This window comes from Vigna angularis, chromosome 11 (assembly GCF_016808095.1).
Source record: "Vigna angularis cultivar LongXiaoDou No.4 chromosome 11, ASM1680809v1, whole genome shotgun sequence".
Classification (NCBI taxonomy): Eukaryota; Viridiplantae; Streptophyta; class Magnoliopsida; order Fabales; family Fabaceae; genus Vigna; species Vigna angularis.
In genome coordinates, this window is record NC_068980.1 from 6,984,016 (window position 1) to 7,056,104 (window position 72,089).

Below are 72,089 nucleotides of genomic sequence, written 5' to 3' on the forward strand. Positions count from 1 at the left end.
TAAATAAATAAAGGTAGAGTTAGATTTACATCAATGTCATAAGGATATTTTTTAGAAAACCATGCTCGTCTTCAAAATAATATTAAAATAATAATATTCTTTTCTTCGTAATCAAATTCAATCCTATTTTTTATTGTCCTACTGACCTACTTCTTGTGAGTGGTTAGCTGTAGTATTCAACTCATTTATTTATATTTTGTATTATACTTACAACTATTTTTAATTACTTGGGAGTAAATTATTTTACATTATTTAACTAATTTTTGTTTTCTTAGATAAAATTGGGCCCTGGCCCAAAATGAAAACTAAACACCTGTAATACCACAGAAGTGAAGAAAGGGACTGAAGAATGGAAAACCAACAAAAGCATTGACCCGTTCATCAAACAAATAAAAGGTTTAATTAATTAATATTATGATTCTTTTATTTTTTTTGTTATACATACCAAAACTTTACGTTTTAATATGCTCAAAAGGACAAGATAATTGAACTATTTAATTAAAAAAATAAAAGTTAGAAGTCACACAGAATAGTGATGTGTGTTTCGTGTTTTAATGTCGTTTGATGTTCTAACATGGTCACTTGATGTACATGATAGAACCAACTTCATTTTTTGGTTTTGGACTAATTTAATAGTAATAATAATAATTTAATAAAATGCTAAAAGAAATTTTAGTTTTAATACAAATTTACTTAATAACTTAAACCAATAATAATAACTACTACACAAAAATAATTTCTAGTATGGAATTAAATTATAAAATGTTGTAGATAACATTAATCAGCAAAGCATAATCAAATTACTTTAAATTGTTACGTTTTTAAGTATATCATATATATTTTTTAAATAGAAATAATTATATTCTATGTATCAATTATGACTTTTGACTTAATAATTGATATAATATAAAACATTTTAAAATAAAAAATTATATACAACTATTTTAGTTGAATATAAAAAAAAAACTAGTATATATTAAGTTAAGTGGTTGAATATATAAAATATTATTAATTGTTGCATTTTTGACCTCAATAGTATACTTTGCAATTTTATTTTTGAAGATATCATATTGCTCTTTATACATAGTTTTGAATTTGATTATTCAAAACTAAATTATGAATTAATTTTCCTACTTTTTTATTCTTTTGCTAATTAATTGTGAGTTATTTAATTAATTAGATAGATAAGAAATTAGATAAATTATTATTTTTAAATATGTTTTAAGTATTTTTTTTAATCTGCAAAGTTAGTTATTAGTAATTATCAATGAATTGAGTTGAACTTACAACTTTGTCCTCTCTTTTCTAAACTCTCCAAATCAACTTTATATTTCCTAAAAGTTAATCAGGTAGCCAATTTTATGTTCCTATTTAATTTATTTAAATTACATATTTTAAAAAAATGTTTGTAAATATATAAATAAATAAAAAATATTTAGAAAATTATATATACATAGATATAAAAATCTAGAAAATGGAATATAAACAAATAAAGAAATTTAAATTATAAAAAATTTTAAAGAAAAAATTTGCGAAAATAAAAACTTTGTAAGAAAGTAATAGAATGATTATGGCATAATTGAATTTATTTAATAGTAATAAGTATATTATTTAATAGTAATAAGTATATTTATTAAATAGATAAATATTTTAATTTTTTTTGTACAGAAAAAATGTTAGTTTTTTATCTGTATGTCTAGTTTCTAATTTCTTAAATATAGTTTATCTTCTCTTCATTTTCTTATATTTGTTTATGGTAGTTTATGAAACAATTGTAGTTAAATACTTAATTTATTAAAATTAAAAAATAAGTTATACAATATATAATATATTTTAGAGGGATGAATATAATTTTAAGATGTTTTATAGATTTTAGTATGTTTTTTTAAGAGTACTAGATGGTGTACTTGGAAGAATATGAAAAATAAAGAAAATGTCCAAATTTATATGAGATGCCACGAAATTATATTATCTATTATTATTTTCTTTTACATGTTGATGAAGACTAGTTTAATTTGAATATAATATAGGATAAGTTCGAATTTACATGATTTAGAAAAAACATTAATGAACTCGTATAGTTGGGTTAATAATTGTTTGAGTCCATTTTCTTCATTAATTTAGTTTTTATATTTTTTTATTTAAATAATTTATATGTCTTTTAATATAGTCTATGTGAGTCTTTATAATATTCTCGACCTTCCTAAACCAAAATAATAATAATAACTAGTAGGGTGGTGTGGAGTCAATTATTAAGAAAAACAAGTGTTGGGGCAAATTTATTTGAGTTAAGTCTTAATGATCATTTATTTCTTTTTTCCTATAAGTCCACTTATAAAATGAACATTTTGTAAGAAGTTGAAAAGAGATATAAATACTAAAATAAATTTGAGTTTTATTATGACAACTTAAAGAAGTTCAACTCAATTTCAACTTATCAGTATAATTTTTGGTGATCCATTACATAACTTATCACTCACTTTAATATAAGAACCAATAAAAATTTAATTTAATTTCAACATTTTAACTATGTTAATTGAATATAAAGGTAGTGGTGTAGATAAAATATTAAACACTGTTTCTTCACAAATCAAAAAGTGACATTCAAATTTAATATGACAACACAAATGAATATATGATATACTCTAGGAATTGATTTAATAATGTTTTAAATATAAGGATTAAATTCAGAAAATACAACTGTTAAATTAAGAATGAAGAATATATTACAAATATAAAGATTAAATTATTATATACAAAAAGAGATTAATATTTACTATAAGGAATCTCATAATCTATTAAACATAAGTATTTACATTACATGTATATATTGATGGATTTAAAACCTAATTCAAAATATACTTTATGTTTTCAACCAATCAATCTAAGGTTCTGATTTTAATAATATCAAAAACAAATTATGTTTGAAAACATAATATCTAATTTGCATGATTCCAAAAGTATTAATTATAATATCTCACACACAACACGCCCACACATAATTAAATTTTCAACATATATATAAAAATATATGACTACTTTCCCATAACAACGTTTGGAAAAGAATAAAATCAACTTTTTCTATAAATTAAAATTAGTTTACGTATAAATTAGAAACAAAAAATTTCAAGCAATCATAAAAAGAACTCATTGAAAGTAGCTATACGTATTTTGTTTTATTTATTTTTATTGATGATATTGTATTGACTAATAAATAGTTGGATGAGGAGTTAGAAGAAAAAAAGTGAAAGCACATTGAGAAACTAAGGCAAGCTCTTGGACTAATAATTTAAGGTTGAAGGGTAATAGAAAATGAAGGTAAACCCATTGATATTAATCAGTGCACATTATGAGTGATTAAGAGAATTAGAATCCTTAACTGAGACGAAAGCATTTGACATGATGAGTAATTAATGTTAGGAAGAAAAATAAAACAGATAGATAGATATTGACATCAAAACAAAGAAGGTCTCCACAACAACTGAATACGTAATGGATAATTCGCAGAGTTGAGTGGGTAGGTGCCACCCCAAATATGTGTGACTCTCTTTCAAACATTTCTCAACAAATTACGCTTCTCCACAATTTCAGCCACAATCTCATAATTACACAATTATTTTCAAATTAATATATATTATATTCTGTTTATATCAACGTAAGTATTGTCACACTTCAATAAAAAAGAAATATAAAAAAATATTGTTTTTATCCAAATTTTAAGTGCGATGGATGACGATATCCTAACTATGGTTCAATTGTTTATATTAAAAGTGCCTCTTTATTGTTGAAAGGAAAGAGATTCACCATCAAAAAAAACTTTCGGACACTCAAATAAGTAAAAGAATTATGATATTTTAGAATAGAATGAGAGTGAGTAATTATGAAATAAGTATTCTATGAAAATACTAGTTGTATTTATAAGATAAATATGAATAGTGAATCTTATGTTTTTATTAGTACTGACATAGAAAGTATATCATATAATAAATAATAATCAATATATCAAACTATCGAGATTTAGTTATAATACGTAAATATGATAGGTTTGAATTACTCTATAGTGAAAATGTTTAAATTTTTTTTACTAAACTATCATACTCTTTAATATTTTTATTAAATCAGATAGAAATATATAATTAAAATTTTTTATTTATGTTTAGTGTGAGATTTACACACATACTTAAATTTTCAATACTTCTTAATGTAATATTAAATTGTATTTTGATAAAATTTGTTAAATTTATTGTATCTTTCTATATGCACATAGCTGGTTCGAAACGTTTATAAAAGACCAATTTAGTTTTGACAATAAAAAAATATAAATAAAAGAAATATGATCCATTCGTTTAAAAATGGACTGATCTAATGGATGTTAAGAGGTTTCTCACATTGGGAGACATGTAATGCTTTCCCATCCTAGCTCGGATCTTGAATTAATTGGGAATAGGGCATTCAAATTAATTAATAGTATTGGACCCTGCCAACGTACAAGTAGGCATGTAAATTATGAAAACAATAAATTCATATTAGTTTTTTTTTTCTTTTTAATTTTCTTGGTAAAAATAATAAATTCGTAGCTTTACTTGTTTTGTAAGTTCTCCAGAGTTTGAAATAAAATTAAAAAAAAATGGTCTTCACTTCAATAAAATATATAAATAAAAAAACAAATAAAACCTACTGCATCACAAGGATATCATATAAAAGAACACCGAAGACAATGCCTGCGTGTGGTTGCATTACACAAAGTGATAAGTAAATTTTAAAAAAAAAGTATCATATAAATATTATTTTCGTAACACGACCGCGTTTTATGTTTTATATTAGCGTTATAAGGCATTGTCGTACCGTCAGTGGTCTCAGAGTTGTTGGTGTGATCCTTAACGACTCAATAAATAGAGAAATTATATATTTTATGATGTTAAAAATTTGTGAAATATGTTTTTTTTTTAATTTCTAGTATTTGAAATTATATATTTGTTTAATATATATGAGGTTTGATCCATGCAGGTGAAATTCCAGAAAGACCCAGGTGGTGTGAATAGATTCGAGGCAATATTTTGTTGCGACTTGCAAGGTAGTTTGGAAATTTTGATAAACGAGTACGTGGACACGAAGCCACTAGAGGTTAGGTAGTGTACACTATACACATGAACGAAACCCTTGGGTATTATTTTTTTAATTATATAATAAATAATAATATTTTGAAATTGAGGAGGAGGAAAAACAGTTAATTAATTAATATTTGCAATGGTGGAAGAAGGAAAAGTGGTGTTTAGTCAAAGCAAGAAACAGTGCAGTCGCACAACACTGCATATATACATAATTACCACTACCTATGCTGTTTGGTTTTCATACGTTGTTGTTGTTGTTTTCCACTTTACTCGCTTTCCCACTGCCCGCAAATTATGTGTCTCTATTCACTTCCACGATACAAGAGATGTAAAAGGAGAAACAAGTTACGAGCTCCAAACTCTGCACTCTGAAGATCGAGATCAAGGGTTCAAGAAATTGGGTCTCACGCGTCGATGGATGGAGGTGCTATAAACCAACCACAACACAAATCAAGGTATTGGCGTGCCTCAATTTGAATACATGGCTTCTGAGAAAAACAAGCCATGTACTTTGATTGAGCCGCGTCAATATCTTATTTTGCACTTCTTTCCATCTCTTACACATATGCATCTCGCTATCTCAAACCCAGGTTTCTGTTCTATCTCATTATTCTCTATTTTCTCCTCTTCTTCCTCTCTTAATCATAACTTTCAGAACATTAATTACAGTTACAATCTATTAATTAAGCAGAATTCATTGCAGAAACTGTTTCTCTGGGTGTAATAGGATTGATATGCATATACATATCTAGAATCCCTAGTTTGGCTGTTTGATTTTAACCCTTCAGAATAAAGCTTTTTTCTGTCTTTCTTTTTCTCGTTTTCCAAAGAAATATACTTGAATAACACACTAGTATATAATTACATGATTATAGCAGATATATATATATATATACATAATTTAGCTATTGATTATGTATATAAACGTCAGCAGTAGGTAAAATAGACGTATCAGGTTGACCACCTATTGTTATGTTTCTTTTTTCATAACACGAACTGTTATGTTTGATATATTGTTGATATGCATAAAATGATGTAGCTAAGAGAGCATGAAGATGAGTTTGTATTTGTATGTACTAAGTTTTGAAGTGGAATACGTTATTTTTAGCTCATAGCTGCAGAAATAAATGAGTTGTTGAAATAATTGACATGTATCGGCCATATCAGATCATATATATATGTCGCGTTGTTGCCATTACTAAGTCATCTTAGATGCTAAATATATATATATGGTTAACCAAATTAAAAAAATAAAAAGTAAAAAGGTTTTGATTGTATTATAAACGTGTTTTAAATATTTATGAAAATAAAAATAAAAAGTTACATATGATGAGAAATGTTTATTATTTAGATCCCATTGATAATTGAATTTGATGAATATGGTGGAAGGAAGGGGGGACATTTGTTGCTCCCCTGAAGGTGAATGGTAGAAAGAGACCCATAATAATAAATTGTGGAGGGAGCTAGGGTGTACCATCCAACCAAATGGTCCATGTTGGATATTTTTATTTATTTAATAAATGGATAATGATATCCTTCAAAAAAAAAAAAAACTAGAGTTATGAATTTAGATTTCTGGTACCAATCGTTCGTGTCTCTCATCTACCTGATAGCTGTTACAGATCGTATAATCAATCCATTGATGTCGTTTTTTGACAACCGCCAATGTTTTTCCCATCTGGGATTTTCCAAACTATCAAACATGCTTTTTAAGAAATGAGTTTAAAATTTAATTTAATTCAACAAAATCGATTTGTAAAATAAAATTAAAAATAAATGAAATGGTTATTATTTGTATATAGAGAAATGTAAATGGTGCAGGGTTTTAGAGGTTGGGGGAGATGGTCCTGATATAAATGAAAATTGAAATTGAATTGTTTTAGAGAAGATGATAGAGACGAGTTGGAGGGAGGGGACACAGAAGAGTTAATGAAGGTAAGCTAAGTCCTTGAAGATGCAAACTCATCAAGTGGGGTCTCTTACCCTTTGCTTTTCCCTTTCTATTCCTTCATCTAACTAGACAGCTCCATGGCATCTCCTTCATTTCTCATATTATTATGTTTTTTTAGTAGCTTTGTTAACAAAAATGTTTAAAAATTTCGTATCGATTAGAAATAAAATCAATTTAAAATATATAAGTGGAGACAAACTTTAATTTAAAAATTAATTTTATAAAATTAAATTAATTTAAATTCTATTTTTTAATATGGTATAAAATTAAATTACATGAGTTCATAATATGTAATTAATTATTCATATTTTGATTATTTTTTGTAGTTGTTATAGTTTGAATTTTAATTAATTGAAGTATTATTTAAATGGGAATAATACATATAGGCTTTATTCATTCCTTTTCAAAGGCTATAGACTATAACTTGATGAGTCTTCACTTTCTTCTACTTTGTCGTTAGGGAACGGTTTCCTCTGTTACTGCCAATATACTATGTGCCTCTCCACAATAGGATATATAATAGGTACTCTATTTCTAACCCTAACTTAATACAGTCAATGGGAGACTATATTATTATGTACTTGTTAAACTAAACTTTATAAACATTTTTAAAAATTGAAGAAAAAAATATTATTAATACATTTTTTATGACAACAATTATCTTTTAGAGAACTATATGAAATATAAACTAATTTTAGTTTGCAAAGAGGTTTTCACAAATAATGGTAGAGTAACACATATTATAAAAATAAAATAATCATAAAAATATATATTTTTATATTTTAAAAAAATAGTATCAAATAAATATATATAAAAAAATTGTATGTATTAAAATATTATTTCCTTTTTTTTTCCTGATGAAATTTCAGTAATTTGAATTAAATGATGGCTTAAGTGGTGATTTTCAAAATCCTAGTCTCTTAGGTTTTGTCATGACTCGAAACAAAATCATAATCAAAGAGCCCACTAGAAAGGATACGATTGGATTTGGACAAAATGATAGGCATCTACATTATCCAACTAGCTCTTTGCTTTCCCATTTAAAGGTCCTTTTCCTTTTGTTTTATTCATCAAGAAATTTCCTAATCACTATTATCACTTCTATATGTTAACGACAAGAAAATAAAATGCTAGAAAGTTGTTAGGTTAACAACACATTGTTGGAACTATTCGACAATTTTGAAAAATCATATCCTAAATATTTTATTTTATAATTTTTTTTCTGGTAAAAAAAAACACTTTATTCGAATGATCTTTGTTAAATATTAAATTTCAAGATATGATGACTCAACTTTTTAATTTTTTAATTTTTTTTTTTTGAATTAGTTGAATTAAACAAAGACTTACTTTATCTAGTAAAAATCTATGTATTAATACAAACACTATATATTGACCAACAACATGATACACTAATAATACGTGCTAAATTTACCACACAAAAAATGCATGATAATTATCCATAACAATAGAGATAGTATATAATTATAATATGCATCTTCTGGTATAATTGATTGAAATATATTATCGAAGTGTTATATTTTTTAATATATATCTTTCAACTGCTAAGCGCCAATATCTTTTAATTAATTATTTTAAAAGAAGTAATGGATTTTTTCTGAAATAAAAAAAATAAAAGGCAGTTTATTATGAATATATATTTTATGTATTTTCTTTTTATGTTTACTTTTAATTATGAAGATGTTACATTTTTTTTCAAAAATATCTTCGCGAAGGTAAACGAATTTTTTTTTGACGAAAAATAAAATAAAAGGTGATGAAAACATAACTTGACATTTTCGCTATTAGAAATAAAGATAAAAGTATAGTATGTTTTAGAGTTTAAATTCGAGATTGAAACTCTAAAATGGTTTTTAATAGAATTAGGTAATTGTTTTATTTTGTTCACCAATAAAAAATTATCCTATAGACATATTGTAAATACAAATATCTTTCCGTGTGTACCAAATAAAATTTTACTCTAATATTACATTTTTGTAGATAAATGTTATATATAAATCTTCTCTTTCACTATATTAACCGATGCATTATTTAAATGACTGAATAGTCACTCATGCTCATATTATAATTTTGTATATAATTAAACTCACGGATAATTACTTGCAATTTTAATTTTGAATATTGCAAGTGATATTATTAAAAAATAAACTTTAAATCTAATTTAACTTCACAACATCGTTTTGATACTATGTAAAAAAATATACTTTAAATTTAATTCAACCTTCACAAAACTAGTTTTATAAAATTAAGTTAAGTTTAAAATTCACTTTTATACATATTATTTCACTTACTATTAAACTGTTATCCGATCACCCATATGTAAATGAGTATAAATCTCATTTTAAACTTAAAGTTCATCTTTTAACTAGATTCTATATCTAATTATAAAACTTCATAATTAATAATAACATACATGAAAATTGATTAAACTGCATGGCATTAACAAAAGATCGATATTTTGTTAGAAAATTAGACCAGCGTATTGTTAATAAGTATAGAAATGGTGGATGCATGTATCATGTATTATTGTCTCAAAATTGTGCTTGAGTGAATAAAATCATTTTACCGTGAATAGAATAATCAATATTTTTTTTAATACAGATTTATGATTTTAAAATAAAAATTAATATTATGTAAATAATATGACCTAAGAGAAAGCTTGACACGGTCAAATAACCAATAAATAATGGTAAAACAAATTTATAATACATGTATTAAAATAATTTTAAATAATATAAACATTTACGTATATAATTTATACAACGGTCTAAAACAAATCTTTCATGAACAAGGAATATTCATTTCAATCAATTTTGATTTTCTAATATTAATATATTTCTATGTCTAAAACAAATTCGGGAATATTATACACAAATGAGTTTAGATTATCAAGTATTATCTGAATATGTTTTTCATATATTTTCCTGGACTAGAGTCCAAAGTGGAAAATTAGGACATCCAATAACTGGGCTATGTCATAATACAAAATTTATGCGAGCTCTATTTTTTAATTATTATCATTATTATTTATTATTTTTCATCTATTCATATGGGTAAACAAAATTAAAATAAAAAAAATTTAAAAATTATATTTTTCTATAAATAGGCTTACCAGAATTTAAATCCAATATGAATAAGTCATCCGAGTTGCTCCCTCCATCACATTTTTCTATTTTTTTTATTCCAAAACTATTCTTTTTTTGCATTTACTATTTATCTATTTAACTTTTGATGTTAAAACCCTAGCATGGGTTTTTCCTATGCAGTGGATGTGGATCACGTGGAAAGAAAGGGGAAAGTTGAACAAATCTAGGCATCCATCAATAGATGTGGGGTGGGGTATGTGGGGTGGGGTATAGGGTGTATTGGAATGTTGGTGAAAATTAATCTCAATAATTAAATATTACTAAAAGACAAAAAAAGAATGGAGGAGGTGGAAAAAGTAGTCTGTGGTGGTACAAGGAGCAACTATCCTCATCCAAACTAGTAAACAATATACGTAAGGGAGTTGCTCCTTCCACCACCACGCATCACTCCCTCCACCTCTTCATTCTCTTTTTGTTCTCACTAATATTTAATTTATGTTTTTATTTTTTTACCCAACAACCATTCACTTTCGTTAATGTCCCTGTATCAATGCACCTCCACAACATTCTCCTGATTCCATTGAATGAAATTTTTTTGGATATTTTTCTCCCTCTAATTTTTGTTTGTTCAAAATGTGGTGTAGCGTGGAATATTGTGGTGTGTTTGGTTGGAGATAGCATTGATTGAAGAATGTTCTCCAGTAATTAGAGGAAGTAGCAAAAGACCTTTCGAGTGGTGCAAGAAAAAAAAGGTGCAAGAAGGTTCTTGTAGTTGAAGGTGAGGTTTTTTGAATATATAAACCTATCACTATAAACGGATGTGGGTATTCACTAGAGAAGGATGTAGGTATTCGCTGGAGTCTTAAACGGATGTCAATATCCGTAAACGGATATCAACATCTGTTCAAGGCCAAACGCACAGCTACCAAACATAGAAAACGCACATGCAGCTACCAAACATCCAGCACACAACATATTCCAATACATTAAAATTAAAATGAAACGTCTATCATGACCAACCTCTCTCGTGGACCAAAGAAAAAATGTGCACAGTAGACACACACGAAGCACTACTAAAGCACCACCACCGCATCAACACTGCAGCACCACCACACAACCAGGAGATCGAAACAGAGAAGAAAGAACGAATGAAATGGAAACTGCTATGAAGAAAAAAGGTTGAAAAAAAATGAAACTGGAGGAGGAAAGGAATTTGAAAAAATCAAATATGGGGAGGAGAAAAGTTTGAAAGTGAGAGTTTGTGAAGGAGGGTGGAGGGGAGGGGGGATGGGGTTGCGCCACTGTGAGTGAAAATGAAGTTGGGATTTAGGATTTTGATAAAAAGGTAAAAAAGTAAAAAATTAAAGTAAAATTAATAGTTTTGTAATGGGTGTTGCTCCTTCCACCATCACACCTTTCTCCCTCCACCTCCCCTTTACTATTTTGTCCCTCAATAAAATTTTATTTTTAGGGTTATTATTTTTAATTTTACCCATTTACAACATATTTCATTAATAACCTATTCTAGTCTCGTACATGAGTAAAATACTTTTCTTTCATTTTAACAATATATTTCTTCCTCTCTTTCTTTTGTCGTTGTGAGATACTACAAGTTGCAAAGGTTGGTGGTGGTGGAAAGAATTATCAAGCAGTCACCCTCTCGTGGTGCAGTGTGTGGAGTGGTGCAGTGCGTGTAGTGCTTCCTCGTATTCGAATAAACCTTGAAATAAAACCCTAAAATAAAAAACGTAACCTTTAAATGGAGGTGACATCCTTCAACGGATGTCAACATCCTTCAACGGATGTCAACATCCTTCAACGGATGTCAACATCCTTCAACGGATGTCAACATCCTTCAACGGATGTCAACATCCTTCAACGGATGTCAACATCCTTCAACGGATGTCAACATCCTTCAACGGATGTCAACAATCTTCAACGGATGTCAACATCCGTTTAAGGAAAAAACGGATGTCAACATCTGTTTAAGGAAAAAACGGATGTCGACATCTGTTTTACCTTAAACGGATGTTGACATCCGTTGAAGATGTCACCTCCCGTTTAAAGGTTACGTTTTTTATTTTACAGTTTATTTTATTAGGTTACATCTCCGTTGATGTATACTTCCTCACGCTGGTTGATGCTCTGGACGTTCTCGATGTTCCTCCACACCACGGCGGCGACGCTCCTTCACACCACGGCGGCAATGGAAGCTTTCAAACCAAAAAAAAAACTGGGAAGAAAAAGGAATGAAAGTGCGGGAGGTGGGGAGGTGAAACGAAAATGGGAAAAGGGAAAGAGAGTTTCGTGGGTGGGTACTGGGAAAGTAAAATTAGAGTTTCAAATTATTTAAAATAGGATAAAAGTAAAAATCTTTTTAACTTAAAATGTGGAGAGGTGGAAAAAGTATAGGGTGGTGGTGGAGGGAACAACACCCTTTTGTAATTAAAATTTTTTTTGGGGAGATGGAGGAGCCGTTGGGTGGTGGAGGGAGCATCTCGCTCTACGTAATCTATATTTACATTCCAAAAAGTTATTTTTATTGAATTCGGTTTGGGCTAAATTAGCATGGGCCCATATTTGACTCAACCTCATCATTGCTGAGGGCTAATGCAAGCTCTCCTGCGTCTTTCCATCTTTTTGCTTTTTGTTCCCTCTTTTCTTCTCCTTCTTTGTCATTAACTCTATTACAATTTTTTCTCTAAATAGAAATGGCAAACATATAGTTGTGAGTATTTACGAGTAGTGATTATTTTAATATATTTAACAGATAAAATCCGTGACCAATATTTAATATTTATGAATAGTAAATATTTTAATATTTATTTATAAATGAATATCAATATTATATTTGTAATTTAAAAAAATAAAAATAAAATTTTAATTTATATTTTATTAAGTTAAATTTAATTAAAATTAAAATTTAATTTATATTTTATTAAATTAAAATTAATTCAATTTAAATTTAAATTTTATATTTTATTTTATATTTTATTTAAATTTTATTTTAAAAATTTATAAAATAATTTCTTAAATTTTTTAAAATATTACATATATCCACGAATTTTAAAAAGCTTGTAACTATTTTTCAAACGAGGATAAACAAATAATAGAAGGAGCAAGAGATTGAATTTTCTTTTTGAAAGTCAATACTATGTCTGCAAATCCATTGTCCTCCCTACTTCCAGGTCTCCTTATTTAGAAATGTAAATACAACCTTAATTCAATCCTAATTGATGTAAAACTAAATTTTTATTTCCTATTTTCTCCTCTCTCTCTTTATCCTCTCTCTTTTTATCATACCATTTTGTTGAAATCTTTCTTGATGTGAGCTTGGCTTTTTATTTTATAGTGGGTTTATTTGTTTATAACTGTGTATGTGATATTTTTCTTAATTTATATTCTTTCATATTAAAGCACAAAAGTTTGATATTGTAATACCATACTACCATACAAACAAGACTCAATGGAAAAGGTTATTAGGAGGAGACGATAAATCCTAAACTCTAAACTCTAAATTCTAAACCCTAAACCCTAAACCGTAAATAAGTTTAAACCTATCAACCTATCACCACACACCATACAATCTAGATAAATAACAAACTAAGCGCTAGATCGGATAAGATTAAAGACTAAATCATCATCTCCTAACAATAAATATCTCTAAACACTTCACAAGTAAAAACATAGATAATCACATTTATTACCAATTTAAGACTTTGTTGTGATCCATCAATTAAGTGTCTTTGATGTATACACCGAAACTATAACCAAGAAAAGATTTAAACCGAGAATATTCAGAGAAAATATTTGTGGTTTATATACTACAATGGAGTAAGAAATTTGGTGTTCACATTGCAGAGTTAAATTGTATATAGGTTACAGGTTTTTTCACCAAACTATAGTGTAATTTTTAATCATATTACCGATTTGGATACATTTTAAAAAATTACCCAAATGGGTAAGTTGTGTTTGACAAACACAAACTTCAAAAAATACAGATTTAATGATAATCTACATCCCTTATTTTACGAAAAATTAAATGTATCTCATAATAATTACTGTTAACATAGATGTATCGTTAATTTTGCATCCTTATATATGACACTAAACAGTTCCGACGTGCTTATGTGTATCTTATATAATTCCGTTTTCGAAGATGCGTTGGTATATCTAAATTTTTTTTATATCAGTCATGTTAACTGATATAGAACTACATCACGCAGATTTAACGTTAGTGAAATGAAAACAATGCTAAAAGGAGATAAAATAGGAAAAGGTTAATTAATTTTAAAATCACTTCAAACCCTTATCTATATATTTTAGAGAAAAGAAAGACTCAACAATAATTAAACAAGCAAACAAAGAATGAAAAACTACTCTAAACGTGACAAAAAAATTTAAACAAAAATATATTATTTTTATCATTAATTAGTGTTACTAAGGATCGATTGGGAAGGGTGACAAATTGCAGGGACAAAACCGAGCGGGTGGATGTACATGAAAGCGTCTCACAATCGCTCGATCCGACAACCGTTGTACAGAGTTAAGTCGCAATTAATGTCACAATGGCTACGGTTAAACAATTAAAGTTTGCATTAATGACCATTAAGAAGTAAATTGATTGGTCAAATTCATTTAAACTCTATAAATAAGAGTTTAATTTCAAGGTAAACTAACTTTTACTTACTATCAAATTATAAAAGACCTACATAGAAAAATTCTGACTTAAACATCAGAGTGTCTTCTGCAGGTCACCCCCATTTGATCAAGATTTTGGAGCAAGGAACAAAGACGCTCGACACACAGACGAAAGGACCGATCAATTGATTGGAGCCCGAAGTAAGGAAAACGTTTGGTATAGAATCAAATCAGATGGTTATCCTCGTCCATTTCAGCACAAACAATTAGTTTGTTATTATTTGTATTTATAGTTTAAATTTAATTCATATTTCTTTTATTATAAATAAAAAAATCTATTTAACAAAAGAAACAATCTTATATATAATTTTTACTATATGTTTTTCATAATACGTGCAATCTAAATAAGAAACAAAATAGTTATATGTAAACAAAAGAAACCGCTGAACACTTTTTTAAATGAGTGATTTTTATTTTGATGTAACTTTGAAAAAGGCACAACACTTTATCTAGAAAGTTTAATTTAGGAGTTAAACTCTTTTCTTTAAGAAACGTACTTCCGAAAGCTCTGCATGTTTTCCAAATGTTGTTGTATTAGTGCCCTATTTAAAGTCTATTAATTATTTTAATGGCTTTATGATGCAGTGGATTTTCACCCTTTCAAAACAAGTTCATGTTAAAAGTTTAGCCATTCAATTTTTTTAGTTCAAGATTCCAACTAAATTTTATTGTCTCAAATGCACAATTTCATTAAAAAAAACAATACTTATTTAACGGGTTTGTTGATTTTAAAAATAATATTTTGATACACATGACTTTTTTACATTCATTTATTATTTTTCTTTTACTTTTATTCTAAATATAATAATTTATTTTTTTAATAATTATTTTATTTTTATAATATATATCAAATAAATGTAATTATATATCAGTGTTGCTTGATTGGGAGAGTTTCTCTTCTACATCCCTGCTTGCTTTTACTTCCTATTCCTACTAACTTAAAAGAGAAAGGATAGTCTGTTCATCCACCCTAATAGTTAAATTTGCAATTTTTTATACTTTTTTCTTTAAGATAAGTTCGGTATTATTAGTAATTAATTAAGGGTATATATTTTTGTATTACTTATTATTAAGATAAAAACAGTATAATCTACGAGAAAAGAAAAACTCGTTCTTGTAAATATGTGTAAATAATAAACTTTATTAACTTTATTATATATGTATTAGTTTAGTTTTTAAAATGTTATTTTTAACCTCCAAAAATTATTAGTCAAAATTCATAACTCGTATAAAATGTTTATCATAGATAGCGTTTACTATAAAATATGTTCTCTTATTTAAATTTTAGACCAACTATATTTTTACAACTTTTATTTTAATCTCGAACGTATATAAAATATTTTATAAATAAACTAAGATAGTGTGAGAATTATTTTATATTTTATTTCAAAATTTATGATTACTCTATTTATATATATCACAAGGAAACTAAGTTTAAAATCCAAAAACAACTAATAGTTCATTAAGTTATCATTTAATAAACTAAAAATTATAGATATTTATAAAATAATAATAAAAAATTATAACTAATTTATTAATTAAATTTTAATTTAATCTTTATATTAGTTATTTACGTATTATTATTAATGTTAAATTACTATTCTATCTAATAATAAAGACTAATTGATAATCAATAATAATAAATAACTCAAACATTGATAGGTAACGTAAAGATTCATAAACTTATTTTAACATTTTATTAATAATACAAATTATATTAGATACAAATAATTTTAATTTATAAAATATTACTTAATTTAATGATTAATTATTTTTTGTCTCTAAATTTGGTATAAAAAGTTTTATTTAAAAAAAAACTATTTAATGATGTAATGTCATTAAATTATTTATTTTTAAATATTGATTAGTAATCAATAATGGCATTGATTTTGGTTTTAATGTTTTAAAAATAAATAGAGTGAAAATGCTTAATAAAAGGGTATTAAATATAGATTAAATGTTGAAATAAATATAATAATAAATTCATTCAAACTTTCACAAGTAAATGAACAATTAATAGTCTTCATTTCCTAATTGAATATCTGCATAATTTAATACTTGCTTTTAAATTCTTTAAAAATGATTTTCAAAAATTAATATTAATGTTTTAAATTATTTTATCACGTTGCAATAATACTTTTATGACTTAAAAATCATAAAATTTTTGTTCCGGGCCTTTCACCTTTCATAAATTTAAAAATAGTTTTAATCATTCAAACTTATATTTTTATGATTTACAAGTATAAGATTAAATAGAGTTGTCAAAATTGGTTACAATCCCCGGGTCAGTTTTATCTATCATGGGTTCGAGCGGTGTTAGATTTGAAAAAATATATATTTTTTATGTGGGTTAATTTTCAACCCGACTCATTTAAACCCGATTCATCTGAGTTGAACCCGTGGGGAATTGTGTTGGTGAGCCAACCCACCTAATTTTATTTTATTAGTTTATTATTTTATAAAACTCTAAAAATACTCTCCTCACTTAATTGTATACCAAGAAAGATTATTTTGTATTTTTTTATTATTATTTTGAATTGTCTTGAGTTTAACATCATTTTAGAAGTGAAATTTATTTAGATTTAAATTATAAAAAGTTTATAATTTTTTTATTTAAAAAAATTGTAATTAAGTGAACTAGTGAGCTAAACTATTTAATCCACCAACCAATAGTAGATCAGATCGGATTTAAATTTTTCTGCCTGACTAATAAATGAACCAAATTAAGTTAACTCACTAAGTGACCAACTGTGGTGGACCGAACCGAGTCGGACCAAATACCCGTTTTGACAGCAACATTAAATATACATTCATAACGTATATGAAACACTTCTTCTACTCACATATATTAAAAGAGGGGTTAGATTATTCTAGAATAATTCTTGATAAATTACCTTCTCCAATAATTTTTTTATATAACTTATATTTCATTAATTCAACCATTATATATTTTGGTAGTTCAATAAATCAAAGTTTAGGCTAATTGATTTTTTTTCATCAATGCTATAGTCAACACTTATTAATTTTATCGTTATATATAATACATGTTAATTAAATTTAGTCAATAATCAAATTTATTATATAGTTTTGAATAACTTTTTAATCAAATAATAATTATTAATCAATATTAATGTCATTAAATTTTTTTTACACTTAATATCTATTTTTTTATTTTGATGTATTTTCAACCTCGTATATGACTTTAAATAATTATAGAACAATTAAAAATTTAAAGATATGGTAATTATTTATTGACTGACATTGTAAATTTTGTTTAGAAGAACGGATTAAGAGGCTTATTATTGATTGATCGCTAGGAACATTTCACTATTATTTTAGTGATATTATAATTTGTGACTGAGTTTCAAAGATTTTGAGATAATTATTGATTTAGGTCTTCCCCTTTAGATAATTGTAGTTTTTTTTTCCTAATATTTATTAGTTAAAAAAAACTTAGTCAAGGGCCCTCCTTTCATTTCAATTTGACTAATTACTTTGTGTTGATTCAATTTAATTTACAGTTCAGAAATATATAAACTTGAATAAATCAGCCCAACCTTATACTTTCCCGTTTCCATATAAACAAAAATACGTAACTTGAATATGCACACACATCATTATAATATATTTAAACTATTGAATATTAATTATAAAGAGATATAATTTTTTTGTTTTGATTAATTATTAACAGTCAAAATTTATATTACAGCCAAAATGTTATTATTAATAAAAGTCAAAAGTGAGACAACCAAGATAAATATGATTTATATTTTCTAATGAAAAAACAATCATTTAAAACACTGATAATACATAGATAATTATGATTGGAATTCGAAACTGGGTATATAATGTATAAGCATAATTTGGACAGTAATTTATTAATTTTTATGACAAATGCATATATTGAAATTTCAAAATAATATGATCACTAAAACCTCATTTCTATTAATGAACAGAAAATGGAGAAAATATTACCATAAATGGCTTAATAATTATCATTACTGAATTTTTGGGACATAAAAGAAAACACTTAGAAGTCTATTACAACAAAAACACAGACAATTCAAGAAAAATGTGAAGTCATCACCTTTTTCTCCCAGACTTCCTATACACTCTTTTCTTTCTTTAATTTCCTCATATTTTCAACTAAATTCTCCTTTATTATTCTTACATGTAAAATAAAACTGTAATCATTACACAACACATTATTCAACCTAATAAATTTGTATACCGTAACTTGAACACTCAGGTTACATTTTTCTTTTTAATTATATAGCCTCAAATTTATCTCTTATTTATAGAAAAAATAACATAAAGAAATTATTAAAATAATTATTTATCAAAATAATTAAAAGTACTATATAATATATAGTAGTGGAGTAAAAAAAAAGGTGAAAATGAGAAGCAGGAAAAAGAACGTAGCACAGAGCATGCAAATCGGAGCGAAATTATAGCTCACACCTCTAATGACATATTTCACCCTTTGTCTCTCTTTCTTAGTTTTTTCTTTGTTTCGAAACACCAAATTAACCTTAGCAAACGCTACCTTTGCATTTGGCCTGGGCCCCACACGCTCTTCTTTCTTTCTTTCTCTCTCTGCATCTCCCAGTTTCTTCTTCTCCATAAAATCCAAGTTTCAACATCAAATCCAAACAAAACAGAAAACGAAGCAAAGAGAAGACAAAGGGCAGAAGGGTTTGTTCCCTTTATATCTCTCTGTCTCTTCTTCATTCTTCACCACCATTTCATCTCTCCTCTCTCTCTTTCTCTCTCTCTCTTCCACCCTTTTCCATTCATTCTCCTGAGAGGAGAGAGACAACAACTACAGCAACATCACCATCACCATCACCATCTCTCTGTAATTAAACAAAACAAACATTCTCCTATACACCACCTTCTCCTGTAACGCCCGGACCTCGCATTCTGTGAATTGTAGCTGTTATGGCGCGGACAGTCTCTAACAACGACATCACCAACGATGAAACAGGCGATGACAGCAATGCTACAACGAAGGAAGAGGGCGAGGTCAAAGGTCGCGTGAGGAAGGGACCCTGGACCCCATCAGAAGACGCCATCCTTGTAGAGTACGTGAAGAAGCACGGTGAAGGGAATTGGAACTCCGTGCACAAGAATTCTGGGTTGTTCAGGTGCGGCAAAAGTTGCAGACTTCGCTGGGCAAACCATCTCAGGCCTAATCTCAAGAAAGGTGCATTCTCTCCTGAGGAAGAACAAATCATCATCGACCTTCATTCCAAGCTTGGAAACAAATGGGCCAGAATGGCCGCACAGGTATATATATATATATATATATAAATATATCTATATCTATATCTTCACATAAAAATGCTTACTTAAACTTTTTGGGGTTTGTTTCTTTTTTTTGGCTCATGTTCGTGTCATCATCGTTTCTCTTCTCTTATGTGTTTATGGTCAGTGCAGCCTTTTTCCTTTTTCGGTTTCGGAAGTGAACACCCATTGGTTTGTAATTTGTTCCATCTGTGATTTGATGTCTGGTGGCGTGGATCTTTTCTACCACCCGCGCTGTTGACATGATTTGCATGATTTTTGCTTCTAGCCTCTTTTTTCTTTTTTACTTTCCTGATTTGTATCTGCTTGAGATCTGCTAAATTTGATTTAAAAGCTATCCATCGATGGCAAAGAACCAGAGACAGAGAAAGGGTTACCTTCCTGCTCTATGTGCTTATCTGTTTGTGTTGGGTTACAATTTTACTGGGTTTAGTTTCCAGCAATGATTATCAGTAAAACATTAAATGTTGAAGCTTTTGTCATAAAAAAAGATAATCTCGCTTTCTTACCTTTTGAACTTCAATGGAGTTTATTTTTTTGCTTGTTTTCCCTTTTCGTTTTAATTAATTACAGTTTCATGCATATTGTCAGATTTTGGATTTTGTATGAGCTGACCTCAGTCTTTTTGTCTGAATATATGGAATTGGTATCTTTGTTTATTTCTTTCAACAACGTACTTTCATCAGGACCCACTCGAGTTTTCTTTTGCCGAGGCTAAACACCAAACTTTATCACACCTTTACGTGATTTTGTTCGCCCACAACCTGTTTCTCTCACCATCTTTATCATGTTTCTGGTTTCAGTTACCTGGCAGGACCGACAATGAAATAAAAAACTTTTGGAACACCAGAATGAAAAGGCGTCAGAGAGCAGGGTTACCCATTTATCCTCCTGAGCTGCATGCAGAAGCCACTGCATTCAATCTACAACACCGCTACTTGGAAGACATACCTCATTCATCATTTGCTTTACTCCTATCTTCTTGTTACCCCAAGAAGCTCGATGACCCTAGCCAAACCAACGGTTTCAATGCCAATCCGCTGCAAAACCATCCTGATTCTGCCAACTTTTACATTAATCCATGCCTGAAGCACTTCAAGTTTTCCAATGACAATGGTGGAAGTACAAATCTTGCTTTGCCATTATCTCCTCTTTCTCAATATGGATCATCATCATCCACCCTTCTTAACCACAGTTTTGGTGATCATGGCATTATATCAGGGTCCCCATATGAATCCTTTCCTTTGGTATCAGGGTCCACCCCTGACATCTCTTCCAACCAAACACCAACCCCTGCTTCATCCTATGCTAGTGGTGTTGATGGCCTGATGGGATCTTCCACCATGGCTAATAATAATAATAATAACAATGACTACTATGAAGTTGCACCGTTGTCTCCTCCAGGAAACAGTGGACTGCTGGATGCTCTAGTGATGGAGGCTCAAGGACTTTCTCACAATAACAAGTCCAAGAATGAGGAGGACCCGACCCTTGCTGGAAAACTATCTTGTAAGAGAAAGAACATGGAATATGCGGATGAGGGACGCACTGAGCCTATGGTGTCAGCCATGAAGAAGAACAGTAGCAACTGTACTACTACTGAAAACCAGAGGGATGATGATAATAGCTTCTCTCAATTGTCAAAAGGTGAAACTTTTTCACTCTTGTGGCTGTTTCATATACTTTTTCACCTCAATTGTCAGGAGATTTATTAACAAAGCTGTAATGATGTGTTAAATTTTGATGATTTGGATGTGTAATATGCAGGGAAGAAAGTGATGAGAGAGGATCCGATGGAAGAGATGAATTCGATGGACGATGATTTGTTTAGTCTGCTGAATCAGTTTCCCTTAGAAACGCCAATGCCTGAGTGGTACCGTAGAGGGGAGAGTCAGTCATTGGGACTTGAAAATCAGCCGAATGCTTCACCACCTGACCCCGCTGATCAAGAGTATGCTTGGACTCTAGGAACTTGCTGGAACAACATGCCCAGCATATGCTAAATATAGCTTCTCGACAAAAATCTATGTCTTCTGTAATCATTACAGAACCAATTTAAAATCTCATTGTGAAGTAGATGTATGCAAATTAAACCCATATGGTATGTGTTAGAATTTAGAGATATTGAGTTAGCTAGCTAGGCTCATTATGCACCATGCCACACCCATATTCCATCTTCCTTATTTCATATTCCATATCTTTTCCTTCCTCTCTCAGAAACAATGGCTTGGTGTGAGAGTTAGACTTCAAATGTTTCTTTGTTTGTTTGTTTCCATTTGTAGTTAATTTTAGTTCTTCCTTGTGCAATTAGAGAAACAGTGCTGCAAAGGTTGCATCTCGATCGTTTAATTAGCATCCTATAGAATTAATGTTTGTGTACTTATGTGTGTTATCATATGCTTTATTAGACTTTCCGAAACCAAGTTTCATGGAACTGTAGCTGATTTACAATACCATTAAGTTGGTTCGTAACAGTATCTCCTTGCCCTAACGTAAATAATGCTGTAGTAATCTGTTCCTAGGTTGATAATGATCTGATGAATTATGACTAATAATTTATTCATCATTTGTCAGGTATATACGTGATTTCCAAATGTACTGCATAGGAATACTATATTATGATTCCTTTCGTTTGTGCAGCTAAACTGATATGGCTCTTAATTATAGGTGAAACTAATAATTGAGGTTACTAAGACTAGTCTCAAAAAAGAAAAATAGTTCTAAAGCGTGTTCAATCGCATTTCCTTATTAGTATATAATTTGGTATAAATAAATGTGAGTAAACCTAGATGAATTACTTTTTCACTGTTACTATTTATATATATATATATATATTTCTCTATATCTAATTTAATTAGTTTTATCACAATTAACTTGAAAAAAGTCGTTGTTAATTAGTGATAATATTTTTTAGTGACACTGTTACTCATATGGATTAATGTGCTAATTGAAATGGAAGAGACAAAATCATATTAGTTTTTAAAAATAAGGGATTAAATTGCAACATTTGAATTAAGGAATTAAATTTAATCATTTTTAATAGTGAGACAACAATTAAATATAATAAATCAACAAACCAGAAAAAGATATTTAAGATATAAAGCTTTTATAGTTATGTTATAGTTAATTTTCTCTGAAACAATTTTTATTATATTTATTTTGGGTTGAAGGAATTTAACGTGATTTTTTGAATAATATTATAATCGTTATTATTAATAATAAAATAAATTAAAGTAAAAAATAATGTCTCACGCTAGGCATAGAGGAATCCCGGTTAATTAGTTTATAACTTATTATTTCATCTTGTTTTTCTTTGTGGCTGTAAATTACCAAAAAAGAAGTGAAGGAGATCACCTGTCTTAATTACTAATCTATATGTTTCTTCAAAAATTCATCATTAATATCTCATCTAGTGACAAAACATCAATGCAAAAAGGAAAAAATGTTGAATTTAAATTGTGGGCTTTCATGTATAATTAGCATTAAATTATTAATTATTATTAATGATAAAAATATTGATGTAATATATTTAATGAGAATATAAAAAATTAGTTTAAAAATATTAAAAAGTAACTATTAATAAAACATGTGCAGCTAATTGAAAAAAAAATGTTTATTCATAGTTTAAAAGTTAAAAGGTATAAATGACATTTTGACAATTTTTAAATGAATGAAATCTAATTAAACGTATTGGAAATTTTATTTATTTCAAAATTTAAATATTTAGTGGAAACAAAAACGGTATCTTTAATCTAAGGTACTCGTAATTTGGTAAAAGAAATAAATAAAGGATTTGAAAACACAGTTTTGTCATAGTTGATTTAAATATTTGGTTAAATAGGTTTACCGGACTTAAATTTAAACTCATAATTATAATTTTTATTAAACTTTAAAAATAAATAAACATTGTTATTTTAACTACTCAATGATATTAATTTGTTTTTTGTGTTAATTAACACTTAAATTTAAATATTATCAAATAATATTGTAAATAGTTTAAACGTCAACTTAAAAATTATATCTATTTACATTTTTAAAGTTTAAAGATTAAATTGTATCAAAATTTTAAAAGAAAAATGATAAATTTAATTTTTTTGTATTAAAATTTAAGAATTAAAAGTATATTATATTTTTTAAATATTAATAAAGATAGATAAGTATGTGTAGACATAATTGTCTTATCTATAATAATATTATTATATAAAAGAAAATTCATTTTTTTGTGTACACACTGTTTTTCTTTTCAATTTATCGTTTAATATGTTACAATTTACCAATTTTATCTTGAGGGTGAATGTTTTTAAATTTAACTGTTTTTCTTTTTAAATTCAACCCTTTTTTACGTTTAAATATTTTTTAAAACTAAGATAACCATTTATAATAAATTATTAATGAACAAAAAGTTTCTACAACAAGATTATAAAAAATATTTATATTTACTTTAATAATTATATCTCTATTATTTTTTTTATCATTAGAAATGTGAAGAAGCATGCAGTGAATGTGTTTTTTCTGGTTAAAATGAATAAAAAATTGTTTTTTTTAAATAAAAATAGAGGGACACAGAATAAAAGAAAAAATCTGCTAAGCTTATTAAATAAACACTTTTGTTAAAAAACACAAACCAACTCATCTAAAGTCTGCTTAATTGTTATCGAATGATTTTTTTTCTATAAGAAACGACTGTGTAAAACTTACAAGTTTTTCTCCATAAATTATTCTCAATGTAAATATTAAAATAAATTACAGAACATATATCGATTATATAATAGTTATTTTTAGAAATTCTATTAATCACATACATAATAACTGAAGTGATAAAATATATAAATAACTGATGTGATAAAATAAAATAAATAAATTGTACACGTCTTTTCTACTCAACACCAAGAAAACAATTCTTGTGTTCACATAACACCGCCTAAAATTAAGAAAAGAAACGTTAATAATACATTCTTTGTTATTAACTAAAATTTATTGAAAAGTTATATTTTCTATATGTAACTTATGATTTAACGAATACTTTTTACCTTTTAATAAATTATAGCATGATAAAAATGTACTAAAAGTGCATCGAGGTTCCGCATGATAAATAAATTTTTACCTTTTATGTATATATATTAATTTGAATAAAAATATTATTAGAAAAACAATACACAAACAAACATGACTATATTTTGAAGTAATAATCTGTAATTATTTGAAATGGATGAATAGTATTTAAAATATTTTTTAATGTAGCAGTAAAAATTTTAATGTTCAAAATATTATTATTATAATAAATATAATTGACCTTTAAAGTAGTATGAAAACCAAATTATTTCTTAATCGAGGCATGTAATTACATGTCTCCATATTTTTTGAGCGTCTTCTAAGTTTTCTAAAGAAAAAATATTCTCCTTTTTTACATTAGTCTGAGAGTTTCATATTATATTTTAAGAATACATGATGTTTCATGTGTCTCGCCGCTTGTAGTTGGTATCAACGTCGCCCACTATCTATTCTTGTATTATTTTTGTATGGTGTCTGGATGTTCATGTCATGGTTGGGACAAATTTTTAGTAAATAATAGATCAGAACAATATTAATGCAATGTTATATATATTTGAAAGTGATATTTTATAGTTTTATTTATAAATTTTTACTTTTTTGTTAGTTTAATCACGGTTTAAATATATCTTAATTGACATTATCAGATTAATTCGTTATTATCATTGTTAATATAATCAGTATGCAATCAATTAATCATATTGTTCGGTTAAGGTGATAGGTAACGGATGATGTCTAAGAGATCGGTACATGATGACTGGCAGAAAAAATTTGGCTTAGAGTGGTTGATCAAGAGAAACTCGGCTAAGAAGAGTTCGACTCATGATAACCACTTAAGAGGATCTGGATTTAAGATGTCAACAGTTTTAAAATTTAAACGGTTTAATTAATAATTGATTGTTCAAGATTAAACAATAAAACATAATGTACATACGACAACTAATATAAAAGAAATATTTATTAATATTAAATATAAATATTTATTATTATTAAATATAGATGAAAGAGTTGTTCTAATCTTTAAAAAATAAAAGAATGAAATTTTTTTTAACTTAGTATTTATAGCTACTAAACCATATATTCTTAATGACAATCACTATATTTACCAATTCAACATAGATATTTTGAATTAGAGAAAACATAAAACAATATATAGATTAAATTACGTTTTTAAGTTTTAGAATTAGTAGTTCGTTCTTATACACTTAAACACCCTAGAGAAAAGGTTGAGAAGAATGAAGGAAGTGAATAAGGGTTTAAAGGTTTCTTGTTTTTTTATTTATTTTGAAAATAAAAATTATTTAAATACTCTTGAACTTAAAAACTTAGAATCCATAATATCTCAGACTACTTTCGTCTACTAAAACCCGGTAAACATTGTTAAAATACCAACTAAAAAAAGAACGTACACAATAACATATTAAACAAGTATATAGAAAAGAAATCTTGAATAAAATAGCAACAAAAATTTGCGTTTGACAATCTATGGTTGAGTCAAATTTTTAATGTGGTTGGATGATATCTATATAATATATTTTGATAATAAAGTTAGTAAATAATAGATCAGGAAAATATTAATGAAATGTTATATATATTTGAAAGTAATATTTTATTGTTTTATCTATAGTGGTTGTTATAAATTGTACTTTTTTTGTTAGTTTAATAACGGTTCAAATAGACCTTAATTTCGATATTATCAGGTTAATTTGTCATTATTATTTTTAATATAATCATTATACAATCTATTAATCATATTGTTTAGTTAAGGTGATAGGTCACCAATGATGTCTAAGAGATCGGTACAGGATGACTGGCAGAAAGACTCATAATAACCACCTAAGAGGATCTGGATTTAAAATGTCAACAATTTTGAAATTTAAACGGTTTATTTAATAATTGATTGTTCAAGATTAAACGATAAAACATAATGTACATACTACAACTAATATAAAAGAAATATTTATTAATATTAAATATAAATATTTATTATTATTAAATATAGATGAAAGAGTTGTTCTAATCTTTAAGAAATAAAAGAATGAAATTTTTTTTAACTTAGTATTTATAGCTACTAAGTCGGTTAAGAAGAGTTCAACTCATAATAACCAGCTAAAAGGATCTCGATTTAAGATGTCAATTGTTTTGAAATTTAAACCGTTTAATTAATAATTGATTATTCAACATTAACTCATAAAACATAATGTACATACGACAACTAATATAAAAGAAATATTTATTAATATTAAATATAAATATTTATTAATATTACATATAGATGAAAGAGTTGTTCTAATATTTAAGAAATAAAAGAATGAAAAGATTTTAACTTAGTATTTATATCTATTAAATAATATATTCTTAATGACAATCACTGTATTTACGAATTCAAGATAGATATTTTGAATTAGAAAAAACATAAAACAATATATAGATTAAATTTCACTTTTAAATTTTAGAATTAGTAGTTAATCTTCGTTCTTATACACTTAAACACCCTAAAAAAATGTTTGAGAGAAATGAGGGATGTGAGCAAAGATTTGGAGATTTCTTGTTTTTTTTTTAAATCTTGAGAATAAAAATTATTCAAATACTCTTCACCTTAAAAACTTAGAATCTATAATATATTAGAGTATTTTCATTTACTAAACCCGATACACATTACTAAAATGTACCAACTGAAAAAAGAATATACGCAAGTTAGCAATATATATATATATATATATATATATATATATATATATATGTATATATATATATGTATATATATATATATGTATATATATATATATATGTATATATATATATATATATGTATATATATATATATATGTATATATATATATATATACTATAGATATATATACATATATATATATATATATATATATATATATACATATATCTATATATATATATCTATATATATAATAAAATATTAAAACACTATATAGAAAAAAAAAATCTTGAATAAAATTGCAAAAAAAATTTGCATTTGACAATTTATTGTTGGGTCAAATTTTTAGTGTGGTTGGATGATATCTATATGATATATTTTGATACTAAAGTTAGTAAATAATAGATCAGAATATTATTAATGGAATGTTATTTGAAATTGATATTTTATAGTTTTATTTATAGTAGTTGTTATAAATTTTTCATCAGGTAAATTCATCATTATCATTGTTAATATAATCATTATGCAATTAATTAATCATATTGTTCGGTTAGGGTAATAGGTCAAGAATGATGTCTAAGAGGTTGGTACAGGATGACTGGCAGAAAAAGTTTGGCTTAGAGTGGTTGATCAAGAGAAACTCGGCTAAGAAGAGTTCGACTTATAATTACCAGCTAAAAGGATCTCGATTTAAGATGTCAATAATTTTGAAATTTAAACCGTTTAATTAATAATTGATTGTTCAAGATTAAACGATAAAACATAATGTACATACGACAACTAATATAAAAGAAATATTTATTAATATTAAATATAAATATTTATTATTATTAAATATAAATATTTATTATTATTAAATATAAATATTTATTATTATTAAATATAGATGAAAGAGTTGTTCTAATCTTTAAGAAATAAAAGAATGAAAAAAATTTAACTTAGTATTTATAGCTACTAAACGATATATTCTTAATAACAATCACGGTATCTACCAATTTAACATAGATATTTGAATTAGAAAAAACATAAAACAATATATAGATTAAATTTCGTTTTTAAATTTTAGAATTAGTAGTTTATTTTCGTTCTTATACACTTAAACACCCTAGAGAAAAGGTTGTGAGGAATGAGGGAGGTGGGTAAGGGTTTAAAGGTTTCTTGTTTTTTTATTTATTTTGTGAATGAAAATTATTTAAATACCCTTGACCTTTAAAACTTAGAATCTATAATATATGAGGGTATTTTCGTCTACCAAAACCCGGTACACATTGTTAAAATGTACCAACTGAAAAATAATGCGTAGACAAAAATACCCTTATATATCATGATTCTATGTTTTAAGGTTAAGGATATTTTAATAATTTTCATTCTCAAAACTAAAAAAAAAAAGAGAAATCCCCAAACCCTTACTCACCTCTCTCGTTCCTCTTAATCCTTTCTCTTTCATCTCTCTCACTCCAACCTTTTTAAAGAGTTAAGTCATTGACATATTCACCTTCTATTCACCTTCTATTCACCTTCTATTCACCTTCAAGTAAAGGTTCATTCAAGATCTCTCCAATTTCACCATCTTCACTAACCTCTTTAATTCCATCATCTGCATATGTTGAATCATCATCTCTAAAAAAAACTCTCCAGGCCAATTACCAATTCCTTGAGATGTCATTATGCTTGTGAAAATTAGATAAAATTATATAGGATAAAAATTATAAAATTAAAACTCATTATAAAATCATTTTTTGTAAGAAATTGTTTAACAACGAGTGTTTCTGATTTTTTCCAGGCCAATTACCAATTCCTTTTATGTCATTATGCTTGTGAAAATTAGATAAAATTAGATAAGACAAAAATTATAAGGATATTTTTGTCTACTAAAACCCGGTACACATTGCTAAAATGTACCAACTGAAAAACAGACGTACGCACGTTAGCAAACCCATATATATATATATATATATATATATATATATATATATATATATATATATATATATATATATATACAATAACATATTAAAAGAGTATATAGATAAAAAATTCTTGAATAAAATAGCAACAAAAATTTGCGTTTGACAATTTATGGTTGGGTCAAATTTTTAGTGTGGTTGGATGATATCTATATAATATATTTTGATACTAAAGCTAGTAAATAATAGATCAGAATAATATTAATGGAATGTTATATATATATATATATTTGAAAGTGATATTTTATAGTTTTATTTATAGTGGTTGTTATAAATTTGTATTTTTTTGTTAGTTTAATCACGGTTCAAATATACCTTAATTTTGACATTATCAGGTTAATTCGTCATTAATGAATTAATAATATTGTTCGGTTAAGGTGATAGGTCACGGATGATGTCTAAGAGATCAGTACATGATGACTAGTAGAAAAAGTTTGGCTGAGAGTGGTCGTTCAAGAGAAACTCGGCTAAGAAGAGTTCGACTCATAATAACCAGTTAAGAGGATCTCGATTTAAGATGTCAACAGTTTTGAAATTTAAACCGTTTAATTAATAATTGATGGTTCAAGATTAACTGATGAAACATAATGTACATACGACAACTAATATAAAAGAGATATTTATTAATATTAAATATAAATATTTATTATAATTAACTATAAATATTTATTAATATTAAATATAAATATTTATTAATATTAGATATAAATATTTATTAATATTAGATATAGATGAAAGAGTTGTTGTAATCTTTAAGAAATAAAAGAATGAAAAGATTTTAACTTGGTATTTATATCTACTAAACGATATATTCTTAATGACAATCAGTGTATTTACGAATTCAAGATAGATATTTTGAATTATAAAAAACATAAAACAATATATAGATTAAATTTCATTTTAAAATTTTTGAATTAGTAGTTTATCTTCGTTCACTTAAACACCATAGAGAAAGGGTTGGGAGGAATGAGAGAGGTGAGCAAGGATTTGGAGGTTTTTTGTTTTTTTTTTAAGTTTTAAGAATGAAAGTTATTTAAATACCCATGACCTTAAAAACTTAGAATCCATACTATATGATGGTATATTCGGCTACTAACACCCGGTACACATTAGTAAAATGTACCAACTAAAAAAAGAGTGTATGCAAGTTAGCAAACTCAATAAATATATATATATATATATATATATATATATATATATATATATATATATATATATATATATATATATATATATACATACAATAACATATCAAAAGAGTGTATAGAAAAAAAAATCTTGATTAAAATTGCAACAAAAATTTGCTTTTGACAATCTATGGTTGGGTCAAATTTTTAGTGTGGTTGGATGATATCTATATAATATATTTTGATACTAAAGTTAGTAAATAATAGATCAGAATAATATTAATGGAATGTTATTTGAAAGTGATATTTTATAGTTTTATTTATAGTAGTTGTTATAAATTTTTCATTTTTTGTGAGTTTAATCACGGTTCAAAATACCTTAATTGACATTATCATCAGGTTAATTTGTCATTATCATTGTTAATATAATCATTATGCAATCAATTAATCATATTGTTCGGTTAGGGTGATAGGTCACAGATGATGTCTAAGAGGTCGGTACAAGATGACTGATAGAAAAAGTTTGGCTTAGAGTAGTCGATCAAGAGAAACACGGCTAAGAAGAGTTCGAATCATAATAACCAGCTAAGAGGATCTCGGTTAAGATGTCAACAGTTTTGAAATTTAAACCGTTTTATTAATAATTGATAGTTCAAGATTAACTGATGAAACATAATGTATATACGACAACTAATATAAAAGAAATATTTATTAATATTAAATATAAATATTTATTATAATTAACTATAAATATTTATTAATATTAAATATAGACGAAAGAGTTGTTGTAATATTTAAGAAATAAAAGAATGAAAAGGTTTTAACTTAGTATTTATAGTTACTAAACTATATATTCTTAATGACAATCATTGTATTTACTAATTCAACATAGTTAATTTGAATTAGAAAAAACATAAAACAATATATAGATTAAAGTTCGTTTTTAAATTTTAGAATTAGTAGTTTAGCTTGGTTTTTATACACTTAAACACTATAGAGAAATGAGTGGAGGAACGAGGAAGATGCGTAAGGGTTTGAGAATTTCTTGTTTTATTTAGTTTTAAGAATAAAAATTATTTAAATATTCTTAACCTTAAAACTTAGAATCCATAATATATAATAATATTTTTGTTAATTAAAATCTGATATACATTACTAAAATGTACCAACAAATAAAAGACGGTATACAAGTTAGCAAAAGTGTATATATATAACAACATATTAAAAGAGTGTATAGTAAAAAAAAAATCTTGAAAAAATTGCAACAAAAGGCCGCGTTTGACAATCTATTGTAAAGACAAACTGGTTCTAACACAAATGAAATTTTGTATTTGTAAAAATTAAAAATAAAAATAAAAATAATGTTAAATAAGTGTAGAAATTTTTTTAGTGTGAAAATATTATTATCTTAAAAAAATTATAAAGAAAATTGTAGTGACGTTACCATCCACTGTTTCTACTTTATTTCTTCATGCCATATTTACGGATCTAAAGTATTACAAATCCCAATCACTTTACCCCATAAACTGCTAAAATCAGTTACTAGTTTCGATGCAGTTTGTGATTCAATTAATAATTGTGAAATCACTTTTTGTTTGCTTTTATTCTTGTGCTCATCACTTGAATGTATGAATTTGAAGATGGACTTAGAAAAATAGATTTAGAAAAAAAGAAAGAGAAAAGATTATGTGATTTAAATGAATTTAGAATACAACTTTATATATAATGTGATGAGTATAATAAATTAAACAAAAATAGTTAATAAAAATAAAATATGACAATTTTATTCTTAATTATAAAAGTAATTTAAAATAAAATATAATTAATGTTAATTAGATTAAAATTAAAAGTTAACTATGATAATATTTATTATAATAATAATTAATTATTATTATAATTATAACAATTATTATTATAATAATATTAATTATTATTATTATAAATAACTTTAAATATGTTGCTGGTTTCTTAATTTATAGTGAAAATTAGAATTAGTATTTTTTAAAATTTTAGTTTAATTTAATTCTTCAACTTTACAAATGTATAAATTTAGTTTTTTTAACTAAATTTATTAGATTTATCATGAAATGTGTGTGAAATATTAAATAAATCTATCAAAATTTAGTTAAAAAAAAATAAATGCATACACTTTTAAAATTGAAAAATAAATTAAAATTTAAAGAAGAATTAATTCTAATTTTCATTAAAAGTTAAGAAACAAAAAAATTTAATCTTTATAAATATTATATAAAATATATTTAATTGAAGAAAAAAAAAGATAAACTAATATATTTATATAATGTGTTGCAGCAGTAAGGAGGAGGGCAAAATTTAATTGGACTGTGTATTGAATTAAAAAAGGAGAGCAATTACGATATTATAGGATTGTTTACGAACTTTCCTTTTTTTTTATTTTTGTTTAAAATTGAGAAAGACTCTTTTTTTTTTTTTTTTCATTTTCTCTACACTCGATATTTCCGTGCATGTCAGCCGATCAAAATATAAGTATTATTGACAAATCTCTCTTCATGAATAGAACTTACCTTAAACAAACATAGCCTAAACGCATAAGTTATATTATTTTTTTTAATTTTTTATTTACAAACTTTATAAAGTGAAGTCTGCATATTTTTATTGTATACTATAAATATATTTTATTTTTAATTGTTGTAGAGTTCTTAGCACATTTTCATAAATTTATGAGTAATTAATAATAAGTAATGCAATAAATTAAAGATTAAATAAGTAATTCAATGAAAATTAGAAATAATTTTTCTTCAAAACTTTAATTAATTTAATTTCTCAACTTTATAAAATATTTTTAGTTTTTTTAACTAAATTTTTTAAATTTATTTAATGTTTCAAACGTATTTTATGACAAAATTTAAGTTACTTATATCGTTTGATACATTTTCGTTTCGATGTTAATGAAAAACATCTTTTAAACATGAAATAAATTTAACAAAATTGAATTAAAATAACTAAACCCATACAGTTATAAAGATGATAAGTAAATTGATCTAAAATTTCGAAGATGACTTAATTCTAACTTTCACTAAAACTAAAAATATATTTAACTCATAAATTAACAACCACGTTAATAAATTTAATGTGATTTTGATATTATTTTAAGGAGATTTAAATATAATTTAATTTTATAAAACTAATTTACCAAGCAAAATTTGATTTGTACTTATTTATATATATGATAAATTATTTTATATATAATTGATGTAATATTTTTCAATATACACAGAAATAGGAAGGGAGGTAAATGTTTATATAATAGTTGTAATTGCACTTTAAAATCACATAGATTGCATGAGTGAAAGTGTTATTCATACTTTGTCCATAAGATGTGGAAAGCAAGGAAACAACTCAAATTCCGCTAAAGGATCCACTTTTTAATCCAAATGTAACCCTTGTGCTCTACAATATCATATTATTTTTCTTTTCATAATTTTTCATTTCCTTTACACTTTCAACTTCCTTTAAGAATTCCCGTTGCTAGATGGAAAATTGCTTTCTTTCTAAATCTTAAAATATTATGGGTAAATTTTAATAATAACAATATATTGAAATTAAGCTATTTAATTAAAATATAAATTAAATTATTGGGTATGAAAGTAACGAAGTGTCAAAACCCTTGCTGGACAAAACCCTTGCAAAATTACAAAGTTAAAGTTTTACTATGAGAAATAACTCAGTGTAATATTTTAAATTCATTACACATTAAGTATTGTATGACATGTTTAATTTTTAGTTGAGAAAACTTAATTTTAACTTGTTATTATGTGTCGTTAAATATAAAAAATTAAAAAAATAAATGTTTTAATTTTAACATATTAAAATATTTTTTAAATTTTTTGTATCAATCTTGTATTTATCAAATGTTAGTAAAAGAATTCAATCACAACCTTTTTATGTTTTAGCACTAAACGAATTTTATAACTCTTTTTTCTAATACGCATATTATTAAAATATTAAAGACTAAAGACTATTTTCAATCAGCAGAATTGTAAAATTAAAAACATATAGATATTCGGTCTTACAACAGTAGACATAAAGATGTAGTGTTGGAGATTATATATCATAAGTAGATGTTTAAGAGAAAGTTCCTTAATTATTAAGTTGAACAACAACTTTTCCAATATTAGAGCTGGTAAAGAGAGAGGCTAAGCTATCCAAAAAGCTCTCAATTCCAACATTTATTTTGTTCTTTGACGTAACCTTTCCCTCTTTTATGTATCCTTCCATGTCTTTAGCAAAATCTCCAAAACGATTCCAATATGATTCAAGCATAAACCCCTCCATCCTCACCTGCTTCCCCACCATATTCAACAGGTTTCTCACCCCTTCTCTTTCGGTCCAAACCTGCTCCATAATCAACTCTTAGTTATTCAAAAAACCAACACATTCATTCTCAACAATTATCACTCTAATGTCATTTTCATAAATAACATAAACTCACCTTGTTATATTGAGATATCATCCCGCAAAGTGCTATCCTTGCATGTTTGTTGACATGGTTAAGAACTGATTCAAGCATTTTACCGCCAACATTATCAAGGTAAACATCAATGCCATTCGGAAAGTATCTGCATAATCTCAAATGTTATTGCAGAACTTCAGGTAAATCTTATGTTAATCATTTCAGGGGTCAATTTTCTCAATAGGAATCTCAGGAATTCAAGTATTATTAAACCACAATTAAAAAACATTGACACATAATTTTGAAGAATCAAATTGAGAGCACTGGATTACTTGCTCAAAGCCGCATCATAATCTGATTCCTTATTGTAGTTGAATCCATCGTCATAACCAAATTCTTCTTTGATGAGCTTCACCTGAGAAACCAACCATTGAGCTATGAGTTGAATATCATTGTTAACCCACCCATTCACACCCAATGTAACTCGACCTATATAAGTTGACTTATCCACCAATTCTTGATTTTAATTTTATAAATATAAATGAGAATGAATAAATATGAACAATTTTATTTTAGGACAATGATAAATATTTTAAGCTTTTAAATTTCAATTTTTTATAAGATTATAAAATAAATTATCTTTTGGATAAATAGACCACCCACAAATGGAAAAAGTAACTAGACTTTAGTTTGGATATTGTACAGTGTAAATATTAGTTTCTATTAAAAGTAATAGAGGTTGATTTCTATACTGTATGTAAACTAATTAGAAAATTATGGTTATCAACTTTGAAGGTACTTTGTAGAAAAGTCAACAAAAACTATCTATGAAATATTGTAATCTGAAGTGTTACAATTCGCTAAAGATGCATAAATATTTTCCCTATTTACAAACTTTTGTTTAAATATGATTTCTAAATAATCTATATCTTTTATATCATGCTCTTTTTAAAATAGTTTTTTTTAATTAAGTTTTAAATCTCAATATAAAATTATTTATTATTTTATATTAATTAAATATTGTTTAATTTTAATTACAAAACTTCGTGTCTGTAAAAAAACAAATAAATAAGATGATAAAATAAAATATCAGTCACACTACTTAATTAACAAAAATATTAACTAAAAATGTAAAAATTTAAATACTCAATATAAAAAAAATATTTAGTAAAATTTATACGTAAAACTTTATTAAGTCTAAAATTAATTAGAATGTTATTCTCTCCACCATCACCAATGCTCCTGCACCTCCCCATACCTAATTTGTGTAACATCCCAATATCTCACGCCAGATATATATTGTAACATTACATTTACGGTAATATCCCGTAATCTCACACTTATAAATTCATAATTAATATATGTCTACACATGTTTTAAACTCAGATTTCAACTATAATCTCATAAATATAATTCGAATTCTTCTAACTTATTCTTCTGTCTCTCCCTTCATTGGCATTGGATCAGACGACATTCCTTCATCTGCTCCCGTATAACGAATTATACGATCATCGCACATACCCAAACACAAAACAAACACAAACAAGTAGGGTGAGCTAACATGCAACAAATCATTTAAAACATGTATAATTACCTTGATATAAACATCATATAATAATTATGTTCGACACCCTCATACCACAATCCCTATTAGACACTCGTCTCACAATACCCAATAGACACCACAATACCCAATAGACACTCATCCGGATGATACGTTGATGAGCGGTCACGGGAGGTTATGCACTTGGAATGACTTCTACTTCTTCTTACAAATACACTTCCAAAATACTTCATACCATTCACAAGGTTAGTCCCCTCACTATGTCCAAAACCGGCACATAGACCAGGACCTCCTGCTCCTCTCACCACATAATTCATCCCTCTCTACTTGAGACTAGATGATTATTAGAGTATCAGGATAACCTCCAACTACGGGACCCTCAACATCAACATATACACAAATACTATAATATTACTGAATCTCTCCACGAGACTCATGCCATACTCATATTCCTCAACTCATATTATACCATTACGAAATCTACCCTTAATCCTCATACACATACTCTGACATTACAGAATCTCTCCGCGAGACTCATACCATACTCACATTCCTCGACTCATATTATACCCTTACGACATTTCCCCGTAATACTCATACATGTGTAGATGCATAAATTCAAATCAAATAAACTTCAATCATTTCAGAAATCATACAAACTGAATATATTCCAACAAGATATATTACATGATAATTTAACAGTACATAATCTGTACACAAGATTTAAGTTAAAAACCTGTCGAGTAGACTTCCAGGAAAGAGAGGTGCGTCACAATGGACAACTTAAGTACCAAGTCTTTCCTTAGCCAAAGTGTTCCTCAACTAGTTTTTAACAAATTTCTTATTAACAGATTCAAAACAACAGCATATAATATTTATACCGAATATCAATATAGATAAACATACAGTAAGCATTAACAATATTCATACATAATTTCAAGACATGAATAGTAATAAAACAGTACTAAATCATAATATAAAAGCTTAGAAAAGTTAGCTCCCCTACCTCTATTCCAGACTTAATCTCCTGCTCCGAATTTGTTTCCCCCGAAACCCTTCAGAACCTCTACTCTTCTTGCAACTAAAAATTTCTCCCTAACTCTTTCTTCTCTATTTCTCAAGCTCTCACTTGATTCATCTTTTCTTGGTGCAAAATACCTTTCCCTCCTATGGCTATTTATAGTAAAAAAAAATTTACTATTCATTAATATTTTAATATTATTTATTATTTTAATATTATTTAAAAATAATATTTCAATCATTTTCTCACCAAATCTGATCCTAATTTCTACCTACTACTTTCTTCCATGCTAAGAAATCTTAATGCTGAAAATTTATTTTTACTATTTACTTTTTACCATTTACTATTTACTTTTTACTATTCAATTTAAAAAAATTTACTAAATAAGTTACCAAAAATTTGAACCTCTCCTTCTAAAATTACTATAATTTTATATCCAAAATTTATATTTTTCTATCCATTAAAATTATTATTACTAATAAAATGCTAAAATTTACTATTATAAATTTTTTCATGGGTTTTACAATTTGTCCTTGCTATAAAACGAATGTCAACATCCGTTTTGCCTTCAATGGATGTTGACATCCATTTACATATTTTATATTTTATTTTATTACTTTTATTAAAAAAAATAGAAAATGTGGCACATCCGTTTAATAAGTTTTTAAAAAATATTTTAATTATTATTTAAATAATAATACATAAATTAAATTAATAATTATTATTTAATTAAATAAAATAAAATAAATTTATAAATAATTAAGTAATAATTATAAAAAAATTAAATAATATTTATATATTAATTTAAAATATAATAAATTAAAAAACTAAAAATTAAAGAAAAAATAAACAAACTTCAACGGATGTCGTCACATCCGTTTTAATAAATTTTTTAAAAATTATTTTAATTATTATTTAAATAATAATACATAAATTAAATTAATAATAATTATTTTATTAAATAAAATAAAATTAATTTATAAATAATTAAGTAATAATTTAAAAAAATTAAATAATATTTATATTCATTTAAAATACAATAAATTAAAAAACTAAAAACTAAAAAAAAAAAATCTCAACGGATATGGCACATCCGTTAACGGACATCCATTTTAATAAATTTTTTAAAAAATATTTTAATTATTATTTAGGTAATAATACATAAATTTAATTAATAATAATTATTTTATTAAATAAAATAAAATTAATTTATAAATAATTAAGTAATAATTTTAAAAAAATTAAATAATATTTATATATTAATTTAAAATACAATAAATTAAAAAACTAAAAACTAAAAAAAAAAAAAAACCTCAACGGATATGGCACATCCGTTGAAGAATAATTCTTCAACGGATGCCGACATCCGTTTAAGAAAGAGGTGGAGTATAAGATATTTTAAAATATAAAAGATAGTTTTGAAATTTAAAAAAATATAGTGGCGCAGGGAGCAATGTGGGGTGGTGTAGGGAGTAACTCTCAATTAATTATTATCACAATATAGCCCAATAGTTTTAATTGAAACTGAGTTCAGTCACCACCAAACTAGCCCAATTTGGCGACACTGCTATAATAGGCCCAGAAAACTGGCCTGTCTATGAAAGTAGGGCTTCTATCAATAAGGTCCAAAGAAAACAACCAAAATCCTTTAAAAATCGAATCATGAATGATTATTTATGACCATAAAAGAAAAAAAATATAAGATTACAACCTTTTACTTTTAATGTGAAAATTGACCAGATCACAAGATAAAAAAGGTTTGTTACAAATTTGGATTAATTTAGTTATGAAATTACAGAGATCTGGGTTTGATTTTAAATTAATTACCGAAAGAGCTAAGTTGTATATAATAGTCATGATTTTGTTTTGAAGTAATCATGAAATACATACATAATTTCTTAATAATATTAAAATCGTATTTTTGAATGACGATTTTTGTAAAGACTAAACTTAATTAATCATGAAAATTAACCTCAAAATAAAATCTAATTATGTGATAGAAGTCATTTAACTATATTAAACTTTGCATTGAAGTTAATTCTCGTGATTAATTAAGTTTATTCTTCGAAAAAATCATTTTAATATTATTGAAAAAATCGTGTATGCATCTCACGACTTTTTGGAAACAAAGTTATAACCACAAAGTAGGATTTAGTCCTTTTAGTAATTAATTTAAAATCAGACTTAAATTCATAATTTTAAAAGTAAATTTACTTATATTGGTAAAAAAACAGATAAAGAATTCCAAATGCACCAAACGAAAAAATATTTATAGTATTTAATGTTAGGGATTATCTATGCAATTTTTTTTATATATATAATTTTTACCTTATAATTTTTTTTTATACTTTCTAACAATTTTTAATTTCTATAATTTATAATAAATTATTCTTAATAAGTAATCATGATAAAAGACGGAAAGTGTTTTTACTATATAATTATAACAATTAATAAAAAAAATTGTTTTTTCAGTCATGTTTCTATATATTTTATTGATAATATTTTTAATAAGTTATATTTTATTTTTTATTAGTGTACGAGAAAAAGGTCCTCCGATATTTATTTTCAGTAACAGATTTTTGGAAACTTTAATTGAAAACTGAATCAATAAAAAATGGATTTATATTTCAATTATTTTATTTAAGTAATTACACAGTTTAATTAATGTTGAAGAGAGTAACTTGATATGAGGAAATGTCCAATTTTAAAGCATTGCCAATAAAATTTTACTATTCATTTAGAATTGAAATTCCTCTAAAGTCAGAAAAAGTAAACTGAGAGAGCAAACAAGTTTACCATTACTTTAAAATTATTTATGTTAATAAAGTATTCTAATTATAGTTATTAGACATCTGTCTCCAACTAAAAGTATCACAAAAATGGAAGTAAATCTTTTTCATAAATTATTTTTTAAAAAAACAATTTCAAATAAATAAACAGTCACATTTTATATTATAAATCTCCTCAATGATTCGAATGTGAAAGTTTTGAAACGTGCATCACCACAACCAGACATTCTCAGTGGTGGGACATTGACGATGACACGCCGGGAGCAACAATTATTATTTTTAAATAATATTATCCACAGAAGGATGAAAAAGTATCTCAAAAGCATAAAGAAAAATATGAAATAAAGATTTCTTTTGAAAACCCTTGTAGATTCTCCCCATTTTATTTTTAAAATATATAAAATAAAAATTAGCTGTATGTTGAAAATAAAAAGAAAATTAAGAAAATGTTTCTAAAAGCCCTGTTGTGAGATGTTAACGTTATGCACGTGGATTGTGAAGTAAAATTAAAAATGTGAGGAAGTAAAAGAAGATTTGGGAAATGAAATTACCTTATCATCTGAACCAGTGCTTCCGATGACTCTACAACCACGGATCTTAGCTAACTGCCCAGCACTCATACCAACCGCACCGGAGGCAGCAGATATGAACACATTGGAGCCGGGTTTCGGGTCTCCCAGAACCACTATTCCCACCCATGCCGCAAACCCTGGTACTCCTGCACGCATAATCACATACAATAAATTCTAATAATTCCTAGGTGCTTCCTTAATTGCGTTTCTGATTTTCATTAAGCATAAGTACCTAAGGCACTTAGATAATCCGGCAACGAAATTCCACTAGCAGAGTCAATTTTCCGAAGTATACTCGAGGAAGGAACTATACAGTACTCAGCCACCGGAGCAGAAGGGGCTAAGACTAGATCGCCCTCCCTGTACTTGCTGTCTTTAGATCCAACTACCTTCCCAACTGCATACGCTGTAATCACCTGGTTGGGTTGGTATTGCGGAATGAAGAGGCCGTCCAAGGTGCCGGTGAGTCGGGTGCGGAGGTATGGGTCGACGGAGATAAAGAGAATCTGGAGGGAGACGTGGTGGTCGGGGATTGAATGAGAGGCTAGTGAGAGAGTGACGGTTCGGAGTTTGAGATTGTCCGAGGTTGGAACACCCTCCGGCGAATATGCAGCTAAGTACCATTCTTTGCTTTCTACAACGCCGTCCATCTTTCTCCTCACTGCAGGCGATTTGGATCTCACAAAGAAATAAATTATCATAAAGATTGTAAATAAAGGGAAAACAAGAAATAAATTATCATAAAAATTGTAAATAAAGGAAAAATAAAATCGCTAGAAGGAGGGCTTGAACCTCCGACCTTGTGGTTAACAGCCACACGCTCTAACCAACTGAGCTATTCCAGCCGCGGATAATTATTGATGTTTCATTTTATATAAATCCCCTAAGTTTTGTTTCGTTGCAATTTATGTATTTATTTGAATTCATGGAATACAGTAAATGAATTAAGTATGTGAAGATATGCATATTATTCTCAAACGAATATATATGACTTATTGAAAATGACTTTAAATTTAATTATCGCCTAAACACATATGATTTTATTTGTATAATCGAAAAGGAAACACGTCGTAAATTTTAGGTAAAAGTGTTAGTTGTTATGTATAGAAAGATGTGTCCATCACTGACTTCATTAATAAAATTGTTGTGTGCTAATGTTTTTATTCATTATCAACAGTTTAGAAGTGTCTATTCTTTTAAATAATATTTTTTTTACGTTCAATTTATTATGTGTAAAATAACTTTTATGTTCAGCAACATTTTTCTATACCAACAGCATAAAAATTAGCATGCATTTGATAAATGGTTAGTTTGTTATGTTAAAAACCTCTTTTAGATGGTCTTATAAATTTAAAAATAAAAATTTGCCTTGTATTAGATTTCACATATATCGTCTTATGTGCTAAGATTTATTATGTCAACAACATTTATAAAAGTTAGATAATTATGATCCAAAATAAAACATTATATTATATAATAGATCAGTTGACAAAATAAAATATAAAGTTATTACAATTAAAAGAGACTTTATATATACGAACCTTCTATAATCAAAACTATCTACACAAATAAAACTAAAAGAAGACTAAGTATCCGCAACATCTTTATCCAAGGTCTGTTCCAAAGTGATCTCATCTCCCTCTGTTTACACCTACCAGATGATCATAGTAAAGAGAATAAGTAAAGAACATACAAACACAATCACAAGCAAAAATGGTAAGCTAGATTTAAAACAATACATCATATATGTTAAAACATTTCACATAATAATCATATACATAATATAGATCAACTCAAGCATCTTGGCATACAAAGACCTAAACCGATTGTTCAGACTTAGAAAGAATGTTGAGTTATGCACTTGTAGTAACCACTACTGTTTTGCAAAGTCCCTGCCAATTGGGTTGCATCCTACCACACATCACAAGGTTAGTCTGTACCGCGTCATAGGCCATACTAGAAGCACCTAGACTAAGACCTTCTGCTACTCTCACCACATGCGTCAAACCTTTCTATATGAGAATGTATGACCATTAGAGTATCAAGAAAACTCCCAAAACTGAGCTACTTGCATTCATTCTAACACACTTGAACTACACCAAGAAGTTCCACCTTGGAACTAACCTTCATAACTTTGAAACCATTTGAAATCATATACATGAACTCTTTCACTTTTACATTGCATACTAATCAACACTTTGAAACAACTCTTAAGAATCCTCCTTGGGACTCTTATACATCTCATTTCATTCAAATATAAGTTATAAACATTTCTACATATCATACAACAAACCAATATATATTTTAAATCCATATATATAGGTAAAAGGATTAAAAAACACTTAAGAAAACAAACCCACTCATCCAACTAACAAACTCTGCTCGCCTAGGTAGAGGCAAAACAACAAACTTCCCAAGCTAAGCGAACTGGCTCACCCAACTAGTCAGTTATGCTCGCCCAACTAGACTGGCTCGCTCAGCCACTACAACTCTATGCTAAAACCCCAAAAGCTCGCCCAACTAGCCAATTCTACTTGTCTAGTTAGAGCAAAAACAACAAGCTTCCCATGCTAGGTGAGCTGGTCTCCAAACTAGCCAATTCTGCTCGCCCAGCTAGCCTGCATAATTCTACAACAGTAAAAACTACAAAATTAACAGTTCTAGACCATTCATTACCATTTCTAACCACTTTTACCAATTTCTAACACTCCTAGATTGGATTATAAACTATTTTAGACTTAAACAAAATTGTATAACCTATCTTAAACTAATAATCAACATTGTAACAAGACACTATTCAAAAACCTCTAAATTTTCAACTTAGAGACCACAATCTCATTCTACCATTCTAGTCCATTTTTAAGTGATTTAAGGACTCTAACAAGTCAAAAATTACTTACCAATAACCTCTAAACTGACCATTTTGATCCAAAACCTATAACTCAAAATCTCACTACTTAAAATCCCATTTTTTTTAATTAAAGTACTCTCAAAACCTCAATAATGAACCACCTCGTTGTCCAATATTAGATTTCAATCAAACAACACTTTTAATGAGTCTCAAATGATCCTATGGCAGTTTTAAAACACTCGCTTTCTCTCCCCAACACCTATCTCTCAAAGTCACCCATCAAAACCTCTATTTTTTTACCTTAAAACGCTAAAAATTAAATCTTCTTTACTCCAAATACTTTGAATTCAATTTCAAACCACAAAACAACTTCACCACATACAATAATGACAATAGAAACATTACAAACATATCATACCAAACATTCTAAAATCACACCATCATGATCATCATCTAAACACCAAGAATATTAGTACAACATAACAAATTTCACTTAAATCAAGTTATCATCCAAAGAAATACTAAATTTAAACCACAATCATAAATCTAAGACTAAGTCTAGCTTCCCTTATCTCACAACTAGGGATGGTGAAAAAAGTCACGTCCGCGGGTATCCGCAGATAAAATCCGCGACGGATAGTTGGTATCCGCAGATATTTACTATTCGCAAGTTGCGGGTAGTGAGTATTTTAGTACCCGCTTATAAACAAGTCGGGTGTGGGTATTATAGTATCCGTACCTGCGGATATCCGCTACCCGCAAAAAAATTAAAACAAAAATTTAATTTATATTTATTAAATTTTATTTAATTAAAATTAAAATTAATCTATTTATAAGGTTAAATATAATTAAAATTAAAATTTATTTTATATTTAATTTAATTTATATTATATTTTATATATTTTTTTAAATTTTATTTTAATAATTTATAAAAATATATCTTTTTAAAATATTTACGAGTATCCGCGAGTATCTGTGCGAGTAACAGATACGGTAGCACATGGATTTTTTTTTTGGACGGGTTGCGGGTAAGCACTATCCGTGCCCGACCCGACCTATTGCCATCTGTATTCACAATAAACTGCCTGACTCTAAAACCTTCCACCGAATGCTTGAAACGCAAGTAATTTTTAGACGAACCTATGAAATTCCAAATTGGAAGCGAACAAAGTCCTTAGGACTTTATATTAACCAAGAATGAGCAGAAGAAGCAGGATTACACATGCAACGACACTTTCTTCTTCCAAAAACAGATAAGGAACGAGAGAGGCAAAAAGAGTTGAAACTTACTTGTTCTATAACATAAATTGATGAGCTAGAAATGTAGACCTCTTCGTCGTAATCGATAGGCATCTCCTAATCGTCAAAAAGATGACTTAGGAGTTAGAACTCTTAGAGAGATGATAGAGAACTCTAAAAAAGTGGTATGATAAGTTTTAAAATAATGAAACTCGTTTATAATAAAACTATTTATATAAAATTATGTATTGTTTTTATGTAATAACTAAATGATTATCTACTGTTTTGTTTAATACACTTAGAATCATTATTAGTACACCAAAATATCTGTGACAAGAACATATACGAATCATCTTATTAAAAAAAATTTAAACAATTAAAATGAAATGACCTATAACTAGAAATTCTTGATATTAGATTGATCAAGTCTAACAAAACTTACTTTAATTAATTACTTAATTTCAAAGACTAAATTTGCATTTAAAATTAGACATTAAAAAGAATACCAAAAGTGATTTTGAAAAATAAAATGTGCAAGGTTTATTTTCCCCCTGTCAACTTAAGGAAGGATTCTCTTTTTCATGTTTGTTTTTTTTTTCAATTCATGTTCATCTTTATTTTTTCTATGGTTTTCAAATAGATAAAGGAAGTTATATCCGCTTGTTTTTTTTAATATATGAACATTTTTATATCAGCATTTTTATAAATATTTTTAGCTCTTAATATAAAGTTATTTTTTCCACAAATTAAAATTAATTTATAAAATTTTCTTCTTTAAATTTTTTATAATTTTTATTTTTATTTAATATATAAATAAATTTAAACATGCAAAAAAAAAGTCTATCTAATTTATTTTATTTTTAAAATACTTGTTTAATCGAGATCATATAATAATCACTTAATAAGATAAAAGATAGTTTTTAAATTTTTTATATGATTTTTGAATAATTTAGAAACCAAATAGATATTTCCCAATTAATTTTATAGATACTAAAAGTTGATTACGAACCGGAAATGTGTATATAGATTTAAAGTTTTGAATCCTTTTGATTATAATTCTTATGTTTGAAATCATTTAACACAATAGAGTCATATTCTAAAGAATTGTACAGAATAATTTTTTGTATGGAATATGTGGAAGGGAAGAATTTGGTTTAATTGAATACTGTCATATCAACTAAAACGTTTGTTTTTCAAAAGTTGTTGACTTATTAATTTAGAGATAAAAAAAGTATGGTTTTATAATCTATGTATTCTTTGTATTGGAATGTTGTTGTAATTTAAAATATAGAAGTATTAGTTTTTCTATAAAATCCAGAAACCTTATGACCAATGGAGCTTTAATTAAAGAATATCTTATAAAAGAGAATATATATATATTGTTGGTGTATATGATTAAGAATAAGTTTAAGCAAAATAATATTGTTTCAAAATTTGCTAGAATTTTTAATATTCAAATTAGGAAGAACAGAGTAGTTTCATTTTACGGATGTATTATGACCCTTTCCATATGTAATTGCCTTAACGTATATTGATGATGATGATGTTTATGGGAGTTATCTTCTTTAGCTACATGTGGTGATATTTTTAAAGGTAGTTAGAATAATATATGATAGTTTTTTAACTTTTTCATTAGGAGAGTATATTTTTATTTGTGTTAAGTTTATGAGAATCATTTATGGTTTGGATTACATTCAAGAAAAGATTTTTAAAGACTTTGGCTAAGAGGATTTTTTATTTTGTTTATTATAATTTCTTAGATCAATAAATAGTTCCTTGAAATTATAAAGAGATGACGAAGATAATTGTATCTTTTGTAAACATGTGAAGTTTTAAGTTTTGAATGTTTTTTTGTGAGAATTATTGAAATGTAAATTTTATTATGAGTATTATGTGATCCTATCATTGGTCCTTTTATTTATTTACACTTTTTAATTAATACCATATACTTATATTTTATATTTCTTTCCTTAAAATATTAGTATGGTGAAAAACATTTTTGTTATTAACTTGATGTGCAAACTTTCAAAAGCAGAAAACAAAACTATAAAAAAAAGAAATGAAGAGAGTTTACCAGGAAAACGCAATGAAAAACAAAAAAGAAAATGAAAAGACAGAAGTTGTGGAATAGATTTTGTCTAAACGCAAAATTTGAGTCTAATTGATATTATTGAAGGTATAATCGAAAGGTGGCAGTTGTTGGGCCACGGAGAAGAGAGAGTCGTAGTAGCTGTGAAGCAACTGTGAAAGAAGCTGCCGCTGAATATTTCCATTCAAAACCTTCACAGAATTCCTCACTTGTTTCCAAATTCAACTCCAAATGTGCCAAGTGTAGGGTAACTTTTCGTTTAGTCATGCCTCAAAAATCCTACACCTTACACCTCATCCTAGTCCTTTGCAACACTCCTTATAACACTTCTCTTTCTTACCCCATTATTTCCCTCTCTAAACCTGTTACGTCACTTTTTCAAATTTATATTTCATCAAACACAAATTATCTTACTGTATTTTCTTTGCTCTGTCACTCACTAGACCTGTGGGGTCTTCTACTTCTGTGGCTTACTTGCCTCACACTATTTCCAAAAATCCCATCCTGCCTCTTTAACCAGATATCTCTATAAAAACCTGCACAACATACCCAGTTTCGCAGCCAAGCACCAACACAAACACCACCAGAGGTCATAAAGAGCTCAGATTTGAGAACCCTTTTGAGGCAACAAAATGGCTCAGTGCATCTCAACAAAGAAAAGCCACCAACGTTCTCGTTTTCGAAGGAGATTCTCCGCCACCTTCAAAGAGTACAGAGGCAGGTTCTACATCCTCAGAAGATGCCTGATCATGTTACTGTGCTGGCATGAATATGAATAATGCCAAGCCTCTTCTACTTCCTAGAACAAACAAACTATTTAGTACGTATATATCTATTTTCTGTTAGCTGGTTTAGTTTAGTATATATATATAACGTAATCAAGGTGTATTTTTTCTTTGATAAAAGAGTTCAAAGTGTGTTTTCACTGTTAATCAATTTATGAAATAGACTGTAGTTGTTAATTCTGAAAAGTGTTAATTATATCATTGAAAATTCAGTCCTTCCTTCTTCTTCATATTCACGTGGTGTATGCATGGTAGTTCGCAGCACTATTTAATGGCGTGCTGTGGTTAGTCGTTCTCACATGCAGTAGCTACCTACTATACTATATTTTTATAAACATATATATCCATTGCTCGTGTCACATGCTTATCAAACTTAAAGGTCTATTGAGTATTTTTGAGTAGCCATAACTATATGCCGGATTCGGTGATATGAATGAATAAAGGAAGTGGAACCCAAGTCTTTATTGTTATAGTTTTGTTTTAATTGCACCCTGGTTTTTTCCTTTTGGTTGTAACAATATATAGTCTCAATCTGCATATATAACCAGGCAAATTTATTAGAACTCGCCTGACATATCCACCATCATATTATGCTCACAAATCAACATGGGTTATGTTTTCTCTTTACCTTTGCTGTCTGAGGAGTGTTAGATGAAAAGTCTTTTCGTAAGTGATGATTCATAAGGGTATAAGGATGTTCAATCAAGAACTTCTTAATCTGCAGAAGATTAACATTAATGTGCTCCTTTACAAAGAATGTGGTTTCAAATCTTTCAAAAACAGACATCATTTGGTCATGTGATAATAAAAATACACTGATGATTTATTCCCTTGAATAATTATGTAAGTTTTTATCATGTTGGTTTTTTGTGAAAAGAGAAAAGATAAATTAAACATTTTTATGTTGCTTTCTGCATATGATTAAATGGAAAATTAAATCGGTTGCTACATTTTTTATATTTCTTTATGAAAACTAAAATGATGATAGGTTGCTACATTTTTTAAAGAAACTGCTTTTTATGTCGTATATTTTGTCAAAGGACTTTGTTAACAGATAAATTCTCTCACCTTATCTGCGATTTAATTAATCAGAAATGGTTCTTATTTGATATTTTGATTGATATGTTTTAAAGTCTGGACCCAACCAAGTTATTGTTTGGCTTTACAGCTTGTCAATTCATTCAAACATTGTTTCAATTTTCATAGAGGGAAAAATGGTAAAAAGTGAAATGGCTTTTAAATTATTTTATTGGTAAAAATATTTTTTGGCAAGTTATCATGTTTTCTTGTCTTCAGAATCGTTCCCTCAAATAAAACTGACAAGGCTTAAATTTGGAAAAATAATATAATTTATGCACGATTAATTTTAAAAGGGAAATAATATCAAAAAGTTTTTCCTTTTTGTGTCATTTCAAAATATCATAAATAATGTTGAACAAAAAAAATGATTTTAAATAAAAGAAAATAAGTTATTCTAGATTGGTCTAAACTTGATAATTACGTAACGCGATTGACCAAACATGGGTCTGTTCTAGAATGTTCCTATCGCACGGTCCCACTTATCTAATAATCATGAATAGGCAAAATCAACAATTAGACACGCTCATTTTTCTGTTTTGCTTGGAAGAGAACAACATTATTTTTTAGAACTAAAAATTATTTTAATATCGTGAAAAAGAATGTTCATAATTTCATAAGCAGGCAGTGATATTGTACAAGGATTACGTAGTTAAATATGTGAGATAAAAATACAATTAATTGATAATTTGGATAAATTGATCTGCCAAAAGAATTGAAAAACAGGAAGTTAGAATCTAAAAATATAAAAGAAAACAAATTAATGTTCAATGTTACATTTATTTTTTGTGATGATGATGTGATGAAAGAAGCGTGGAATGATGGAAATGAATAAATAAATTACCTTATCTTATTATTTTCTTTAAGATAAAAATGAATAGAATAAAATAGATGATGAAATAAAACTTCCTTTTACACATGTTTCTTTTTATAAGAATTTTTTTTTGTGTCAAATGATCACGTGTTGGCTATTAGACTGGTCGATCACTAGGTTAATTAGATTGATCATCCAGACTAATTATCTAGATCGACCACTCAGATCGATCACTCAAACTGATTAGACTGACCAATCGATCAGGTCGACAACATGATCAGATTATTAACAGTAATAACTCATTAAACTTTTAATACAGATTAAGATGTAATTGAACTGTCATTAGGCCAACGAAAAGTAAAGATCCATTACAACTATTATATAAAGGTCTCAAGCATGACTTTAGAACATCATGCACTCAGTATGCATCTTTAGCACTTCTACATGACCCTCTCACATGTTTTGGATGAGCGGAACAGAGTGCAGTCTAGCTTCCCAACAACTTGATCAATCTCTTGCATGACATGCTCTGGTTTGCTACAGTTCTCGGTTGGCCTCCTACATGATCAACTCTAGTCTATTACAGTGTTCTCAACAAAATGTAATTATGGGTTCAGTCTAGTCAGTCTGATGGTCGGCCTAATCAGCCTAGTTGACCTAGTAGTTGATCTGATGGCCTAGTGGTCAACCTGGTAGTCGACTTGTAGTCCTATGACAAAATTTCTAAATATTTTATATTATAATTTTCTGTCATACCTTAATAGAAAATTTATATTTTAGAGTATTTATTTTATAAAAATTTTAAGTTCTAAAATATTTTAGTAGTTGTGGTACACAAGAAAAATATTTACTTTTGAAAAATAAATATATTTCAATATATAAAGTATTATAATTTAAATTCACAAAAACTAAATATTTGAATACTAAATATATATTTAAACTTAGAACACAAAATGTATATTTTGTATACAATGTTATTTTCAAGGTTAATACATTTTTAGGTTTAAATTATGTTGTAAAATTGAATTCGTTTTTATTCCATACATTATGTATAAAATTATATTTTAAGCTTATTTTTAAATTGTTTACACATTTTTTGCAACTCAAATTTTAATATTGGAACAATATTTGATACATAAAAAATTTAATAAATATAGATTAAGGCTTAAATGCTTACTTCGTTCCCATGTTAAGAGGTGAATTTTTGTTTAGTATTCGGTTTTAAAAATGCAGACATTGGATCCCTATGTTATGAAAATTGTATGAATAAGATTTTGTCCGTTAAGTTGACAATAACGACGTTAACTTCATGCTGACGTGGCGTACTTTTTCTCTTTCCTCTTTGTTGTGCAGTTTTTTCTCTCTCCAATTCAACTTTTTCTCTCTCTTCCTATCTCATATGGATCTGCTTCTTCTCCATCCCCAATCTACACCTTCCAATTTTCTTCCTCCAAGAGCTGTATTGAGAGGAAACCTCCGGATGGCATCAATGGCTGCCATAGGGGCTCGTTGTTTTCTGATTGCAGGTTGTGAAATGACGATGGATAAGAATCCCGACAGCGATGCGGCGGAGGAGCGGTAGTGCTGTGGCGATCTCGATTGTGATGCTAATGAAAACCCTCGTCGGCGATGATGGAGACCCTTCGTCAGTGTCGTGGCGTTGTGACTTTCTTGCATGTGAAGGGCGCTCCCGATGGTGCTTTTGACGGAGGGGTAAATGTTGATCGGAGACTCTTCAACAATAGCGGAGTCGTCGGATTCCTTGAGGACGCAACAATGTCAGCTAGAGTAACAGCCACCTGGCGGTGGTGTATATTCAGCCGCATGAGCGACACGTTGCAGAATGAAGGAGGAGGCCACTCCCTTTGCTTGGGGTTTGAAACCTTTGGGTTTTGCAGAAGTTTTGCCACCACCCATTCGATTGTGCTTGTTGTCGTGTCTGTCCCTGTAGTGAACATTTCAAAGATAATAACGTTAATAGTTTTTGGATTTGATGAGCGTGTTCTCATAGCCATGCAGGGAGGCACAAACGAAGGGGAGGCCAGATATGACCTTGACAGCGGAGGGGAGGCCAGATATGACCTTAACGTTACCACCATGGTGGAAGGGATCTTTAGATATGTGGCTTTGTTGAAGCGGTAGTCGGCGGACCAGACGGCTTCAGGTGGAGCCTGGATGTGGTGGCGAGGAAGGAGAAGCACTGGCCCGGGCCGATGAGGTAGGTGTGGTGGTTGTCGTTGAAGTCTAGCTCTGATGTGGAGGGAGAGCTCTCACCTTTCTCCATGGCAGCATTAATGGCACCAGAGAGATCTGTAAAATGGTTGCGAGTTTGGTTTGATTCGTTCTTTCAGGTAATGAGATTCGTTCTTTCACGTGCGATATCTACAACAAAGTTTTCAGTTCGAGTAAAGCTCTTGGTGGGCACATGTGAATCCACAACCTCTCGAGAAACAGGTTCATGGGAAGAAACAAAGCGCTGACGATGCTGCAAAATCCAAGACGACAAAATGGGTGATGGTGGATGGTAACCCCACTTGTTCCGTTTGTGGAAAGACCTTTTCTTCCAAGAAGTCCTTGTTTGGGCACATGAGGTCTCACACTGAGAAGGCGACGAAGGGAATTCAAAGCAACGCTCCGATCGTTGGTGCCTCCTCCAATTCCACTTCTTCCTCAACCCTTTCTGATGATTTGGCCGTTGATCTCTCTCGAGTTCTCAGGGGTTGGTCCATTACTGCCAAGAGGGGTCGCATAAGCTCTTGCAGCAAATTGGATTCTGGTTTGGAAGAAGGTGATAAGATTGAGCCACGAATGCAAGAGGCTGCATATGAGCTCATGTTGCTGGCCAGAGGGAGTCCAAAGTGCGAGCAAGAGGTTGGCGCTTATCAAATTCAAGAACATCCATTCAACACGAGGATGATGAAGAAGCTCTTGTCTAAGAAGTTTCGTGCACCCAAGGAAAAAAACATGATAAGGGGAATATGCAAATTGAGTATGAATCAGTTAGTGAAGTTTCAAATGATGTGGAAGATGATAAGTTACCTGATTTAGAAATAGAAGGAAGAGAAAAAGCTGGGCATTGCAGGAAGAACAACAGAGGAGAGAGAAAAAAAGTCAGATTTTATAGTCACGTCAACGCGGAGTTAATTCTGTTTAAACCAATTTAACGTAGGGGACTTCATTTATACAATTTGTACAACTTTGGGACTCAATAGATACATTTTTAAAACTGGGTACTAAACAAAAATTCATCTCTTAACATGGGGACGTAGTAAGCTTAGATATAAAAATATTATATCAATTTATTATTAAATTTTATAATTAAAATATATAAAATTTAAAATATTCAATTTTGTATTTAAACTTTTAGTGACGGTAAACATATTTCATATTATTTTCATTTATCATGATCTGGTTTTCAAAAAATATTAAAAACCAAACATTGAGAAAAAGAAAAAAAGAGATAAGAATTGAAGGTGCATCTCTAAAATATATTATAGGATAAATCTCCTGAAATGTTATTAGTCAGGAACATTTTAAAAAAGCATAATAACTTTCAGTTATTTAAAACAGACATCCATCTTAAATGTTGCTTCGACTAAAAGACAAATAAAAAAATGTTATAGAAGCACGTGTGTGTATTTAAACTACCGAGTCTTATATATACTTTAATTTTCATACACACAAGTATTTTTTTTGTTTTCTCTCACTAATTTGTTCATATTTTAACCCGAATAAAAAAGCGGTGGTTAAGGGCTTTTTCTCTTGGCAAGCCCATTTTTGGCTATCTAAAACAAGGAAACCCAACAAACAAACTGAATACCATAAGCTGAAAGCAAGTTAAATGAAAGAACTTTTTTAATGACTCGAATTTAAACCTATTTGCAAAAAATATATTGAACCACACAGCTTTAATATATTTAGGACAATATATTTAAGACAATGATAGATTAACACAACTTTTATAATAAAAGAATGAAAAATAATATATCGAATAAGTGTAAAAATGTGTGAAATATATTTTCTCCTTAGTAAAAAATTTCATTTATAAGATATTTGGCGGTTCTCAATAAGAAAGAAGAAGCAAAAACTCTTTTTTAATTTAGTAACCTAAAGCACTTGTAAGGATTTAGCACAAGTTTTTTTGTGTTGAAAAGTTTACTGGGAAAGCAGGGCGACAAGTGGTGCTAAGTTATTAGCAATAAATTAGGAGACAGCTTGAATTGTGAGATGTTAAGCAAAAGATTGTGGTATTTGGAGATAAGAAATGAAAGAGTGTGCATGTGAAAGAGTTTGATATTGCATGAGATGGTAAGGAATCTCTGAACCTATGAGAGGTTATGAATGGCAGTAGCAGAGGCCAAAAACCAAAATGCAAAGCTTATTTTTTACTGTTATTAATGCAGATTGAAGAAAACCAACATCCCTCTTCCTCTGCCCCATAATCCATAAATGCTAACATTAAAACCCACAGATTTGTCTCCTCTCTGCCCTTTATCACCATTCCTCTATGTACCTCTTTTAAATTAATATTCCAACTTCCTCACTTGAAGGGTTGTTGCATATTTAATGCAACTTCTTCAATGTTACCATTACCAGCCTTCTCATCTTCTCCTCTTCTTTCTTTAATACCACTTCAACATTACATCTCTCCCTCTCTCTCTCTTCATCCTTTTCTCCATTCACAACACTCTCTTCTTCTTTTCATTTTTACTTCAATGCTTCCAAACCCTAACAAACATAACATCATCGACCCTCCTTTTTTTATATCTTTTCACAGTTTCAAGTTTTGTTTTTGTTTTCGTACGTATATCTGTGTTGCTTGCACATGCATGTCTCTCTCTCTCGGAGGGGAAGGATGGACCGGTTTAACGGGATATTGGTCCGGTTCAATGAGAAAGCAATGCTCAAAATGTCTCAGGCCCTGCTTTTCGATTGAGCCGTGCCAATATCACGTGCCACTGCTCCTAAAACCCCTGAACAACCCTTCTCTTCTCATCAAACTTTGCAGGTATATTATATATAAAGTTTTTCTTCTTCGCTTAGATGACTTAAATTCTCACACCAGAATTTGTCTCACTTATAGATATACTTACACATTATCAACTAACTAGACTTTTTCTTCTTCAAAAAAAATAAATTCAGAGTATCATGTTGTCCTTAAATACTATCATTGTTGAATGGACCAACCTGTCGTGTTTGCTGTTTTATTTTGTACTAGAGTTGCATATTATATCCTTGTCACTGTTCTCTTTTTGTTTCTGATGTTCCTTTACATTGTCTTTTTACATGAGAGTGTCTTGCATTTTCTCTCTACAATAGAAGTGCAATAATATATGTTCCTCTTTTTACTCAATTATATTGTTTGAGTTATGATGAATATAATCAGTGACCTACAAGCTTTGAATCTTAGAGATGACTCTGAAGCGTGTGGAAGATTGGTTATGACAGCATATATAATGCATCTTTTCTTTAAGCATTGTTTGTTTCTTCTCGTTTCACTCTTTTTCTTTGCTTTTTCTTAGGTTTAATTCCTCCCAGTTTTTTTTTTTCTAAATATTGATCATATTTCAATATAAGTACCAGAAATGTGTTTATCACATTTCTTTACGATGAAATGAATTGACGAATACATGTAGAAAGTTATTTATGAACACCATATGTTATTATTCAACACTTGGAGAGCAGGATTCTAAACTTTGTTGGGCATATCCATTGTAAATCAAGCTAGAAAAGGAAAAAGAGAAAATAACTATTAATATGGTGATAAAGAAAGAGATAGGAATAGTAGTAAATATAATATTTTAATGTATAAAGGTGTACGTATATCATGTTTTAAATACTGAAAAAAAATAGTTTTCAAAATGTGATGTTTTTGTCTTGAAAGATAGAAAAGGAATACTCATTTACAACAGAAATAGTTCGTAGATGATCATGTTTTTTATTTATTGAATTGGTATAGTGACCCTACCTGTGTTTTTGAAATTTTTTAACAGGGATCGATAATTTCTCCAATGTCTACTTGTTTATTTTGAAATTTGAATCATGTATGGTACAGGGACATCGTTAAGTAAAAATATATAAATTCAAATCTCAATTCAACCTAAATACCGAAAAATGATACTTTCAGATACGTATATTTTCTACGTTAATTTGATATTACCTTTTCTTTCTATTTTTTATTCTCTTTTTTTTTTAAATACAGAAATTTAAATTTATATAATCATTTTAATCCTTATACTATATGTATGAATGCAAAAATACGTATCATTATTCTAAATACACGGAACGATAATACATGTTTACATTTGACATAAAGATAAAATGTATATAAAAAATAATTTTTTGTAGTTTAAAAAAGAAAAAAAATTATAAGATAAAAATGTAAAGTAAATATAAAAGATTTGTGAATATCAAAAGTATATTTTTAAAATACACTGTGTCAGATGGCCATAAAGTTTAAATACCCGCAGGAGAATTAGAAGTCCTTCTCAAGATTGAAGACAAAAATGAAAAAAACAATTACTCAAATCGACATTCTATTGTGTCCATTACTGAATTTAGGTTAGGAGAAATATTTATTTTATATGATTAGCTTTATAATTTATTAGGGAAAACACATGTGTTATGATGTGTTAAGTGACTGAGGGTTTTTTTATTAGAAATAATTAATTTAATTTTAAAGAATAAATAAATTTAAATGGACAGTGGTTTAAAATAGTAACATAGTCATTTTAATTTAAAAATTATTAAATTTAAATTAACAGTTATTTAAAAATAAAAATATAATTATTTAAGTTTAAATATGTGTTTTATGTCTAAATTATTGGCCAAAAAATTGAGTTTTCTTCTTAAATTAAATTATAAAATATTTTATTATTGTATTTTATGTAAGTTATATAAATATATTTTTTTTCTAATAACATATTTTTCACAAGAGAAACAAAATTTTATAATAAATTATAATATAACTTTCACTTTTTTTATGATGATATTTTAGATAACTTTTATATAAAATGTAAGAATGAAATATTTTATAATTTAATCTGAAAACAAAATATAATATTTCATAATTATTTAGATAAAAATGTATATTTAATCCATATTTTTATCATACAAATTATATTGTAATTAAATTTTAAAATACACAAACGTATGAAAATGGTCTTGATATTTTTTAAAATTATCGAAGTGAATAATTTTTAAAAAATCTTGAAAATAAATAAATTATATCAATACAATATGATTTTATTATGAAAAATTTATGTTAACATATAATACAACTTCTATTAAAATCAAATTACAATTATATTATTTTAACACGATTTCAATTTAAAAACTAAAATCGTATTTTACATTGATAGAACTTCAACTTTAAAAATTTGTATACATGTGACTTGTGACAACTTGTCCATTTTTGTTTTTTTTAAACCGTTCATTTATGTAAATTTTTAAAAGAATTGCACCAGAAAGGTGCATTTGCCTTCAAAATAAGCAAATATTTAAATTATGATTTATGTTTTAGATTTAGAAGGAATGATTTAATGTGTGGGCATAAGATTTAAAGTGTTGAAATAAGATAATGTTGTACCTTAATTTTACCAAAGTATGACTAAAGGAGTAATAATTAGATGACATTACTTTTCCTGGAATTACCTTCATTTGGCAGTTGACATCACTTACTTTTCTCACAGTTAGAATCTGTAGGACTGACTGAACACAGATTTAGTTGCTTATTCTCATTGTTTCTTTTTTAGTTTACTGACAATATTAATTAAAGAATATCCTTTTTAGTATTAACTTAATATTTACTGTTACTTCTCTTTCATCTACGTAAAAGGATAAAATATTTAATAAATAAGTGGAAGTTGTGATATAATTAAAATGTTAAATTATGTTTAGTTGTTTTTTTTATTTCACCATTAAAAAACACACATAAAACCTTTTTTCACACATGAAATACATAATGTCAAAAATGAAAATGGTTATGAATAAAGTCTAGACTCACGTAAATATTCTCTTTTACATTTTTTTCATTATAAATTTAGGTATGTAAAAGTAAAGTCAATTCTTATAAGTTTCATGTAAAACATATTTTCATAACAAACATTTTTTTCATAAAGAAAAATATCTTTCATTTTTCGTTCTGAATGAAAAGAAGGAGAAGTGTCAATCTTTATTAAGTCCAAAATAAGTAATTTAAATTGTTTTTACATGTATTTTTATTTTATTTTAGGAGAAAATAAATATTTTTAAAATGATATCAATTTTCCACGTTTAACTAAAGGTTTTCTATTGCATTGGATATTGTGGGATACTGATATTTTTCATTTATGTAATTGATTCTTCAACACAAATTTAGTTTCAAAAGAACATTTTTAAAAACATTTTCCGTGCTTTTCCTATTAAATTATGGTTCTTTGTCTTTTAAAATTATTTTTATGGTCTTATCATGATTTCGATTGTAACATTGATCAAATCTACTAACTTACTAGTAAGCTAGATAAAACTCACCCCATCTTGCCCAACAAAACTTTTGAAGATAATCTCTACATGACCCTAATATAAATTGCAAATGGAAACCAAGAGATAGAAATAACACATATTTACTTAACAGGGACTTCTAATTTCACTACAATTGATTTTAGTAATGTTTTTATTTTCGGAATCCTTACTTTCAACATGCAATTAATCGTATTAATTGGATATCACCCGCCTTTCACAATTCGTATAAAAAAGAAAAAAGAAAAAACACACTCCAGATCTTATCCTCTACCTAATCATGACACAAACACACATTAAACCATAAATTTCAACCTAAACTATGCATAAATCAATAAGATCCTCAAACAAAACACAACAGCGTCGCGTTATGAAGTACGAAACCTAACATAAATAATTTCAGTTAAACACCAAAAAACTGAAACGAAAACGAAAAAAAAACAAAAGAAATTATCTGTATACGTAATGAGCGAGCTAGATACAGGGAGAGAGGATTGAAGATTTCAGATCTTAAATTGGCTTATTCAAATAACATTGCAATGCAGATTGAAAAATGTGAAAGAACAAAGGAACAAATGAATACCTGTGATCCAGACAGGGATTGAGGGGAGAATAAATCTGGAGGAAGCGCGAAGCAGATAAACGAAGAAGAACGATAATAAATTAAATGAAAAAAAAGGAAGAAAAACAAAAACAGAAGGATGGGAGTGTAGAAACACAAAACATTGATGGAGATAGGGACATATACAGATTGTTCAAAGGAAATAAGAAAGGAGATTGGTTAGAGGTTCATTCAGATTTGTGAAGCCAAGTGGAGAGCGATGATTCCGGTGCTGTTAAAGCTGGGAAGATTGTCCGAAAAAAAAAATAACATGATATTCTACCGTATGTCAACTCTACTATTTAAAGAGAAATACCAAAATGTAACTTATTTAAAAAGTGAGACTACAAATAAATTTGTTTATTAGTTTAGAAAGTAAAAACATATTTAACCTTTAATATTATAAGAATTTAACTTTTAATATTATAAGAATTTTTGTAATTACTGTATAAATTTTTTCTAAAAATTAAATTCGTTGATAAAACTAAATTATAATTAATTTTAGAATTTAAATTATCAGTTATTAATAAAATTTATCTATAAATTAAAATTTGTTTATATAGGAATATTTTTGTTGATTACATAATAATGAATTAAATATATTTTTACTCTTACAAGCATGAACACAAATTTGGAGCTAGCTTCCGTATTAAATTTTGATACAATTTGTTTTTTAAATTTTAAAACTGAATACTTATAATCTTTCTCATCCAACTATGTAAAACTGTTTTTATGTGTTAAATTGCATTTTATGTTAAGTTTAAATTATTTATCCTATTTAATATGTTTCAATTCAAATGTTAATTTATTTCATTTAACATAGTAGAAAAAACTAACATTGTTGATTTAAAAGAATTATATCAATTTATATTTAGAGTTTAAGAATCAAACTATATTTAAGTTTGAGACATAGAAAAATTCTAATTTCATATATAAGATTAAAAACTTAAAATATATTTAATCCTAAAATAATTAAAGATGTAAATCAAGAAAAAAAAACATAAAATAAAAAAAATAAAAACTCCTCTTGTACATAAATAAAAATATATTTAAATATTAGATTTAATTAATTTTTATTTTTTTATAAATATTAATTTTGTATAGAGTATTAAAAAATGTTATAATTTTAATAGAATTTTAATTATTTAATTTTTTTATTGTGTGATGTAATTATTATATTGTTCTATCATTTTATTATTTATTTTCTCGTGTTAAAAAATAAAACATTTTACAATAATTAAAATAATATTATAATTACAGCAAAACAACAAATAATTTTTATTATTTTAATATAATGTATATTAGTTACACCACTTCATATTTTTAAATACATACAAAAAGATTAACTAGACAAAATAATAGTTGTCACCCAAATTAAACAAAAAAATATACAAAATTTTAGTTAAAAAAACATTTTTTTAACATTTAATAAATAAAGAAATTAATACAACCTCAATTAAAAATATACAGAGTTAAAATTTAATTAAATCTAAATATTATTAACAAAAGAACATCTATACTTCCAAAAGCACATTCTCCCTCAAATCTTATAAATGGAACTTTTAGCCTTTTAAAAGAATACATATTTCTACACCCATTAAATAAATAAATAAATATATATATATATATATATATATATATGATAAAAAGGACGTGTAAAATTACAGTGTTTTTTTCTTTGTCGGAACCAAATAACGCTCAACAAGTTAAAAAGTAACAAAAAGATAAATCAAGAGGTTAATTAGGTTCTTTAAAAGATATCATGTAAAATTACCAGCTCTTCTTGAAAATTAATTTTTCAATTTTTAAAGTTATATTTATTATTTATAACTGCACGTAACCACAAACAAAAAATATATAATGTTCTATTGACTAGGCAATTTTAAATCAGGTGTTATTGAAAAACACTTTTAAGATAAAATTTAAAAAGAAATTATTAATACTTTAAACTCACTCATAGTTAAATTAACTTTACAAAAACTTGATAATGTAAAGTTTACAAACACTCTGCTGAAACTCGATCTTTGAAAACAGTTATTAAATTGGATAGTCATTTGTTTGGTGAAAAGATTTTTAGCCTAATTAAAGCAGTTCGTCTTTGTTAGTTCACACTATTTACTTAGTATCGAATCCCTTATTATAAAAAAGAAAAAGAATAAATTTCACTTACAAATCTTTTTTTTTTCTATTATTATCGCCGTTCAGTATAAGTCATGATCATGGTTTTCCCCCCTTTTTGTCGTTTAATCTCTTTTACAAAACATGGTTTTGAGTTTGTGGGACACATGCTCAAGTTGTTAAGAAATCCTTTGAGAACATTTGTTTAGTACTTAAATATTAGGTTCCGAACAGGAGTCGTGTACCAGCTGCAGTGAAGTTGTACCTTAATAACATCAATGAAAACGGCATCATTTTATCTAGGATCATTATATTTTAACATTTTAACATTTTAACGTCTGGCTCTATATTAATATTTATGATTATTATTATTAATTATGAAATAATTTTAAATTAATCACGTAATAACACATAAATAATATCAAAATATTATTAAAAGAATATTATTAAAGTATCATTATCTTTTTACTTGTTATCACACTTGGTACTACGAGAAGGTGATTTCCAGAACGAAAGTGATAGTTGCAACTCCAAGTCTTCTAATACATTTTCTGCACCCCTTTCTTTACGCCTAGGCTTTTAATTTAATCAATTCATTAACAGTACTTCATTACCAATTGTACATGTCTGTTGGATAGGGTAGTTGGGCCCACCATGTGGTGAGAGTAGAGAGCTAAATCCCTAAACTTGTAATTTTCTCACTTTTGGACTTTTGTAAATCGTTGACCCCATAAAAAGAAAGACTTTTCAACGTCACATCCCCACTGTGGTAGTACCTAACTCCACCCTATGTTTTATTTTAGAGAAATATATCACATTTTTACATTTATAATTTTTTGTAATTTTCACAGTGCTAGTATCTAACTTCACCGTATGTTTTATTTTAGAAAATAATATCATATAACACGCTTGTACAAAGATAAAATAATTTTAAAAATATAAAATTTTGTATTTAAAAAAAAAAGTAAAAAATAGATAAAGTCAAATCAACGTAAAAATTTAGACATGTAAAATAATCATTTTCCTTTATTTTATTTGTTTCAAACTTGCAATTTTCAACACCCTACGAACCTCATAGGAAACAGTGTTAAGTGACTTAATGTCCTAGAAAACCGCAGAAAAAGGTGGCAGGATGAAGTAGATGTAAGATCCAATGTGTTTAGGTATTTCCATTCATGGGAATTAAAAGGTTTGAATTGGAAATGGCCAAGTTGCAACTTCAAAAGGTTTTGGTTTTTCCCCTTATTATTGGGAACCATTTAATGTATTGTATGTTTGGTGTTTGTTGCATATAATTAAGAAGACAGAAAAAAAGTGGTCAGTGTTCTAGGATTGTGAATCTGCTCTTATGGTATTGCATGTGAGGAAGTAAAAGAAACGAAAGGAAGAAAACAGTAATATCCAACCAAATCTATATCTACATTTATTAGGAGCTTGATAGGTATGGAACTATTAACACATAGAGTGCCCCATCAAGCATCAAAGAATTGGTGGGGTGGACTATCCAATGCTCAATCCCCTTCAAGTCCTTTCCTTTTGGTTTTTTCTCCTTCTCTCTTTCTTTCTCTCTCCTCATCTATAGTAAAATGAAAATTCTCTATACTTTCCCAAAACTATGCAAAAACAAAAACAACATTCATTCTAGCTGCCATGCCACTAGAAAGAGGCACTCCACAAAGCTTTTTCACCTTCCCCACATCTCTTGTGAACCTCTTTGATCCTTTCAGCAGACCTGCAAATTCCACTGCAAGTCCAATCAAATGAAGCAACACAAACATTTCCTGCCTGTGCTTTCCATTCACAATCTGCCACATCGAAATGTACAACGTTATTAATCAATCAATAAACTCTCCAAATGTATAATTTTGGAGAAAAAATCTTCACCTGGTGGTGTACCACAGCAGAGTCTTCGATCATCTATGTGGTCCACATCAAGTCCAATAAACCAAGAGCCTAGTGAGACATCCTCATTGGCATACTTGTGGAGAACTTGCCTGAGACAAAGACATACACATTTTTAAGCCAAAATCTTTGCATCATCACATCACCGTTTTAGTCCATAAGTTTTCTTTGAATTGCTTTTTCCCGATACAGGTTAGATGTACCACTCACTTGTTGTTTGAAATGTATGCAGCCAGATCTTTTGAAATGGCATACAACTGTCCCGTGGCATGACGGAAATACTTGTTTCCAGCCTCACCAAATTTCCAGTATTCTGGCTCGTGGTACCTTACCCCTCTGCAAGAAAGTTGGCAAGTAAGAACATAGAAATGAAAGTAGTACATCTTTGCAACTCTTTCATCAAAATGTACAAGGATAACAGAAAAAGATCCTCACTTTTGAGAAAGAACAGGCCCAGATTTCATGCATCCAATGTACACCCGTGGTTTTGATCGGTGTCTCACTAGAGTTTGTCCTAGTGTCGCTGAAAAAAGAATGAATATTGTTGTGATATGCAGAGTATGGAACAAGAATCCAACAATTTTAATCACAAACTCCTCATGCGAGGTTAGTTTATGAGAGATTGAGAAAGCTTACATACCTATATTTACGTGAACATCGTCATCAACTTTGATATAGAAGTCAGCATCCCATAAGTTAACAGCAGTGGCAAAGTAGGTCCTTGTCTTTGCTGACAATTCAAGGTATCCCTCAACGTGATCCTGCAGAATCGAAGCACTCAGATTTCAAAACTGTTGCGTATCTTTTAATCTTTCCTTGGAATAAATCAGATCATGCTGCTTTGTCAAGTGTTTATTCAAGTTGAGACGATATGAGTGAAAAGAGACAAATAGGACCATTACCAGTCTCAGAAAATCTCCATGCTTCTTATCTTCTGCTTCAATTGCTCTGTCTAGGATACCCCCTGATGTGGCACTGGTGACAGAAAGGAAAAATAAAAAGGTTCAAGTTACAATTACTTCAATATAAATATGACAACAAGATGAACCACACCGTATTTGTATCAATTAATTTATGATACTAGTGCACCTCAGATTAAACTAAAAGCAAGAGAGCTGAGATATGCACCTATGACCAATTACAAATCGGATGATAATGCCCTTCTCTTCCTCTAGCTTCTTTCTTTTCTCACCTATTTACCATTTTATCACAAGAACACATTATAAGAAACTAAGGGCAAAAAAGTAGAAAAAAAAGTACCAACAAGAAATAACTGGGAAGAAAGGATGAAAAATCATGCAATTATGAACCTTGTGGCATCCATGTCTCACGAACTGAGTCTCTTCTTTTTCTGCTGCTGAAAGCAGTGTTTATTCCTACGACCATTAGGTACCTTCTTCTACCAGACGATTCACTCATCTTCATATTTGCTGGTACTGGAGCACCACTTCGTATAGACTCCTGAGCTGCCTTTGCAGCTGCTAATTCCATCTCCAAGTTTGAAATAGTCTTATCAAGGGTTCTACATTCCATGCAGTTACACATCTTTAGCATAAAAACAACAATTAAATAAAATAAACTACTACCAATGGTAAGATAAGTATAACTCACTGTATGGCATTTTGTGTCTTGGAAACCTCTCTATAGATGCCTTTACTTTCACGCTTCACTTCCTTCTCTTGCAACTGAGGGAGACAAGCACACAAACATAGGAATTTCACATGATTTTACATCATACCCGAAATTCAAGCTATACTGTCATTGAGAACTACCAAGCAACTATCAAAACTGATCAAGCAGGGGAAAAATGTAACAAATGCTTACGATTCTTGTATTACAACCCTCTGAAACTACATTCAATTTTTCAGCTTCCATGGCTGTTGTTCGTCCTAGTCCTTTAGGTTCAGGCATAGTCCACATCCTGCTACACATTAAATTTCGTATAAGCAAATCACCACAATAACTGTGTAACAAAGTACCGCAGTAGGTACATAAACATGATACGTTATAGTCAAATCAGAACCTGAGAACAAATAAATTTGTTAAGTTGTTAAAGAAACTACGAACGTTGAACTAGAAATGAGTATTATGATGTGCAAGTACAAAAATAAATTTAAAAAACCGAAGCACCCCCAAATATGTTGGACCATCGCTATTTAACAAGAAGGCAGATCCCAAAACAAAAGGTCCATCATTCAACGTTTCACCAACTTGTAAATATAAAAATAAGTCCTTCAGTTGCAACTACCATAGGAAAGACTAAGAGTGTCAATCAATTATTACATGTCAGAGGTCTTCTTCCACATTGATTAGTGAGAATGATATGACAAGCAGTGATGTGTGCTGTAACTAAGATAAACCAGTGACTTCTTTTTCATCCACAGAAAGGAACTATTCAGGTAAACTTGCTGTTAGGATTGCGAACATCAACGGTGAAAACTGAACTTGGACTTGATTGTTAGCAAAAATTGAAAGATGTTGAGCCGAGCAGAGTGTTATGTGACATGTCATTAGAATTTTGTAGTCAGTGATATTAAAGAAGATATGGAAATTTCAACAGAACACTGAAAAGGATAGGATCTTTAATTCAGCTTATCCAATACAGATCCATTCCACTTCTTCTTTGAGTTTTTATATATTGAACTATGGTGAGAAGAGTATGAGTTGACTTAAAAACTGAGTTCATAAAAACTGGAAACATGTAAACAAAAATTCGATGAATTAAACAAGCAATTAAAAACCAGCTGAATCTTGACGTTTATTATAAAGATCTGAGAGCATGAAATATATGATGAATAGGACTAAACAGAATCTAGAAAGCCCTGAAGAAACTATCAATCAAAATAAGGAGACAGAGAAAAACAGAGAATTGATATACCTGTTGGTGAAAACCATCCCAGCACAGAAGCTTCCAATACAGAGAAAAATAACCCATTTCTTAGACATAACACTTTTGGGAAGCAAGTCTCCCCTGCTTTTCCAAGTCATTGTTTTATATACTCTTCAAAAAAAAATCTTCCAACTTTGCAATCAGCAAGAAAAATCCATGTTAAAAATCACGAACCAAATTGCAAGAGGCAGCTAAAGGTGCAGGAAAGGAAGAAAATTTGGAAGTGGGCACCTTGGGAGAAAAGAACAAGAGGCGAAGAGAGAGAGAGAATAAGAACAGAGAGATGCTCTGTTTTGGTTTCGTGATTCTACTTTGTTGCTTTCTTTATCCTATACCACGCTATGCTTTGCTTTGTGTAGTTATGTTCTCTCTCTCTTTGGTGTGTGTGTTTGTGTTTGCTGGTAAAGGAAGTTGAAGGAGAAGGGAAGTGAGAAGACTGACTTCCTAACCGCCCAGTTTTATAATAGCATATTACCAAACCGTCCCTGTCGGGGCCATCCTTAATTTAATGACAGTTCAGTAACTGTGTTTTTCCCATCACATGATCACTCCCTTCTTTCTCAATCTCTATGTCCATATCCTCCTCACCCATTTTTCAACAACAACATATCATTCACTCAACTCATCAACATGTCAAAATTTATTTTTATTTAATTTAATCACTATTTTTTAATTTCAGTTTGTTATGGTGTTATGCTTAAAGTTTTATAAACAGTAACTTCTAATTTGTTTTAGGAATATATTCACATGGATCATTCATCTTTGGAAATAATAATTTTTTAATTAATTGATGATTTAAATTATTTTTAACATAGAAAATGTAAGGAAATTAGATTAGATTATAATATCAGATTCAGCTCGTGCGACGTGATGTTTTGTTGTGTTATCTCCTAACACGTGAGCAAGAAAGTTCACCAAAAATACATACGAAAATGAATTTTTATTTCAGTGTATATCTTTTCATTTCAAAAATAATTATGAAATGTCAATATTTTCATTTATCAATTAAAGTTATATATGAAATTTAAATCATTGGAAACTTAAATAAATGAAGTATTTTAAAAAATATAGGAAACTTTTTATGCTAATTTTGTATGTGATAAGAATTTATACTTGTACAGTAAAAAGTTGTGCTTATTCCCTTAATATTAAAGAAATGTAAATTTCTTTTGTTAATGTCAATGAAAACCAATAAGTAGAAGAAAATTTTCATGCAATGAAAACTATAGCTCAAGGGTTTTAATCAAGCTGTCTTAATTTTTATATCAGTTCAAAAAGTAATTACTTTTGTTAAGGACACAGATTACGAAATTAAATGAAATTTTTTTCATTAAAATGACTAAAAATCCACTTATTCATAATTTTAATTGTGTTTTATAAATAATTTTCAATATATTTCTTTTTTAATTTTTAGTAGTTAGCAGAACTATTTACAAATACAGAAAAATTTATCGGAAATATATAAATTCAACACACATGATTCTCCACTGTCATCCTGACCACTTTTTCTGCAGAATATGTGCCTTGGAAACCATCCCATGACACGCGTTAATATTCTTCCATGCAATTCTTCAAAGGACGATTTCATCCTCTATAATTCTTACTGCAACTTCATCAAACATAATTTTAAGTTTAGTAATATTTGACATCAAAGAAGCTAATTATATGTGCAAGTGTTGATATTTAAATAAAAAATTCCATCTATAATAATTAATAATCAAATATACTTGAGTAGGGTTATTTAAATGAAGAACATTTATTTTTCAAAAAGAAAAAGAAGCAAGTGAGGTTTCTAATTATGCACCTATGTTATTAATTAAGCATTGTGAATTATTCAAATGTAGGAATATATTGAGACAACAAACTATGTCAAACACTTAAAAAGGTCATGTTCTTTATTTTTATTTTTCCACTTTTTGCTTTGAGTAATAAACATAACATGGTTTGGTATCCTTGACAAAGACATGTGCATATTGTCCCTAATATTTTTTCTTTTTTGATTTTTCAGGATAAAAAGTTTATGTGCTTAAAGAATAAAGAGCAAAGAGATTATGGACAGTGACCCAGTAATAAAGGTTCCAGTGTTGCATGACTTATTTTGAGGTGAGTGTAACTTTTTTTTCCCCAGTAATTAAAAATATGAGAATAGTAATAATAATATTGAGTAAAATAATATCATTGCTAATTTCATATTCACAGCAATGGAATCACATAGACAAGACAAACATGTGCATGCATGGGAACAGAGTTGGCTTAACCCTACAGTGTCTCTTCTGAACCTCATTAATTGCTCAGAAACATAAAGGAATCTTTTTTTATACATTGTAAACATCAAAATATCTTATATAGGGTGTTTACTAATGTGATACATTAGTTTATTTAAGCTTGCTTACAGATAATAAACTAATTGCAGCGTTAGTACATTAGACCAATCATAGTGACCTATATAGGTATATAGTACATTAACTAACCTATTGTATACGTATATTCTTTTGCTTTTCGGTGGTGAGCTTAATGTGTCAGATCATGAGAAAAAGTACGTCCTCTGTTTCTGTTTCTAACTTAGCAAACCAAGGTAAGAATTTCATTTTTCGTTTCCCATACTTTTCTTCGTTGTTGTGAGAAAGAAATTTCGTTTTAAGCAAAAAAAAAATTATAAGTGATCAAATGTACTAACTCCTTGTTTTTATGTGCTACCTTTAATTAATACTTAATATGTATTATGAAGAATATTATAAAAAGTAAGAAACTCTAATTAAAATTTAATATAATAACTTAGAAAATAAAATATAAATGTTTTAAAATAATATATTTTAATATTAAAATAATTTAATAATGTAAATAGAATTTTATAAGCACTTGTTATTTTAAAATATTATCTATTCCTTTAAATTTTATTTTTTAAGTTTTCTTTTATATCTTTTTAAGATTTTTGACTCATGATCAATACATTTGATAGATCCGGAAATGTGTAAGAGAGTAAGTTTTTTAGTGATATTTTTTTATAAAGCAAATAAATTTATACTCTTTATTTTATAAAAAATATTATAAAAGTAAGAAACTCTAATCAAGATTTACTGTTGTTAAATAATTAAAATAAAAATAAAAAAAATAAATATATGAAAAACATCAATTTTTGATAAAACTAATTATTATTCTAACATAAACATGTTATGTTTGGTGAACTAAGAAAATTATCATGGTAGGATAAATGTAATATATATATTAATTAGTACAACATGTATATGTAAGTATATTATACACACATCTATTGATCTAGAAATCTTCGAAATTAAAATACACCAAAAATAAATACAATTATAAATAAAATATAATCTAAAAACTTGGTTTCACTACGACCTTATACAGGTGAACTAACTAAATTAAACATAAAATATACATATTAATAATAATAATAATAATACTCATATAATCGTCATATATACAAATGCAATTAATTCATATATAATCATACTGTTTGAATAATTATTTTAATTGAAAATGAAATTTATAATTGTAACTATGATATTATTAATAAATATTGAGGAATTATTGGAAATATACAACATCAACAGAATACGAGTTTAATCTATAAATAAATTGATATCATTTTCAATTAATAATCTTAAAATAACATGTTTATAAAATATTTAACTTTTTTATCTTTAATCAATTCAAAACTAAGATTCACAATATAAACGTGTGTTTCACTTACGCTAATACATACAACATTAGCATACTATAAGAAATCACAAAATTTGTGTAAGTTCAATTTTCATATTTCCTATACATCTAAAACAATCATTGCATGGTAAGAAAAAATCTTTTAACTCCGCTTTACCTGGATTAAAGTTTGTTTTATCTGATGAATTCTCAATAATCACTTAAGCAATTCAAATAAATTTTCGAAAACTTAATTTTATGTAAACAACATTTCTTCTTAAACACACATTCATTCTAGAAAAGGAGAAGAAGAAGAAAAACTTAAAAAATCAGTAGGGATAATAATCTATTAACTAACATCAAGTTCAATCCAAAATAATACTTCACTAGCTCTTTAGGATCTAAATCTGTTAAAAAAAAAAATCTATAATCAAAATCTTATTTAAGATTAAAGAGAATGGAAAGAAAGAAAAAATTGATGAACGAAATTTTTGTATAATGAAGTAAAAAAGGAACTTATAAATATTATTTATAAATGTCATAATTAATTTATTTTAAAATTTCTCAATAAAATATTACTGTGTTTTATATAAATTATAAACTTATAAGATTTCATTCACTAAACGAAAAGAAAAAGTCCTTGAATTACAGCTTCTATTATTACCTTTTTAAATATTATGTCATTTTCTTATTTTGATGTTTAGTTAAGAACTTAAAAGATGATGATAATAATAATTATATATTTTAGAATTATAAAGTTAACTTATATATAGTTTTTCTAAGATTGTATTTAATTTTTTAAATTAATAACTTCATAATTTTTTTAAAATATTATGTCATTTTCTTATTTTGATGTTTAGTTAAGAACTTAAAAGATGATAATGATGATAATCATAGTAATATATTTTAGAATTATGAAGTTATTAATTTAAAAAATTAAATACAATCTTAAAAAAAAACTATAAGTTTCGTTAACTTCATATGTTCATTTTGTTTTATTGAATACCGACAACGGACACGTGAGCCAGATCTAGTAGCACGCAACCTGGCGCACTCCAGTTGGATGGGACCCAAACCTCGACATTAGTCACGTGACATATTGCGTTTCCGACTCACGTGGGTACTGTAAAAGGCAATCAAGTGGCTAACATCACGAGGATGACCTACACGTGTCATAATTAGGTGAGATCTCACGGAATCTGACGTTTCCTCAGCCAATAAAAAGAGACATCCTTTGACACACGGGAACATCTTCGTTCCGTGGGTCGAGGTCATTTTCGTCATTGCGTCTAAGCTAAAAGGTTCACTCTTAGATGACTCCTAAAGTATTGGGATAATTATTCGCCTTGAAAAACATAAAGTATTTTGTTTCTGAATAATGTTAATGTTGGAGTTTACGAATGTACTTGGATTAGATTAATTAGATTAATAATCATTTCCATCTACTTCTCGGATCCATCTTCATTGGTTCGAATAGAATATCTGAAGAGCCTACTACGTTAAACGTTTGTGTTCATCATTTTATATTTTTTAGTGTGTGGAATCAAATGCTTCTTAAATTTTTATTCTGAGTACGTCATATGATTGTATTTTTTTTTTTCATTATAAACATGCTTAAGAGTTCAATATACGATGCTTCAATATTACTCAATTAAGATTCTTAAGTACTATTTGTTATCGAGGTACACGATACAGGACCATAATAAAAACAATAGTATTTTGGTCTCAATTAAGGAAGTTAATTTTAAATTTTAATTATTTAAAAAAAATAAACTTTTCAAAAGGATTGTTAAATTACATGCTTGTAAGTCGAACAATATTTTTTTCAATCTACTTTGGCTTTTTTTATTAATAGTGACATTATTTTCGTAAGGCATATCAAAGAATAAATATCTAATAATAAAAAACATATCCTTATTTCCGAGAAAATTGAAAAAAAGTAAATTTTTATATTACTTTCAAGTGAAGAAATATTAATTACCAAGTGAAAAAATAAACGTTGATGTGAATTTTTATATTTAACCAAAATTTAACCGTTATAATTTTCATATTCCTGGATTCAATTAATGTTAATCCTTACTTTATTCACGAAGTTTGCAAACGGGTCTTTTTACTTACTTGTTATATTATTGAATTAAAAAAATTACATATTGAGATACTATAAGGAAAATAAGGTTTTGATACAGATTATT

At 27.7% G+C, this 72,089-nt stretch overlaps 3 protein-coding genes, 1 long non-coding RNA gene and 1 other non-coding gene across 7 annotated transcripts; 2 read left to right on the forward strand and 3 right to left on the reverse strand.

Annotated features, from left to right (window-relative positions):
• The first annotated feature begins 5,276 nt into the window (after window positions 1-5,276).
• Window positions 5,277-5,891, forward strand: LOC128194776 (uncharacterized). Its single transcript, XR_008246136.1, has 2 exons — window positions 5,277-5,701; window positions 5,815-5,891. It is a non-coding gene; the product is annotated as an uncharacterized LOC128194776 (long non-coding RNA).
• Window positions 5,892-19,457: 13,566 nt separating this feature from the next.
• On the forward strand, window positions 19,458-22,553 carry LOC108333490 (transcription factor MYB101). Its single transcript, XM_017568956.2, has 3 exons — window positions 19,458-20,156; window positions 20,978-21,821; window positions 21,942-22,553. Exons 1-3 carry the CDS (start codon window positions 19,809-19,811, stop codon window positions 22,175-22,177), a joined length of 1,428 nt encoding a protein of 475 aa, XP_017424445.1. The 5' UTR covers window positions 19,458-19,808; the 3' UTR covers window positions 22,178-22,553.
• A 12,495-nt stretch (window positions 22,554-35,048) lies between these two features.
• On the reverse strand, window positions 35,049-42,087 carry LOC108333146 ((+)-pulegone reductase). The gene is made up of 5 exons (XM_017568493.2): window positions 41,602-42,087; window positions 41,349-41,515; window positions 35,756-35,838; window positions 35,463-35,589; window positions 35,049-35,365 (listed from the first exon to the last, which is right to left on the reverse strand). Exons 1-5 carry the CDS (start codon window positions 42,068-42,070, stop codon window positions 35,111-35,113), a joined length of 1,101 nt encoding a protein of 366 aa, XP_017423982.1. The 5' UTR covers window positions 42,071-42,087; the 3' UTR covers window positions 35,049-35,110.
• Window positions 42,088-42,140: 53 nt separating this feature from the next.
• TRNAN-GUU (transfer RNA asparagine (anticodon GUU)) lies at window positions 42,141-42,214 on the reverse strand. Its single transcript has one exon. It is a non-coding gene; the product is annotated as a tRNA-Asn (tRNA).
• Window positions 42,215-62,842: 20,628 nt separating this feature from the next.
• LOC108333009 (probable beta-1,3-galactosyltransferase 2) lies at window positions 62,843-66,674 on the reverse strand. 3 transcript variants are annotated; one of them, XM_052870981.1, is made up of 12 exons: window positions 66,466-66,674; window positions 66,223-66,366; window positions 65,169-65,268; window positions 64,956-65,029; window positions 64,655-64,866; window positions 64,473-64,536; window positions 64,247-64,319; window positions 63,985-64,105; window positions 63,780-63,867; window positions 63,555-63,680; window positions 63,327-63,436; window positions 62,843-63,247 (listed from the first exon to the last, which is right to left on the reverse strand). In XM_052870981.1, the coding sequence occupies exons 2-12, from the start codon at window positions 66,330-66,332 to the stop codon at window positions 63,099-63,101; spliced, it is 1,227 nt and encodes a 408-aa protein (XP_052726941.1). In that variant the 5' UTR covers window positions 66,333-66,366; window positions 66,466-66,674; the 3' UTR covers window positions 62,843-63,098. The 3 variants fall into 3 exon arrangements, with proteins under 3 accessions (XP_052726941.1, XP_017423809.1, XP_052726942.1); XM_017568320.2 differs by having other exon boundaries at window positions 65,169-65,265; window positions 66,223-66,673; XM_052870982.1 differs by lacking the exons at window positions 66,223-66,366; window positions 66,466-66,674 and adding an exon at window positions 65,628-65,665.
• Window positions 66,675-72,089: the final 5,415 nt, after the last annotated feature.

Bases quoted from the DNA above. Each gene is read 5' to 3' on its own strand.
- LOC108333146 (XM_017568493.2), bottom strand. From the start codon at position 42,070: ATGATAATTTATTTCTTTGTGAGATCCAAATCGCCTGCAGTGAGGAGA. The intron at 41,516-41,601 runs GTACTTATGCTT...TTATGCGTGCAG, and splicing joins GGATTATCTAAGTGCCTTAG to GAGTACCAGGGTTTGCGGCA. The intron at 35,590-35,755 runs GTAATCCAGTGC...GAGATTATGCAG, and splicing joins TATGATGCGGCTTTGAGCAA to ATACTTTCCGAATGGCATTG.
- LOC108333490 (XM_017568956.2), top strand. From the start codon at position 19,809: ATGGCGCGGACAGTCTCTAACAACGACATCACCAACGATGAAACAGGC. The intron at 20,157-20,977 runs GTATATATATAT...TTCTGGTTTCAG, and splicing joins GGGCCAGAATGGCCGCACAG to TTACCTGGCAGGACCGACAA. The intron at 21,822-21,941 runs GTGAAACTTTTT...TGTAATATGCAG, and splicing joins CTTCTCTCAATTGTCAAAAG to GGAAGAAAGTGATGAGAGAG.
- LOC108333009 (XM_052870981.1), bottom strand. From the start codon at position 66,332: ATGACTTGGAAAAGCAGGGGAGACTTGCTTCCCAAAAGTGTTATGTCT. The intron at 65,269-66,222 runs GTATATCAATTC...TTTAATGTGTAG, and splicing joins GGGATGGTTTTCACCAACAG to CAGGATGTGGACTATGCCTG. The intron at 64,106-64,246 runs GTAATGGTCCTA...TCGATTCTGCAG, and splicing joins ATGGAGATTTTCTGAGACTG to GATCACGTTGAGGGATACCT.